The sequence below is a fragment of the Mercenaria mercenaria genome, chromosome 7 (assembly GCF_021730395.1).
Source record: "Mercenaria mercenaria strain notata chromosome 7, MADL_Memer_1, whole genome shotgun sequence".
In the NCBI taxonomy this organism is placed as follows: Eukaryota; Metazoa; Mollusca; class Bivalvia; order Venerida; family Veneridae; genus Mercenaria; species Mercenaria mercenaria.
This window is the reverse complement of record NC_069367.1, coordinates 25,817,120-25,889,208: the sequence shown is the minus strand read 5'-3', so window position 1 is coordinate 25,889,208 and position 72,089 is coordinate 25,817,120. Positions and strand designations below refer to the sequence as shown.

The 72,089-nt window shown below is 34.7% G+C and overlaps 4 protein-coding genes and 1 long non-coding RNA gene across 10 annotated transcripts in view; 1 reads left to right on the top strand and 4 right to left on the bottom strand.

The window, feature by feature from the left end:
* Window positions 1-21,490, bottom strand: part of LOC123555521 (baculoviral IAP repeat-containing protein 3-like) — a 29,045-nt gene extending 7,555 nt beyond the window's left edge. The window contains exons 1-3 of one of the 4 annotated variants that reach the window (XR_008371652.1): window positions 21,248-21,490; window positions 5,213-5,378; window positions 4,884-5,009 (exon numbers count right to left, since the gene is read on the bottom strand). Coding sequence is in view for 1 of the 4 variants with exons in the window: in XM_053547868.1 (XP_053403843.1) it covers window positions 4,567-5,009; window positions 5,213-5,378; window positions 21,248-21,445 (807 nt within the window). In the remaining 3 variants the exon portion in view is untranslated. Of the gene's footprint in view, window positions 1,251-3,229; window positions 5,010-5,212; window positions 5,379-21,247 lie in introns of those variants that run through there. The other 3 variants (XM_053547868.1, XM_053547867.1, XM_053547866.1) reach the window with 3 other exon arrangements.
* LOC123554337 (uncharacterized) lies at window positions 9,345-19,616 on the top strand. Its single transcript, XR_008371653.1, has 2 exons — window positions 9,345-9,645; window positions 19,315-19,616. It is a non-coding gene; the product is annotated as an uncharacterized LOC123554337 (long non-coding RNA).
* Window positions 21,491-32,599: 11,109 nt separating the features above from the next.
* Window positions 32,600-38,738, bottom strand: LOC123554585 (uncharacterized). Of its 2 annotated transcripts, none has more exons than XM_053547865.1 (5): window positions 38,691-38,738; window positions 37,523-38,099; window positions 36,961-36,997; window positions 35,420-35,527; window positions 32,600-35,132 (listed from the first exon to the last, which is right to left on the bottom strand). In XM_053547865.1, the coding sequence occupies exons 2-5, from the start codon at window positions 37,793-37,795 to the stop codon at window positions 34,729-34,731; spliced, it is 822 nt and encodes a 273-aa protein (XP_053403840.1). In that variant the 5' UTR covers window positions 37,796-38,099; window positions 38,691-38,738; the 3' UTR covers window positions 32,600-34,728. The 2 variants fall into 2 exon arrangements, with proteins under 2 accessions (XP_053403840.1, XP_053403839.1); XM_053547864.1 differs by lacking the exon at window positions 38,691-38,738 and adding an exon at window positions 38,562-38,675.
* Window positions 38,739-42,414: 3,676 nt separating this feature from the next.
* Window positions 42,415-44,913, bottom strand: LOC128558784 (uncharacterized). Its single transcript, XM_053548998.1, has 2 exons — window positions 44,529-44,913; window positions 42,415-43,983 (listed from the first exon to the last, which is right to left on the bottom strand). Exons 1-2 carry the CDS (start codon window positions 44,867-44,869, stop codon window positions 42,645-42,647), a joined length of 1,680 nt encoding a protein of 559 aa, XP_053404973.1. The 5' UTR covers window positions 44,870-44,913; the 3' UTR covers window positions 42,415-42,644.
* A 9,508-nt stretch (window positions 44,914-54,421) lies between these two features.
* LOC128558470 (UDP-glucuronic acid decarboxylase 1-like) lies at window positions 54,422-70,599 on the bottom strand. 2 transcript variants are annotated; one of them, XM_053547863.1, is made up of 12 exons: window positions 70,446-70,599; window positions 69,104-69,220; window positions 64,204-64,261; window positions 63,547-63,727; window positions 62,392-62,496; window positions 61,745-61,804; window positions 61,162-61,283; window positions 59,905-60,024; window positions 57,342-57,504; window positions 56,761-56,864; window positions 55,241-55,329; window positions 54,422-55,152 (listed from the first exon to the last, which is right to left on the bottom strand). In XM_053547863.1, the coding sequence occupies exons 1-11, from the start codon at window positions 70,526-70,528 to the stop codon at window positions 55,252-55,254; spliced, it is 1,191 nt and encodes a 396-aa protein (XP_053403838.1). In that variant the 5' UTR covers window positions 70,529-70,599; the 3' UTR covers window positions 54,422-55,152; window positions 55,241-55,251. The 2 variants fall into 2 exon arrangements, with proteins under 2 accessions (XP_053403838.1, XP_053403837.1); XM_053547862.1 differs by having other exon boundaries at window positions 54,422-55,329.
* Between the last annotated feature and the right edge of the window lie 1,490 nt (window positions 70,600-72,089).

Sequence of the window (72,089 nt, the reverse complement as noted above, 5' to 3'; positions counted from 1 at the left end):
CCTGAAGATACTCTAGCTCAGTGTTTTCCCTACCATTTACTATTTTCTAGAATTCAATCTGGTCCACTTCTGCCGGGCGGTCTAACTCTTGGTCAAGTTTCAAAAGGTATTGCTGAAAGTGATATTTGTGTATACGCCTAAATTCGTATTTTGTTGTTTTATACTGGAAGCAAATGGAACCGGACGAATTTCATGGTAATCAGTCAGCGCATCGTACCATTTTTTCTCAAGCATTGATGTATGCACATCATTAAGTTAACTGTTCCAGTAAAGTCCAGTAAGAAAAAATTTGAACTTTGACACGGGAAGGCATTTGGATGCATTCAAATACTGAACTAGTTATTTTATCATTTGCATTTTCCTTGCCACGATTTTCTAGGTCACAATGTTCTAGTGATGTTAATTCGCTGTCATCTCTTAAAATGTGTCTGTTTCGGTCCGTGTCATTATCAGTCGCCGGTTTCCAGTTTATCTTTGGGTCATTTAACACAAAATGTAAGCGTTCAGTGCTGTCGTAGTATGCTAGCGAGCGGAAAATACAATGATGCACGTATAAACGTATGGTTTGATACACACAGACAATTGTCATCAATAAATTTCATTGTATCATAGCTAGGTGTTTTTTCTTAACAAATTTTGTGCAGGTAAATCGTATACACTGAGTGCAGGGTGCGGTCACTAAAAGTGTGCAGGTATTAAATACCCGCACGCTAGTTACCGCACTGTTGGATAGGAAAGTATGCCAGCGTGTATGGGCGTGTCTCTAACAGCAGACAGCGAATGGTATTTTATTGATTTTCTGCGCTCGCATTGGTTTATTTTACCTGAGCTTTACACATTTGTAAAAGCAAGGATTTTAAGTACTCACTGAACTGCTGTATATAGCAATGTGGAACGCCTACTGAACTACCATATATGGATGGCTATGATACAAAACAGAAAGAACATTAAAACTCTCGGGTAAACGGTTTATACTCGGGGGCTACGCCCCCTCGTACAAATCGTTTATCCTCGAGTTTCAATGCTCTTTTTATTACCAATACATCAAGTAATCTAATGTTTCAGTTGGTAATCAAATATACAAAACATTGCGATAATGGCAAGAAATTGCCATTGGAAAATTATGTTTTTTGTTTGTTTTGTTTTGGGTTTTAACGCCGTTTTTCAACAGTATTTCAGTCATGTAACGGCGGGCAGTTACCCTAACCAGTATTCCTGAGTTCTGTACCAGTACAAACCTGTTCTCCGCAAGTAACTGCCAGCTTCCCCACAAGAATCAGAGGTGGAGGACGAATGATTGCAGACACAATGTCTTTTATCAAATCGTCACGGAGAACATACGCCCCGCCTGGGGATCGAACTCACGACCCCGCGATCCGTAGACAAACGCTCTCCCTACTGAGCGGGCTGTCGGCTTCTTTTATGATGAACATTATGAAGTGAATTCGTAGTTAGATGTTAATCAAAGACAAAAAAGTAATAAATGTTGTGAGGCCTTAAAACGAAATTGCTTTCCATTCATTTACATATATGTGAAGAAGAAATCATTATGTTTGTATAAAATGTTGTTGATATTTTCAATAGATTGTTGTTGTTGGATTTAACGTCGCACCGACACATGATAGGTCATATGGCGACTTTCCAGCTTTAATGGTGGAGGAAGACCCCAGGTGCCCCTCCGTGCATTATTTCATCACGAGCGGCCACATGGGTAGAACCACCGACCTTCCGTAAGCCAGCTGGATGGCTTCCTCACATGAAGAATTCAACGCCCCGAGTGAGGCTCGAACCCACATCGATGAGGGGCAAGTGATTTGAAGTCAGCGACCTTAACCACTCGGCCACGGAAGCCCCCATTTTCAATAGAGGGAGCATTTTTAATAAACAAACAGAATAAACAAACCTTTACAGCTTATATTGGGTGTTCGAAATTCATGGACAAAAGCTTCCAAGGCGACAGACAAGGAGATTTTTCAATAGAGTATGAGTATCTACGGCTCGCGGATCATTAGTTCGATCCCTTGGTGAGGCGTATGTTCTCCGTGACGATTTGATAAAAGACATTGTGTCTGAAAGCATTCGTCCTCCACCTCTGGTTCATGCGGGGAAGATGGCAGCTACTAGTGAAGAACAGGTCTCTTCTGGTGCAGAATCTAGGAACAGTGGTTAAGTTAACTGTCCGCCGCTACCTAACTGAAATACTGAACGAAAACGGCGTTAAATCGGAAACGAAAGACTCTTGCACTTTTGTCATCGCATCATCAAACAGAGAAGCGTTGCGACTATCTTAAAAAGTGTCAGTCAAAAGGTATACTCAGTCTAGTAAAACTAAACAATTTATATCATACACCAGACAGCGGTTCCGGTTTCTCCTATTCTTCCGCTTTTTATAAATTCTAGGATGCTATGTTTTGCAAATGAAGTATGCAGAATATTTTTTTTTCTAAATGATAGGATGTGTGAATTTTAGGGGATTAAATATTTATGCCCTCCGATTTTAAAAGGGACGCGTGTGGAGTACCTTCCCTCGCCCTCTCTCCTGAATCAATTAGTTCATATTGTGTTATATGTATCTATAACATTGTATGTCTGAGCATTTTTAGCTCCTCTGATTTTTAAAAGAAATATACGAAGTATTGTCGTCACTCGATCGTCGTCGTCAGTGTCGGCGTTGGTTAAAATTTTTCATTAGGTCTATATTTCTCAAATACTGTTAGAGTACAGCTTTGAAACTTTGCACACTTGTTTGTCATCATTAGGGAACTAGGCAGGCAAAAAACCATACCTCTGACGTGTATTTTGTCAGAATTATGACCATTTTTGTACTTCAAAATTCTGAACAATAAGTCTATTCTTACATGTTGTTCAGCACTTGCAGACGAGCGATGGCACCCATAGGCAGTGCTCTTGTTAAAGTTTGAATAGGGCGGAGTGGAGAGGAGTATAGGAATGGGAACACCAACAAGCTGTATTGAACAATTGTTATTTGTAGTCAAACTTTTAAAATGCTTGATAGGTATAACCTGATTTATGCGCCTTAGTCCTAGGGAATTTGCCTTCGGAAGGTTTTGGTTCTTCCGTTCACCGTTCTTGTTGGTAAGCCATTTGTAATTTTACAAAAATAACGAAAATTCGTTCTTATTAGGCTTTTCTGCTAGAAAATGATCAACAATAGTGATCCCGATAAAACTGTTGGTCAGAAAAATGAAGAAATCAATACAAATTTGAATTATTTTTTCATAGTTTTAATATCGTGTATAATATAATACAATGTATATATGTCGACAAAAGTTCATCAAACAATAGATTTATGTCTAATAGAACAGAAAGTAATGAAACAATGTTAAAAGTAATATTAATAAAAACATCTCTAAGAAAATCGTTTGGAAGTATAGAACGCAAAATAATAGCAGGCTCAGATTGATTGAATCTGTTCATTAAAACAGCCACAGACAATTTCAGTAATTGCTAAATGAGCTATGAATTAAAATAAAAATGTAAAATGCACAACAAACACATTTTTAAAGTCAATGGTACTTTTTAAAAATAAAATCTGCATTGACTGATGTTCTTTTATTTTCTCTTAAATAATATTGCAATTGATCTGTGGAAATTGCATTGATATTTTATGATAATATTTCGACAAAATTAAAATAAAATGTATTACTTTTTATTAATTACAGTTATGACAACACAAAAGTTATTTGTTTAAAAATGGCATTGTAACAGTTACTGTGAACGCATGTAAGTTTTCTCATTATATTTTGGCAACACAAAATGCAAGTTGTTGCCCTTAAATACACATTGTTATTAAGATTGCCTACGTTCTGGAAAAATTGAAATGAAATATTGTTATAAGTTTTCGATGAGACTTATTATACATAATAGTGAATTAATATTATTCCTAAGATTCGACAAAGTGTAACAAATCGTTTTATATGTACGGGTATTGAAACTTAGACACACTTAGACACACATTTAGTCTATAATCTCTTATGTTATACGTTAATCAGAATCATTTGCATTTTACAGACTCCGTAAAACGATATACTGCACGTTTATGCATATAATGCATATAATATTTAATGAGTGAAGTAACCGATATTGTAGTTAAATATTGTCAAAATTAAAATACATTATATCATGAGATTCTTGCACCGTAGTTTTCATTCAGCTTGTTCAAGAAAATAAGAAAAATACTGAAATTACACATATTTGATATTGTACAAAATATACATCTATTTGCACCAATTTCCACAATAATTAAAAATGTAGTAGATTTTATTTGCAAGTTATACGGGATAAATCTCACTTTCCGGACAATTTTGCTCTTAAACCATACTTGACTCGTTTTCATCGTTTAAGGTAATGAATAAGAAAACTGACCGAATACATTCTGTTTACAAAGAATGCATGTACATTCTCTCAACTTTTTTGGACCTTTTTAAAAGTTCTATTTTTGCGACTTTTCCCGCACTAGCTTCAACGCATTTCAGCTATTCCATGCCACCTTGATACGAAGCAAAACTACAAATCAGGATACATGAAAACATGGGGATGAAGTTTTCATATCAGATTAACCCCAAAGGAATTTTCTGCAGTATATCTTAGATAAGTTAAATTGCTAACCTTTACAGAAAGCTCATCACCTGCTTTGAGCTCTACAAGTGACGAAACATAGCTACTGTAGAAATTGAAATATCTGTTACTCGAAACCTTGTGTGGTTGTACATTTGAAACTAATTCCATTTCCTCTCCATCAAGGATATTGAATTTAAATATGCCATGCTGAATAGGCTTAGTAGTATCTTTCACATTAGGCATACCCGTTGATGGATTACATGACTCAAATAAATCGACATAAGAATAAATAAAATACATGCCATCTACAGGTACGACTAGACGACCATTTCTGTATCGAATGCCGTATCTTTCGAACCCGCTGGTGTCGTAAAGTTCTCTGCCATGACGCCATTCTCTTACAGGTGTCATCTCAATACCAATGTCATCTGTAAAGTAAACGACACAGTATTTTGTCTTACCTTTAACACGTATTAAATATACTCTCAGTTCAGTTAGTTCTAATCTTATGTTAATTTGTCATTATTTTTCTAATTTTATGTTAATATGTCATTCTTTTTGTTTCCAGCTGTAACTATTACAAGATTCAAATTACAAATGTATAATAATATGTGTGAAAAATGTGATATACTTTTCCTAATGGAAGGTTGATCTTTTCCAGTGAGTTTTGCTGCTGGTTTCATTTCCAAAAATGCTTTGTCGAAGGTACTCTTTAGGTGGTCAATGTTCTTGTCCATATATTCTTGTTGTCTTTTTACATCTTTTGTTTTGATTTCGTCATATTTCTTTGCAATCGTCTATAAAAGTTTCAAAATTATATAACACATGATTAATAAATACAAATAGTGTCATAAGTATTTGAAGCACTTTTTAAACGGAGTATAAAGTGTGCCGTAATTATCATATTTGTATTATATAATATGAAATAAGGCAGTGCCTCAATCGGGAATCGTTACATTCCATTAGTTTACCCAATACTATGCGTATGTATCAATTAAAGGGGAGATTTTGGAGTAAAAACAATAAAGTAAAATACTCATTCTACGAGGACTATGCTGAATTTCATATTAAACAAATGTCGAAACGGAACCCATTAACTTTAAATTAGGCGCATTCCACCTTAATCGCTAATTGTCATTTAACGGTTTTCTAACAAAACTGTTTCAGGAATTATACCAAATGTCGAAGTATTTTTTTCTAATTATCACAACTTTCTTCATACCGTATAGCGGGTTAATTCTGCGGGCAAAAAATCTGTGGTTTTGTCCTAAAATGGGCCTAGTTTATTTGTGCGTTTTTTTTTATTTCTGCGACCTTCGAGAAAAGCAGGAATTGACTTTTTGCGGTTTGCATAAACCGAAAGTAAATTCTGCCCATGGGAAATAGCTACTGCATTTACTACGTCATGATTAACTACTTAAAGGTACCAAATAAAGACAAATAAAAAAGCATAAATCTTTAAAAAAGACTCAACTTTTTAAAATATGCATCTAAACATTACGATAGCCGTTCAATATTCCCTTCGAGTCAAAACATGTTCAGAGAAACGAATGATGTTTTTTTTTTTGTATTTTCTTAGACTGACATGGGTGGTCATTTTGTCCTACTTTCGTGTTAATCGTTTTTCCGTAACCGATCGGAAATTCTTCGGGATCACGTGATTTTATAATTAATTCAAACGAATGTCCGTTTAAAGACGCGCCACAGAATAACTGTATATTTTGTCTATTTCCATGAAACTAGTTATACATGATTTGCATGAAAAATATGAGATATATTAGCTTTTAGTTTTAAATTGACAGTGACATATATTTGGCCAAGACAATGTGTTTAATGTATAAAAATTTATTGAATTAATGTAGCAATATGTACATAGTGTATGTAGGTAAATTTCAATTACATTTTGTTTCTAAAGTGTAAGATAGTTATTCATCTATATTCTTAAAACTTTTCTGAAAAGAGATTGAGAAAATCAGTTTGCAGATCAAGTTGTGAAAACACATTTATTCAGGAAGGGCCTAAATTGTCCACCCGAAAACTTGTAGTATAGCTGTATATAAGACCACGATAATCCGTAAATAGTACGGTGCCCCTAAAGTGACATGTTACGCACTTTTTTCCACTTACATGTAGGTAATGTGAGACTTTTTTATTTCGTTTAAACGAAATCATTTCGTTTAAACGAATTAGTTATCATTTCGTTTATATTTCATATACAACAGTAGCGTTGTATATATATCGGGGGAAACTTGGGCAAAAAACGCGTGAATTTCGTGTCAATTTACCATCTAACAATACAGGCTAACGCCGGAGTTAAATGACCTTGCAATATTGTCACCAATTATCAATGGGATAAAAAATAGGACTGACTTGGAAGTAAATTCAGTTCAAATATTAATATCGTAAAAATGACCCCAATTATGATATTGGATATCAGTAAAAGGGTTCACATGACTGAAAAACAAGACTGGAATAACTATACATATAAAATCAAATTGAAATAGAAAATGCTTTTGTAAAAAAGCGCATGTCTCCCCAAATGCAAAGTCATATAGGCAAGAAGTCAATAGGGGTCTGGAGCGAAAGTCAAAGAGACACTGATGGTTGGCTGCAATATGGATCATCTACTTGGCATGTCCAGTCATCCCGCTAAATTTCAACACTCTTGGCCTAGTGGTTCTCAAGTCACTGTTCAGGCTCCTGTGACCGTGACCTTTGATCAAATGACCTCAAAATAAATAGGGGTCATCTACTCTGCATGTCCAATCATCCTATCAAGTTTCAACATTGTAGGTCAAGTGGTTCTCAAGTTATTTCCAAAAAAATGATTTTACATGAACAGGTCACTGTGACCTTGACCTTTAATAGACTGACCCAAAATCAATAGAGGTCATCTACTCTGCATGTTCAATCATCCTATGAAGTTTCAACATTCTGGGTCAAGTGGTTCTCAAGTTATTGATCGGAAATGGTTTTCAATGTTCAGGCCCCTGTGACCTTGACCTTTAACGGAGTAACCCCAAAAACAATAGGGGTCATCTACTCTTCATGAACAATCATTCTATGAAGTTTCAACATTCTGGGTCAGGAGGTTCTCAAGTTATTGATTGGAAATGGTTTTCCATGTTCAGGTACCTGTGGCCTTGACCTTTAATAGAGTGACCCTAAAATCGTTAGGAATCATCTACTCTGCATGACCAATCATCCTATGAAGTTTCATCATTCTGGGTCAAGTGGTTCTCAAGTTACTGACCGGAAATGGTTTTCAATGTTGGGGCCCCTGTGACCTTGACCTTTCAAAGAGTGACCCCAAAATCGTTAGGGGTCATCTACTCTGCATGACTAATCATCCTATTAAGTTTCAACATTCTGGGTCAAGTGGTTCTCAAGTTACTGACCGGAAATGGTTTTCAATGTTCAGGCCCCTGTGACCTTGACCTTTGATGGAGTGACCCTAAATTCAAAAAGGATCATCTACTCTTTATGACCAATCATCCTATGAAGTTTCAACATTCTGGGTCAAGTGGTTCTCTAGTTATTGATTGGAAATGGTTTTCAATATTCAGGCCCCTGTGACCTTGACCTTTGACGGAGTGACCCCAATATCAATAGGGGTCATCTACTATTCATGACCAATCATCCTATGAAGTTTCAATATTCGGGGTCAAGTGGTTCTCTAGTTATTGATCGGAAATGGTTTCCAATGTTTAGGCCCCTGTGACCTTGACCTTTGACGGAGTGACCCCAAAATCAATAGGGGTCATCTACTCTTCATGATCAATCATCCTATCAAGTTTCAACATTCTGGGTCAAGTGGTTCTCTAGTTATTGATCGGAAATTGTTTTCAATGTTCATGCCCCGTGTGACCTTGACCTTTGACGGAGTGACCCCAAAATCAATAGGGGTCATCTACTCTTCAGACCAGTCATCCTATGAAGTTTCAACATTCTGGGTCAAGTGGTTCTCTAGTTATTGATCGGAAATGGTTTTCAATGTTCAGGCCCCTGTGACCTTGACCTTTGACAGAGTGACCCCAAAAACAATAGGGGTCGTCTATTCCAGCAGCTCTACAACCCTATGAAGTTTGAAGGTTCTAGATCAAATGGTTCTCCAGTTATTGCTCGGAAATGAAATGTGACGGACGGACGGACGGACGGAAGGACGGACGGACAGGGCAAAAACAATATGTCTCCTGGGGGAGACATAAGTACAAGAAACTCCACATCTGTAGTGTAGAACAAACTGGGTAAATACGTAATTTACACACAATTTACCTAACCAATGTTCATGGATTCTATCCAAGTACAAAACTCACATAAATCAGAAGACAATAATTTCAGACACAATGCTATCAAATTGTCAGGGAGCAACCGAACATACTTTTCATCCGAGGATTGAACAACCCCGTAATCCACAGACCTGCGCTCTCCTTGTTGACTTTTGAGCTAAGCAAGCGGACTTACGTTAAATATGTTACATCTTCACTAAATAAATATGTATACTGACCTTAGATTTTTAAAGTTTTCAACATTAAAACAAAACATTACTATACAGTATCCCGCTGTCAAAGCAGCAAGATATACTTTTTTCAATGTAATTATTAACAAGTTCCAGAACTGTGTATAGGTAGCACACTTAAAATAACTTGCTTGGGGTAATGTTTACTTATATTGTTAATTGATTTGTGATTGAATTGTATATTCTATAAAAATCTGAGTTTACAGTATATTCACAGAGGTGATATGATATCAGAATAGTAATAATTTATAAAAATAATATAACTAGGTTGTTTAAATGGAAATTTTAAATGGAATTTCAAAGTTGTAAACTGATTAAATATTTACATATATATACAGTATGAATATACGATTTTTTATGATTTTATATTTTTAGATGTCTTTTCAAATGTTTGCCATTCTGAAGTTTTTTTTTGACTGAGCAGTGTCAGACAGTCTTCGGATCCTAGAGAATCAGTTCCTCCAAATGAACAAATCACCACAGTCATAAAAATTATGGGCAGAGATATTTCATGGAAGAGAGATAACATGACAATACAGAAATAGGTACAGTATATAAAGTATAGGATGGCAACCATTTTCTATACACAACCTTTTCATAGTTCATAATGGGCTTCTTTTGTTATACCCTGCCGAAGGCGGAAGTATATAGTTTTGGCTTTGGCAGACCATCTTTTCAGCCGTCCTTCCATAGTCATTTCTCATAGTATAAAATGTGGTAGTACTGTTAACTGCTATAAAGAAGTATGTTCCTGCATGTTTCAGTTGCATTATTTGAGGAAGCCAAGATTTATAGCCCTTTGTACTGTATCTACAGGTATATATAGAACAGTCCATATTAAAGTTTAGGTCAATTTTACAACTAGGTCATCAGCTGTTAAGCACAAGGCCACTAACTCAAATCATATAAAAAAAACTTTATCCATGAACCATTGAAGATACCAAATTTTCTACATGAACAATATAAAACCTTGTCAGAAAGTTTGTCTTTAAAAAATCTAGAAAACGTTGGTTATCAATTGTTCAAGCAATAGAAAAATCTTGTATATAGGGTAGAGGACATTTACTTAGTCTGTAGATGAAATATAGCTATAAATGTTAGTCTTAATGGTCACTTAGTCAAGTCAAAGAAAAACCTTGTTAGCACTCCAAATACCATACCTGATCCATAGGAAACCTGGTCAGAATGTTTGCTTTTAATAAGAAATCAAGATTATTTTAGAAACTTGGCAATCCATAATAATAAAAAAATGCATCTCTGGATAAGATCGTAGGACAAACGTGTTTTCAATCCACTGGCCACATTTTCTGAGTGATCTACATGAAATTTTGTCAGAATGTTTTTCTTTATATGATGAAACTGGGGATCCTATAATTAGTTACAGGAACAGTTGTCTGATATACCTGAAATCTTGTTGGAATGTTGGTCAAAATGAATTAAATGGTAGTTGCAAAACTTTGTCACCTAGGCATAAAATCTAGGTCATTTGGTCAGATAATAGAAAATCTTTACCAATCACATTTTGGAATGAATTTTCATTAAACTTTTATTGTCCATCAAGTTTTTCACCAATTTACTTCATCTACACGACATGCAGAGCGCGCAACCCATGACCAAGGTCAAGGTCACACTTTGGAGCAAATAGCTTAAACTCATGTGCACCACATATCTAAACTGTAAGATTTTTAGCTCACCTTAGCACAAAGTGCTTAAGGTGAACTATAGTGATCTCCCTGTGTCATCGTCATTAACAATTTGCCTGTATACACTTTATTGGTTAAAGTTTCAATCACATCTTAATGAAACTTGGTCAGTCTGTTACCCTTAATAAAATCTCAGACAAGGTTGTTACTGGGTCATGTGGGCCAAAAATTAGGTCACACGGTCAATAGATAGTAAACCCTTGTTCTAACACTCAATGGAGCACATTTTGTACCAAACCTTTATGAAACTTTGGTCAGGGTGTTTGTCTCTATAAAATCTAGACAAGTTACCTGATTTCAAATACTAGGTCATTAGGACAAATCATACAAAAATCTTGTAAACACTCTAGAGGCCACATCCTGATTTTCTTAAACCTAAGAATATTTGATTTTGTCAAATCTAGACCAAGTCTCAAACTAGATTACAAAAGGTTTAAAAGTAGGACAGTAGCAGAAATCATAGAAAAACTTTGTTAACACTATAGGCAACATCTTCTGAATGAGACAAAGTGGCATGCGCAAAAACCTGGGCACTTAGCTGAAAGGTCAAAGTCACACTTAGAAGTCAACGGCCATAAGGGCTTTTTTCCCTGTCCAGTCGGTAACTCAAAAATCCTTTAAGGGTTTTTAATATTACTTGGCACAAATGTTTACCACCATAAGACGGAGTGTGCAAGAACCAGGTCCCTAGGTCAAAGGTCAAGGTCACATATAGAGGCCAATGGTCAGATACAAGAATGACTTTGTCTAGCGCATTTCTTTTTCATGCACGGAGGGATTTTAATGTAACTTAGCTCAATGTTCACCACTATGAGATGGATTGTCATGCGCAGGAACAAGGTCCCTAGGTCTAACATCAAGCTCACACTTGGAGGTCAGATGTCAAATTGAAGAATGTCCAGAGCATTTCTTCTTCATGCCTTGAGGGATTTTGATTAACTTAGCACAAATGTTCACCACCATGAGCACCCTTGTAAGCTCCCCTGAGCAATGCTAAGGTGAGTTATTGTGATCACTCAATGTCTGTCGTCTGTCAACATTGAGCTTGTGCTGTAGAGGCTGTATTTTTCAATTTAACTTCATGAAATTTTGTCAAACTGATTGCCTTGATAAAATCTAGGTCTTGTTTGAAAATGGGTCATCTGTGTCAAAAACTAGGTCACTAGGTCAAATCATAGAAAAACATTGAGTAATCAATAAGGACTGCATTTTACACCTGATCTTCATGAAATTTGCCAGAATTTTGTCTGGATGAAATCTAGGTCAGGTTCGAACTGGGTCATCTGGGGTCAAAAACTAGATCACCTGGTCAAATCAAAGAAAAACCTTGTGTATGCAGTAGGAGCTGCATTTTACAATAGATATTCATAAAATTTAGTCAGAATCTTTGCCTTGAAAAAAAATGAAGTCAAGTTCGAATATGGGTAATCTGGGGTCAAAAACTAGGTTGTTAGGTCAAATCAGAGAAAAACCTTGTGTATACAATAGTGGCTGCATTTTACATTGGATATTCATGAATTTTTTTTCCAGATTGTTTGTCTTTATAAAATAGATCTAGGTGGACTACAAATAGGGGTCATCTGGGGTCAAAAACTAGGTCACCCAAAAAAATCAAAGAAAAATATTGTGAATGCAATAGGGGCTACATTATTTAGGCAGTGTGTTGGTGAAATTTGATCAAAATGTTTGCTTTGATGAAATCTAGGTCAAGTTTAAATATGGGTCAAAATACTAGGTCAAATAAAAGAATAACCTTGTGTTTTCACTGGATCTTCAAGATATTTGATTAGAATGTTTGTTTTGATAAAATCTTGACAGAGTTCAAATAGGGGTGATCTGGGGTCAAGAACTAGGTCACCCAGTAAAATCAAAGAATTTTTTTAATTCAATAGGGGCTACATTTTAGGTAGGATGTTCATGAAATCTGACGAAAATGTTTGCTTTAATGAAATTTAGGTCAAGTTCAAATATGGGTCATGTTAGGTCAAAACCTAGGTCACCTGGTCAAATCAAAGAATAACCTTGTGTATGCAATAGGGGTTGCATCTTTCAGTGGATCTTCTTGAAATTTGATAAGAATGTTTGTCTTAAAAGCTAGGTAGAGATCAAGTATGGGTCATAAACAAGATCGTCTGGTCGAATCAAACAAATACCTTGCCTATGCAAAAGTGGTCGCAGTTTAAGTAAGATACTCATTAAATTGGATCAAACTGTTCTCAGGTGAGCGACCAAGGACCATTTGGTGTTCTTGTTTTTGTACCCCCCCCCCCCCAGAGTTACGGGACTTTGTTTTTTGTTACTCTACTATATACATAGACACAATGTTTTGCGCACCAACTCTCCTCATCCCCTTGACACAATTTAATGAAACTTCACACAAGTGATCAGTAACAACAGTAGTTGTGCATAGGGCATGTTAGGTTCTTTCAGAAAAAAAAATTGCAGAGTTACGGGACTTTGTTTTTTGTTGCTATACTTTATACATAGACACAATCTTGTGCGTACCATCTCTCCTCATCCCCTTGACACAATTTAATGAAACTTTACACAAGTGATCAGTAACAACTGTAGTTGTGCATGGGGCATGTTAGGTTCTTTCAGAAAATTTTTTTGCAGAGTTACGGGACTTTGTTTTTTGTTACTTTACTATATACATAGACACAATCTTGTGCACACCATCTCTCCTCATCCCCTTGACACAATTTAATGAAACTTCACACAAGTGATCAGTAACAACAGTAGTTCTGCATGGGGCATGTTAGGTTCTTTCAACTACAAAAATTGCAGAGTTATGGGACTTTGTTTCTTGTTAACATACTATGTACATACAGTCTGCATATGCAATCTTGTGCGTGCCTAATCTTCCGAACCCTTGTACACAGTTTAATGAAACTTCACACAAGTGATCAGTACTAACCCTAGTTGTGCATGGTGCATGTTACCTTCTTTTAGATAAATATTCTGCATACTTGTGGGACTTTGTTTTTGTAACTATACTGTATACATACAGTCTATATATTTACAGTCCACATAATCATGCAATCTTGTGTGGGTCAAATTGCAATGTACTGTGTCAGTGCATGCGGGGGTACATTCATCACCTTTAGTGATAGTAAGAGGTAGCTCTAGTTAGAATTACTGCCCTTTGTTATTGATATAAGTAGCTTATATATTGTAACCTTTTTATTACTGGCCTTAGGGAAAAGCTGAAACCACTTTTCTTTAAGTACAACTTGCATGTTGCATCCTATTTTTAGCTCACCTGAGCACAAAGTGCTCAAAGGTGAGCTTCTGTGATCGCCCTGTGTCCGTTGTTGTCAGTCCGTCCGTTGTCAACAATTTGACTGTTAACACTCTAGAGGTCACAATTTTGGCCCAATCTTAATGAAATTTGGTCAGAATGTTGCTCTCAATAAAATCTTGGACGAGTTCGATATTGGGTCATCTGGGATCAAAAACTAGGTCACCAGGTCAAATCATAGGAAAATCTTGTTAACACCCTAGAGGTCACACAATAAAATCTTAGACCAGTTCGATATTGGGTCATCTGGGGTCAAAAACTAGGTCACCAGGTCAAATCAAAGGAAAAGCTTGTTAACACTCTAGAGATCACAATTTTCGCCCAATCTTAATGAAACTTGGTCAGAATGTTACTCTCAATGAAATCTTGGACGAGTTTGATAATGGGTCATCTGGGGTCAAGAACTAGGTCACCAGGTCAGATCATAGGAAAATCTTGTTAACACTCTAGAGGTTACAATTTTGGCCCAATCGTAATGGAACTTGGTCAGAATATTACTCTCAATAAAATCTTGGGCGAATTTGATATTGGGTCATCTGGGATCAAAAACTAGGTCACCAGGTCAAATCAAAGGAAAAGCTTGTTAACACTCTAGCGGTCACAATTTAGGCCCAATCTTAATAAAACTTGTTCAGAATATTACTCTCAATGAAATCTTGGCCAAGTTCAATATTGGGTCATCTGGATCAAAAACTAGGTCACCTGGTCAAATCAAAGGAAAAGCATTTTAAAACTGTAGAGGCCACATTTATGACTGTATCTTATTGAGTTTTGGTCAGAATGTTAATCTTGATGGTCTCAAGGTCCAGGCTGAATCTGGGTCATGTAGGATCAAAAACTAGGTCACCAGGTCAAATCAAAGGAAAAGCTAGTTAACACTGTAGAGGCCACATTTATGACCATATCTTAATGAAACTTGGTCACAATGTTGATCTTGATGATCTATAGGTCAAGTTCAAATCTTGGTCAGGTGGGGTCAGAAACTAGGTTACAAGATCAAATCAAAGGAAAAGCTTGTTAACACTATAGAGGCCACATTTATGACTGTATCTTCATGAAACTTGGTCAGAATGTTAATTTTGATGATCTTTAGGTCAATAGGTCAGGTGAGCGATACAGGGCCTTCATGGCCCTCTTGTTTAGCTCACCAGAGCCAAAGGCTCAGGGTTAGCTATTCTGATCACTCACAGTCCGTTGTCCATAAACTTCTACTTTAACGACATCTCCTCATAAACCGCTAGGCCAATTTCATCAAAACTTCACAGGAATGTTCCTTGGGTGAAGCTCTACAAAAATTGTTCAAAGAATTGAATTCCATGCAGAACTCTGGTTGCCATGGCAACCCAAAGGAAAAAACTTTAAAAATCTTCTCAAAAACTAGAAGCCCAAGAGCTTAGATATTTGGTGTGAAGCATTGCCTAGTGGATCTCTACCAAGTTTGTTCAAATCATGACCCCGGGGTCAAAATTGACCCCGCCCCAGGGGTCACTTGATCTTACATAGGAAAATCTTAAAAAATCCTCTTCTCAAAAACCAGAAGCCCTAGAGCTTAGATATTTGACATGTAGCATTGCCTAGTGGACCTCTACTAAATTTGTTCAATCATGACCCCAGGGTCAAAATTGACCCCGCCCCAGGGGTCTCTTGATTTTACATAGATTTCTATAGGAAAATCTTCAAAAAAAAATTAAAAAATAAACCAGATCTAGAAGGCCTAAAGCTTAGATATTGACATGTAGCATTGCCTAGTGGACCTCTACAAAATTTGTTCAAATCATGACCCCCGGGGTCAAATTGACTCCGCCCCATAGGGTTACTTAATTGTACATAGAAAAATCTTCAAAATTTTCTAAAAATAAACCAGAAGGCCTAGAGCTTAGATATTTAACTTGTAGCATTGCCTAGTGGACCTCTACAAAATTTGACCCCGCCCCATAGGGTTACTTAATTGTACATAGAAAAATCTTCAAAATTTTCTAAAAATAAACCAGAAGACCTAGAGCTTAGATATTTGACATGTAGCATTGCCTAGTGGACCTCTACAAAATTTGTTCAAATTATGACCCCCCCGGGGTCAATTTTGACCCCGCCCAAGGGGTCACTTGATTTTACATAGGAAAATCTTCAAAAAATTTCTAAAAATAAACCAGAAGGCCTAGAGCTTAGATATTTCACTTGTGGCATTGCCTAGTAGACCTCTACAAAATTTGTTCAAATCATGACCCCCGGGGTTAAATTGACCCCCGCCCCATAGGGTTACTTGATTGTACATAGAAAAATCTTCAAAATTTTCTAAAAATAAACCAGAAGGCCTACAGCTTAGATTTTTGTCATGTAGCATTGCCTAGTGGACCTCTACAAAATTTGTTCAAATCATGACCCCAGGGGTCACTTGATTTTACATAGAAAAATCTTCAAAAAATTTCAAAAAATAAACCAGAAGGCCTAGATCCTAGATATTTGACATGTTGCATTGCCTAGTGGACCTCTACAAAATTTGTTCAAATTATGACCTCCGGGGCCCAGGCCTAAGGGTTACTTGATTGTACATGGGGAAAACTTCAAAATTTGCTAAAAATAAACCAGAATGCCTAGATCTTAGATATTTGATATGTTACGTTGCCTAGTAGACTTCTACAAACTTTGTTCAAATCATGACCCCTGGGGTAAAATTGGCCCGGCCCCAAGGGTTACTTGATTGTACATCGGAAAATCTTCCAAAAAATTTCTAAATCATCAGTTTGACATTTGAAACATGTTGCTCATATTACTCAGGTGAGCGATCTAGGGTCATCATGACCCTCTTGTAGGTGTATTTTGACCTATTTCTACTTGGTAAAGAGTTTAGTGTGGACTTATATTAGATATATATTTTTTCTTGTTTGTATATAGGATTAACTTCCCATTGTTGTTACTATAAATAACTTATAGGTTTTTAGCTCAATTGAGCACGAAGTGCTCGAGGTGAGCTTTTGTGATCGCCCAGTGTCTGTCATCGTCAACAATTTGACTGTTAACACTCTAGAGGTCACAATTTTGGCCAAATCTTAATGAAATTTAGTCAGAATGTTACCCTTAATAAAATATTGGATGAGTTTGATATTGGATCATCTTGGGTCAAAATCTAGGTCACCAGGTCAGATCTAAGGTAAAGCTTGTTAACAATCTCTAAGTCACATTTATGATAATATCTCTATGAAACTTGGTCAGAATGTTCATCTTGACGACGTTTAGGTCAAGTTAAAATCTAGGTCAAGTGAAAACAGAAACTAGGTCACCAGATCAAATCAAAGGAAAAGCCAGTTAACACTCTATAAGCCACATTTATGGCCTTATCTTAATGAAACTTGGTCAGAATGTTAATCTTGATGATCTTTAGGTCAAATTTAATTCTGTGCCAGGTGAGGTCAAAAACTAGGTCACTAGGTCAAGTCAAAGGAAAAGCTAGTTAACACTCGATAAGTCACATTTATGACCATATCTTAATGAAACTTGGTCAGAATGTTAATCTTGATGATCTTTAGTTCAAGTTTAAATCTGTGTCATATGAGGTAAAAAAAATAGGTCACCTGATCAAATCGAAGGTAAAGCTTGTTAACACTGTAGAAGCCACATTTATGACAATATCTTGATAACTTTATCAGTATGTTTATCTTGAAGATCTTTAGGTAAAGTTTCAATCTGGGTCAGGTAGGGTCAAAAACTAGGTCACCAGATCAAATCAAATGTAAAGATTGTTAACACTCGAGAGACCTGAATTTAAGTTTGAAACTCATGGATGTCTTGATGACCTCTAGGTCAGGTTCGAATCTGGGTCATGTGGGGTCAAAAACTAGATCAACAGGTCAAATCAAAGGTAAAGCTTGTCAACAATCTAGAGGTCAAATTTATGACTGTATCTTCATGAAACTTGGTCAGACTGTTAATCTTGATGATCTTTAGGCCAAGTTAGAATCTTGGTCATGTGGGGTCAAAAACTAGGTCACTAGGTCAAATTAAAGGAAAAACTAGTTAACACTCTAGAGGCCAGATTTATGACCATATCTTAATGAAACTTGGTCAGACTGTTAATCCTGATGATCTTTAGGTCAATAAATCAGGTGAGCTATACAGGACTTTCATGGCCCTCTTGTTTTATAATTGGCCAATAAAAATCAGTATGAAAATGCAGGTGCTAGTGTAAAGAAATTGCTATGACGGGAGTATGTAGTGACATTCTGACACTTTTGTTATATTTATGGATGTTACTTAACAATAAACATCTGTAGGTTTTTGTATATGCAAATTTTAATCCAAGCGTTTGATACAACATATTGTATATATATATACACAATATTGTTTATACATCACTGACAGATATCATATATATTCATAATGTTGCACTGCAGTAGAGAAAATTAGGTGCTTTCCAGGAGACTTTGTATTGCATGGTTGACTTCATTCACTGGTTATCTTCAGAACCATTTGGACTTGAGCCTTCATAGTTCATTACATGTTTAGTCTCCAAATAATTTCTGGGTCATGAGGTCAAAGGTCAATGTCAGTTAGGGTCAAATCCATTTTAAAGCAATATCTTAAAATCTGTTTGAACTACATACTTTAAATTTCATAGGTTGATTGGTCTCCTTTCGAAGATGACCTTTATGAATTTTGGGCCACTGGGTCAGGGTCAAAGATCAAGGTCACTTAGCATCGTATCCTTTATAGATCAATATCAGCAAATCTAATTTACCCAGTCTCTTTGAGAAAATGACCCTTAATGATTTCCGGGTCAAAGGTCAAGGTCACTTAGGGTGAAATCCATTTTAATTCAACACCCGAAGGTCTGTTTGACTTACATACTTTTTATAGGATGGTTAGTCTCCTTTAATAGAAGACACCTATTAAACTTGAACCTGGGTCAAAGTTCAAGGTCATTTAATATCTAAGGCTATCAGTGGGGATATGTGTTTTTCAAACAGCTCTTGTTGTATTTCAGTCTACTTTTCAGCTTGTCTTGCATACTTTTAATTAATATACCTATGCCCAACACACATTTATGAGGAGTATATTACAGTTCAATTAATACTGTGATTTGACACTAAGAGCTGATAACTGTATTTTTGCTTCAGTATCTAAATCTTTGCAAACAGATAACACCTTTTGTGAATGATTTTATATCATAAGATTTACTAATATTAATCATTACATTTTTCTTTTCATAAATACAGGTGTTGCAGTGGATTCGGAGGTGAAGTCATGAGGAGTTGTTGTGATGGCAGAAGAATGAGTGATCATTTAGCATTTTGCACAAGGGTGTACGAGTGGTCCAGTTAAACAAAGATTACAAACAATTAAAACTATAATTTGATATTACATCTACTTGTGATTGATGAAAGTAATTCAAAGTATCATTTGGACAGATCTGATGAGTTAACAAATATTTGAAAGTATACGAGGAACATTTTACACATCTTCAATATTAGTATGTTGTATAGTAAATATAATAAACAATTAAAGCTGAAAAACTGAACTGGTTTTCACTTGATATACAGAGGTAGATTAGCATGTTTAGATTTGCCACTGAACATGTGTTTCCATTTCATCAATACTTCCTGTGGTTAAAGTATTCTGATCAAATCTATTTATTTCCGGTTGAGCTAATGTTTCTGCAACTTCAAAAAAGAAGATTTGTTGTGTAACAATGAAATTAATGAGTAGATAACACTTTGAACGTTATGTTGCATGTTGTCTTAAGTAAAATCTAAGCTAAAGCGAAACATATAAGATACCCAAATAGCATCAACTATGATTATTTCTTGGACTTGCTTCCTGATCAACACCCCTTGTCTCCAAATTATAATAACACTTTGATACCAATTTGAATGATTTTCTTTAACTCATCGTAATCGAAGTAACAGATGATTTACAAATTCATATGAAACCTAGGGATCAGCCGACTGTGCTTTAATTGAGACATACATGTATGGCTCGACATATAAGACATCAGTTGATAACAGGCATTATTTGAGTCATTCAGTGATGTCACTCTTGAAAGTGAGTCATCCATGGATGGCTCGTTTACAGAAGTGAGTCATCCGTGGATGTCAACCTTGTTAGTGAGACATCCATGGATGGCTCGTTTACAGAAGTAAGTCGTCCATGGACGTCTCAGTATGACGGAAAGTGAGTCATGCATGCATGCCTCATCTCTGAAAGTGAGTCATACAGGCATGGCTCAACTCTGAAAGTGAGTCATGCAGGCATGGCTCATATATGAATTTATTTATGGTAAAAAGAAACAAATACAACGGTATGTATATTTTCCTTTGTTTGCCAAGCGTGGATAAAATATATACATGACGTAACAGAAAAAAAACATATTTGAAAACACCCGTTTTCTTATTTAAAAACCATATTCTGACTTCAGATAATTCCCTGTTTAAAGATCTTCCAGCTTACTTGGAAATTAAAAACAATCTCGTAATTTCTTATTCTCGGTGAGGACAGTCAGTGACAGGCAGTTCAGGTGGTTAGAGCACCATAGACATGGACATACAATGCCATGGGGAGTACTCAGGTTCGAATCTTGACCTTGCACTTGTCCCCTTATAACTACCAGTTTTGTAAATTAACACTTTGAACGTTATGTTGCATGTTGTCTTAAGTAAAATCTTTAGGGGTTTGAGGTTTTGTTTGTCAAAGGTCAACATCATACTTAATTGAAGACATACAGGTTGTGTTTGACTGATGATTACATAATCCCCAGTCAATTTATGTCTTTTTGACAAGTTTGAGACCTATAATTGTTTAGTCAGATTTCTTTTTTGTCAGTAAATGCCCAGTTGACAGATAAGCTGGAAGGCAATAGCAAGTTATATCTCGTCTACATGGAATAGTGTTATAGGAGTGGTTTTCGAATAAGATAAAGAAAAGGTAAATTGATGATCAAGTGTGCGTGTATTTAACAGGATATCAAACATTTTAAGTTACAACTGAATGTCATTTTGAAACGCTCGTTATTTCCTGTCTGGAGGAAATCCTGTAATATCAATAGTTAAGATAGATAATTAGTATTATTTTACTTGCTGGTAAACTGAATTTTCGTATCTTAAATGTGTGTGTTTTAAATGATTTCAAAATCATAAAGTCATATTATCTTACCCTCTCTAGATACTCATGTAAACGATCAGCCGTTGAACCACATTTTATAGAACCAAACTCACTCGGTAGACATATTTCATCATTTCGAACAGTTGTTGGCAAATCGGGCATAGTCAACATCAGACCTAAAACTATAGCCATACATAACACTTCACTGATAAATGCAGCAACAATAGCTAATTTTAGCTTAGTATCCATTATCCTAGTTTAACTTTTACACATCGCCCGACGCCAGAATAATGAGCGTTACCTCCTTACATTTACGATTTTGTATTAAAGGTTGTACTTTGCTATGTATGGTTGGTTTTAAATAAACTATCAACTACATGGGGGAATTTCATGACACGGCATTCGGACTGTTTGACTCTAGATTATTAATTTTATACAAGTAATTTTTTCGGGCTGCTAACAGTAGATAGAAATTTATATTTACTAGAACTAAAAGAACTGAAACAACACGAAACGCAGAATGACAACATGATTCTTGTAAATATCTATTTTAATAATAGTTTCGAGTGAAGGAATGCTCAAAATAGATTTATTTAATGACAATAAGATAAAATAATATAATAAAATGAATACCCCGGCCTGCATCGTTCACGAGTTGTCTTATTATCGATGATATACTGACAAATCAGAAGGTTAATATTGCTGCATATTTTATATCTTTAAACTTGTTATTTTATTATTTCTTTCAGATTCCATATTTGGAAGATATTGATATATTTATCCAGTTACAAAATTACAAAACTCCTACACAGTAAAACAATTTTATTTAAACGTGAAAGCTGCCATTCGATGCTTTTTTTACAAGGTACAAGATACATACAATTGTTTAAGTTCTTGTTACGATAAACCAGTTTTACAAAAACTTACGCAATACCAAATTATTCACCAGCACCATTATTTTAACCAAATGATAGTCGAATGTGTATTGAGGGATTTGTTATAGATTCTACCAAAATTGCTTCCGTTTATCAATCGTTAGGTTCCATTCGTATATAATTCGATTTGTTTTGTACATGTAATAGCTCATAAATTGATATTATTAGCAAACGAATTCAAGCGAAGAGCTTAATTGTAAATAATATGCTGATAATAACGACCTTATAGTTTAATAAGAGTATTCACTGGCATCCTCCATACTGGCCAAAATGTCAATTTATTTCTAATAGGTTAGACTCTAAAAAGATTTAAATAGTTATTCACTAAAATATACTGATCTTAAGTCGCACTTATTGCAAGAAATAGTTTTTTGTCTTTCAAATAATTGCCGTGATGTTATTTAAACCAATAATTTTTTTGAGACAAGGTGACATTTGTTCGTTAATAATATCTCTGCCGATAAAATATTAGATGTTTCTATTAATATCGTTATCTTAAAAACGCATACTACTTAAGATAAGGAAACGAATATATGATTGGCTGTGACTAATGTGAACAAGAATATTAAGTTTCCTAAATTGTAGACAACTAACTCGAAACTTGAACTTGGTTTCCCAATGTTCAACATGTCATGCAGCAAAGACGTGTCAGTTTTGTGTCAGTTACAAACTGACCAAATATGTAAGTGCATGCCCAGATAAAGATAGTCGCCCAGGCGGGTAAATGCAATTAAGTTATCCATGCCTACTTTTTTGTAAAATTATTTAACGAGTGACCCCAATTTCTATATATGAATCATTTTGTTTATCATATATGCAAGTGGTTTAAAGTCAAAGCTATAATTTGGGAAAAATTGCGTTTAATTTGATAATTTAATCACAAAAAGGTTGTCAAACTTATTTCATGCATTTGAGCAGACCAGGCAGTACAGAAAAAAATTGACCTGGTTTATTCTGATATATTTCCACTTGCTGCAAATTAATATAAGCTCAAACTCGGTATCTCGATTTCCAAGGGATCGAGCAGTTTTACATAAATATAACCAACATTCGACTTAAAAATAAATTTTGTGCACGTGTTTTTGTAAAGTGACTTCCAGGAATTGTGAGAAAAGCGAATTTGAGATATCGAATTTCAACTGTTTATAGTATAACATCTCTATATCTCTTTATTGTATGTACAAAAATAAATGATGACTTATAATACTGATAATAAGATATCAAAAGATAACTGAATTAGTTTTTAATTGCATTTAAAAATCACTGAAGTTCAAACAGATAAAGTAAAATCTATTCATGACATAGGATTATCATTTGTTACGTCAATATTTATATCATTTTAGGGATTCTGGTTCCTGGAGCTAGCAGAGACAATAGATATCTGTTGTAAGTCTAATGTGCGACTAACTAATTCCAACGTAACACTTACTAAATACTACGTACGACCCACTCCCTATTTTATAGGACTTAGTTACTCCAACGTAGGACATATTACTTGTACATTTGATGTAAACTGGACATAATAGATACATATGACTTACCAACTCTTATTTTCCCCTTTTAATCACCTACCTTCGGCTTACTCTTCCTACGCTGGACAAAGTAACTCCTACATGTATAGGACATGGGGCTACTATGTCATACAGATAAATGACTATGTCTTACGCAGGAATTACTAAGTCGTACATAATAGTTAGAAATCATACGTATGATTCATTATGTCCTACGTAGGAGTTACAAATTCATACGTAGAAGTATTCAATATTACGCAGGAATTACTATATCATACGTTGAATTATTGTTGTTATTATATCTTATGTTGGAGTTGCGATGTCACACATAGGAGTTATTACTAGTAATTCCTTAATAGTAGTTACTAATTCATAAGCTGTAGTACGTTGGTCATACGTGTGAGCTAGTAAGACCTACATAGGGGTTACTTAGCCCTAAGTAAAGATAGTCATAGGTAGGAGTTGCTAAGTCGCACGAAGGAATTACTACATGTTCTTCTTCTGGCACCAGTAAGAATATAACAAAAATGAAATTCTGTTGAAAAATATTAAACATTTGTTTTTTCTGTAATACATCATCCATTTAATTTTAGTTTTTTCTATTTATGGCTGTTTGCCACTGTCTCTTTAGTAAACAGTGTGCCCTGTTGTGATATATTAGTTAACATGTATGTCAATTAACAATTGTTACTAGTATGCTTAACGGCATGAAAAATTATGCCAGGGAAGCACCTTGTTTAATATAAATATTTTGTGGACTTTAGATTATGATACGCTGAAATCAAAATTACTCCTAAAGGTGAAACTTTACATGAAAGACATTTTCTTTTTACTCAATAAGAAAAATGACACACGCTATTTATTTATGATATTATATCAACTGCAATTATTGAAAATTGGGATCGCTCTATAAACCAGCCAGGTAGAACATGCCAAATTATGGCGAAGTATTAGTTGCAATGCCGTGGTTTTATTGTAACATATACATGACAATACTAGGTAATCAGTCAATATTTACCTCAAAGTGCGACAATTTGATACTGTTAAGGACAATGATAATATTCGTACAACGCAATAGCATAAATTGAATATCAATGTCTCCTTGAGCTTTTGACATGTTTGGAAAAGTACAAAGGTTTATAAATTATGTCGGTTATCTTGCAAATTTATATCTAAATAATATATGTTCGTTCTACTTTACGATGTGCTTAAATTATACTACATAGTGTATTGTAAATTACGAAAACTATATTAAGCTGGGGAAAGACCGAGAACAGCGAACATGTGATCAGAAAATACCTCGTGTTGTGTTGAATTCTTTTGTAAATGAAATATATTTCTGAGGGATATGCTAATTATTTTCATAGTATACGCGATAAATGTGAATCATTGTTTGGGATATTGTGCATACTCAACCTTGCTGATGTTTGCTAGACACGATTTTAAGTTGTGTTAAAAATATTGATTGTTTCATACAGAACGATAAGTATGTTTATGACGATCCTTTACTGCTAAAACCCTCTGTTACTTTTTAGAGTATACAGTAGCAATGCATGTTATCAAAGAACAATACGGTATGTTACTGATTATCTTAACTTCAGGCCAAATGTCAACAAATCTTTTTAGTAAAGGGTAATATTAAATAAAGATATTATGCATTGGAAAAGTACGAGTTAAAAATAAAAGAAAACGTTTAAACAGGGAGTAAGGTTGAAGAGATGCAAATGCTGGATATCCGCCTAGTGACGGCCAACTGTAAAAAATACTTAACTGAGGAGAAAACGTGTAGAAAAAGTTTTAATCATGTTTACAATAAAATACTGGGATACACATTCTGCAACGGAAGAAATAACCTTACTGTGTACAGGGCTTTCTTGATATTGGCCTGTTGTCTGTAGGTATAACGTAAGGATTTACAATGTAACAAAAGAACATCCAATGATGCATAAAACATTCTTTTTTTCACATTAGTTTATTAAAATGCTGATATCTGATATAAAATGCACGTTGTTGTATGAGTCATTATATTATTCGACAAAGATTAAAATAGAATAAAAAGCAGGTCAATACATTGGACTTTACCGACTTAAATATTTAACAGCGGTTTAAAAAGTATAATGTACTGACTAAAAGAGATGGGATTTCAAATAGTTATAAATATCAAGTCGTACAAACACGCGCGCGTTAATTGATTTTGTTTTCTAAAACAAATAACCAACAAGAACCGATACCAATTTACCTTGACATGAAGGACAAAACACTTATCGTATAATGTTATATGATCGGGTCACCAGTGCATTCACCGTTGCTATTACGCTGCACAATTATGTACTGTTTGTTCTTAGATAGTTACTATCAAGTAAAACATGACTTTGCAAACGAGTAAATTTTTAAAGGTATTCACTGATTCCATGCAAGCTAAAATAAAGTATCTTGTTGAAGTTGTATTTTCATTTTACAAGCATTGCATATTCTGCAGGTATATTCCACGGGCTTATGTGTACAAAAGTAAGGAAATGAATAAAATATGCAGACTATATTTTACTTTATCTTTAACTCAACTTGCCAAATGAAGTATTTCAACAAAAAATGAAACATAATTTTAATGAAAAAATATTGTAATTTGTTTAAATGTTAAAGTTTAAAGTCACGTATTCTCGTTATATTGTTTACAAATATTTCAAATGGAATTACAATGGGAAAATGATTTATACTTTTCATTTTTTAAGACGGATTGTTAGTGTTGCATAATATCTATTGTTTTTAAAATGCAATTAAAATAAAAATGATTTAATAGTATCATTAGTAATTACACTATTTCATTGTTATGTTCCATAAATAATGTGAAGTATTTAAGGGATAGCAAGTACATATTACTTGTAAAAAACGATATTGGTTTATGCGGCTTTAAAGGCTTACATTTTTATCATTCTTCAATCTGAATTAATACGCCGAATGACATTGCCTTTTTCAGTTAATCAGTGAACTATTTCTTTCGGCTTTTCAATTGCATTACCAAATTAATCATGGACAAAATATTCCAAAATCACTAACATAGAACTAAATAGTAAAAGCATTGAAAAATTTAATTCAATGTTTAAGAATGCAAACATTGGCTCTGATTTCGAAGGTCATAGCAGACAATGTTCAATACTTAAATATTGGAAATAACTTTTGGGGGTGAGCCAATTTAAATAAAACTGCACTTTGTAAACGTGATAGCACTTCATATCAATTTCAAGAAATTGTGTTTTTTTAAATTCTATAAAGATTTGAATGCTGTCTTAAACTCAGATAAACGTTCAATACTGCACTTGAACTTATACGTTTAGATCCTTAAAGGTAGCTGATAAAAATGGATTCAATTAATAATTGCAACTATGTCAATATTTGAAACTTTGACAAATGTTAGAGATATTAATAACAGAAAAAAAGATTTAGCTAGAAATAAATACATTTTACGTTTGCAACATAAGATGTGGCAGTCTCATTATAGGCAAAAGCATTGGGCAATTTCGTTTCACTCAACCCGGGAAATGCCGTCACATGAGCGACAAGAAAAAATTTTCGCCTGTGTAATAATAAACGATCGCTTCGGCGTACGCCGGCCAAACAATTTCTAGTAGTTGTTTTAATCTTTTATGGACTCATGAACAGATTGCTATTATTCTCCTTAGCTACTATCTGTGCTTCCCTAGGATCTTCTCACATGGATAGACAATGTGCCACATTGACTTACCATATTCTTCATCAGACTACGATAGTTTGTGTTATGTGCATAAAACCAAAGACAAAAGTGCAAATGGTTCAATTAAAATGTTTTAATCAATTCCAAATAATTATAGAAATAATACAAACTGAAAAAAGATAGCAAACAAATGATTAATTTTACTGTAAGTGACATGCAATTAATTCAAGAAACGAAGTATATACTTTCTGCAAAGAACAAAGCGGTAAATGAGTATCACTGTTCCCAAACCCAAACAAACATCTTAGTGTAGAAAAATAAATATTTGTTTCCTTGTTGCTTATGAATATAATAGAATTCGTGGTATATTAGTGCAGAGTAATTTACTTTTTGTCACCATATTCTTGTTACCCACATGTGTACAATTTGTTGTATTTATTGACTTGTCTATAGTTACGACAAAATAATGAACTATTGTATTGTATTGCTACCTCTTGACAAGTGCGTATAAATTACTGGGTTTGTTAGTGACCTTCCATGGAAGTATGTGGGTCAGTATAATAAAAGGGGGTTAGGCGTTAGCGCCAACGGGACCGTTTACATTTTATCAAATGAAAATGTTAGTTAATAATTGTGGGATGTAAAACAAATGGCAATAAAGTGTTTATCGTAATGGCAATATTCCAAATACATTTCCGGCAGAAGCGCGAATCAGTCTGCTTGCTTCAGACACCTTTACGTAAACTGCATCACCTTTTTCAACGAAAACATGACCTCCAACCGATAAGGATGAAATTGAACTAGTGGAATTAGGGCAATAAACTTTCGATTTATACAAAAGAGTGCGTTCATAACCACGACTATTAACACAAATCTGTAAAAGAAATCTGTACGTTTTCCCAAAATTAATTACGACGTTTGTCAGGTTTATTAATACGGAAGAATAAAGGAAATAGAATCGCCCCTCGGGTACTTTGATTTCGCCGTTGTGGTAAGAGAGATCTTCGGAAATGGTAGAAACCTGTGGATGTTTGTCCCAGTGCACTTTGATGTTTGATCCGTTTCCTTGAAAGGAAAACAAACAGATAATAAATCAAATTCAGATTAAGTAATGTTTATATTTTGCTTCATAATTTGAGATAACATACATTTTCCAGCTTAGCATAAGTATCTAAAGATTTTGTCATTTTGGGTTTTCGGTAGTACTGGTTCTTCCAAATAATGTCAAGGCTTTTGAAGTAATAAAACTTAAATATATTGGCCTGGTATAAAATAGATCTTCCCTATTCAGTTTCAAATAAGCTTTCAGCCAAGGATGAGAAAACAATCTCTTTGAACTTTTCATTTGGAACAATAGAAAAGTCAGTTTGGGAAGTTTCTTGATTGGCTACTTAAGGCCTATGTTTTTCTGAAATTATGAATTAGGTGGGTGGGGTACATGATATTATTTCTGAGAATTTTCGAAGTTATTGTAAAACAAATTTTATTCCAGTGTAACAATACATTAAAACCATGCAGTGCTGAACTCTTACTTTAATTAAAAGACTAAAGTGGGAAAAGTTATCAGTATGTTCGGGTCACAATTTTCGGGGTAAGTATTCTATATCATCAAGCATAAATGCGAAAAAGTATAACATACATAGTAAAGCTGAACTATCCGTGTAAATGAGCTGAGAGCTATTTTTCTATTTCCATTTATTACTTTTCTAAAAAACACATTAAAATTAACCAGGTGTGGGTAAAAATTGTCATTTTTGTGCACATGCCTTTACACATTAAAGAAGTCCCAACTATAAGTATGGTGTGCGAGAAGGGCCTGAGCGCTTGTACGTAGTGCGCATTTACAGGGAGTGTATTGCTCAAATTAATATATTAAATATATATTTGACTTTATCGTAAGTCCGAAAAGTGCACCAAAAATAGCAGTATTAATTTTGTAATAATATTATTTATTTACAAGCGTAGCCTATCTCTGACAAATGACATCGAGAATTCTAACTAGCCTTTTAGAAAGCTGCATTTTCAAGTACCTGATATTTTCCACTTTGGTTAAAAGCATTTTTTACAATACATTTTTGTAGATAGTGACTGGCTACAGAAGGAATATCACGGAAATAAAAATACGCTAGACCTACGGAATGCTACAACCTACTAAACTTCAAAGTTTAAATTTTTGCATTAATAAAAAGTGAAAAATAAACTAGAACTCTATGATAAAAATCAAATAGATCGTTTCGGAAGTGTTAGAGAGTGAGAAAGCAAACATATCCTACGTAGTATTTAGCATGGATGATTTTGCACTGGGGTCATGGGACTCGTCCCGAAAAGGCCGGTCCGTCAGCCGCGAGTTAGTTGAATGAATGGTTACAGACTTCTATCCGCATGGCGCCTGGCAAAGTGGTAGGAGTTGGGAGGTAGTTGGCTAGCACAATAAAGGTGTCTCATAAGCCAATTTGGCTGGCCCTTTCAATAAGGGTGACACTATAATAAAAAATAAAAAGAGACCTTTACCTTTATACAGTAGGGATCTGTTTGTTTTACATGTAACATCAAAGCATTAACCCCTCGTGAAAATATTATGCTTTCGGCGTTCACTGTATATGTATAATTATAATATTATACTTTGACGTTACACTGATACAAACAAATACCCTTTTGCATATTCATTTATATAAAAATAAAAACAAGCAAACAAACAAACAACTATGGGGAAAATGTTTATCTTTTTTATTTTGTTGGGTTTAGAGTAACATCAAAACGATACAATTAACTTTTTCCATTTTTTTTTTTGGTGGGGAAAACCTCCAGGTTCCCCTCCAAACATTTACAAGGATCGAATTTTTCATTCGTGTAACATTCTGATCCCGATTTGAAATTCGCACCCCTCCAATCGTCATTTCATACTTGGGGTATTTATAACCGGAACAATAATTTACGGAATTTAGGGATTGGCAGGTTGGGTGTTGATGACATGCTCCATCTCTGCGGTGAGTTATACTGATATTCAATCGTTTTAGCAACGTTCTTGTCATTGTATGAAAGAACCTTTTATAGAAAACTAATGTCCTTGACAGCATTAAATCAACATTAGAAGGAACTTTGATGTATAATGTAATAAAACAGGCCTGTTAAAACCCACCAAGTAGCTATTTCCAAACATTTACAATTACTGCATTTTTCTATGAGATAAACCAGAAGCTCCATCACGGAGAATATTATACATACACCTCCCAAAAAATAAGTCATATGTTGCATCCGAGACCTCCATCGCAAGACAGACACATTACAAACGTACCATAAATCGGTGTTTGTAGCCGGGATAGATCGCGGAGTGAAAGGGTGTTTCGTTTGTCATATTATATATCCTATTTTATGTTGGGGGAGTCCCACAAAAATCCGCCTGTGGAGGAGGGTGGGACACAACTTTCCAAACTAACCCATGTCGGGGCTTTGCCTGTACCATTCATTTACCTAACAACCATGAACAAACGGGTAAAACTTAGTCTCTCGCTACGGCCATGGTAATCATATTATGGTGCTGAAAAATCATGAAATATCACCTAATGTACTGTTGGAAACAGGTTTCAACTATGAATGGCCAAGCTGACAAAAGTATTTAGGGGGCCTGCATAAAGAAAAATGATTTGTCGCAATAAATAGTTGTAAATAAAAGAACTTGTTTTGCGTTCAATGTAAAATAAATATATAACCAGTGATATCTTTTTATTTTGTTTCAAAGAAAGATATTGGGTAAGTATAAGGTACTGCCTTGTCTTTGCGGAGACTGTATCCTACTTGTTGTAATAAGTGACTGCTAATTCTCAATCATATGTTTCATTATTGCTTCTTTTCATTGGAAGTGACATGTTTAATAACTCAAATGCACATATCTTTTGAATCGGAATAGTCTCACTCATTTTGTGTCTAAAGTAAACAGGATGAAAAAAAAAAAAGATAATAAAAAGGACAAAAATTCCAAAAGTTAACTATTTGCATAAAAAATTTGAACAAAAGTTTTAGGATTATAAACGGTATTAATACTGTTGAAACATATCTCATTTCTCTCGCCTGACCCAGGAAGTTGATTGTGCTCGTTTTATCTATCGTCGGATAATCCACGGGTGCCCCATTGCGCTATTGTACAATCACACGTAATTACATTGAGAGTAGCGAAATGAGGCACCCGTTGTTATCCGGCGCTGGTTTTATCAAGATTCGTACAATAATAAATTGTCATGTTCACTGTTTGTTTGTTTAGGGTTTAACGCCGTTTTTCAACAGTATTTCGGTCATGTAACGGCGGGCAGTTAATCTAACCAGTGTTCCTGGATTCTGTACCAGTACAAACCTGTTTTCCGCAAGTAAATGCCAACTTCCCCACATGAATCAGAGGTGGAGGACTAATGATTTCAGACACAATGTCGTTTATCAAATAGTCAAGGAGAACATACGACCCCACAATCCGTAGACCAACGCTCTTACCTACTGAGCTAAGCGGGCGGGTCGCCATGTTCACTGATAAACAATGACATCCAATGGCCGGTTTTTTCGCAAAAGAATGTAGTAACTTGTCTAAATTCTTCATACACTCAAAAAAGGACGAGTGTAAAGACACCAGCTGCAAGTTTTCTAGCGATAGTTTAAGCTGTAATTTAGCACATAATGCACATGTTTACAGCATACTTCCCTTTGTTTAGTCTAAAATATCTTGTTATCTTTTATCTGATCGTGTCAAACGCTTGCCATCTGTCAACGTCACATGTTTTCCCGCCACTATATTATCAGACAATATGATAAAACATCTGCCCACATTATCTTTTTACCAAAAATTGGCATAAACATACTTCATAGCTGGCCTTTAATGACATACTTACAAGGTCTGCAGCAAACACCAGGGCCCATTTTCGATGTATACCACTTCATGTTCTTAAAGAACAATGTCTATGCTAACTAAAGATCAAAAGTGGTTTAGCAAGCCATTACATTTCTCTATAGAGTAAATAAATGAACACAATTTGAATCCGTAAGTATCCTATCATTTGTTTTCGCGATTTTTTTTCAATTTACTGTCGTTAACAATTATATCTTTGTGTGGTACAAACCGAAAGGATATATCTGTCCGTGAGCGTATACCATTATGCACTTATTTCAAACCATTTGTCTAGCGATAAGGACTTTGCCTTGAAGTTGTTCTAAAATGCAGAAATGTAACAATGATACGTCATTTGCATGGCTGGTTTGAATTGTTTTCAGCGAAACAATAACGATATTAGTTGTCATAACGATCATATGGTGTATTGTGAATCAAAACTATCAAAGTACATATGATACAGAATAAACAATTATTAAGTCACATGGATCAAAATTCGGTGAAATCCAGTACGGCGCATCAAACAGCAAAATAATGTAAAAACCAGCATTTAAACAGTGCAACAACACAACAGATTGTATATGTAGAAACACAGTCTCGACAAAATATGCTAGTATACTATTAGAAATCAAATGAAGTGTTATTGATACTATCATAAAACGGAAAAGCATGGGATTTTTTTGTCAAAAACACCTAATCGGTTATTTGTTTGTTATTAGTGATGTTCTTTTTTTCTTTCAAATAATACGTACTCTCTCTCTCTCTCTCTCTCTCTCTCTCTCTCCCCCCCTCTCTCTCTCTCCCACTTGCATAACACATTTATAAAAATACTCCATGCAGAAAGATGAGGAATTTAATCGTAGTTAAACATTGTAACCCAGTAACCAATAGTCATACATTTATGAAAGCTACTCGCCCACAGGTTGGGTGCAAAAATTTTCAACAGGTTCATTTTCACCAGGTTTGGCATGGAATATATGACCTTGATAAAAATGAAGTGAAATAAAGTGGGTGAAAATAAAAGTTACATATTTAATTGGTAAAAATGCAATAACAATGTAAAGTATCTTCACTATTTCAAAAGCAACGGTTTACTAGCTTCTGTACGATAATTTTGGTCATTTATATGACTATCTTGCAAAAATCTTATGTCAATACGTTTGTACGACTAGTCATATTCAGAGTACTCATTTTTATGGATTTTTTTGGATAAATTATTTTTCGCCGAAAATGTGTGGCTTAGTCTCTCTAACAAAGCATTGAAAAATAATAATTTAATCCTCACACCGAAATTAGCATAACTAAATATTTAAATTTCGATGTGCTCCTTTGAATATGAGGAATACACCTTGAGTGTAATTTGCATACACGTGTACGACACCTGCATGACCGGCAAACAGTCATAATGCCAACCAAATGGGTTTCTTAAGAGACTTTACGTTAATTGGTCATTGCAAAACATATTCTAGGCAAACTAGAAGGTGGACAAGCTACTGACCACATAAGTACATTTAAAGATACATCGGTGCACTCTCTATAGGTAAAACCATATAGGTGGACATACATTATTTCAATGAACGTGAGAGCTAATTGTTACAACATGTAAGGGAATATGGCTGAACAGAAAAAAATAAAACCTTTATGAGACTATGTGTGCTAACAGATCTGCATTTACATATGCACTTATGATAAAAAATGTCGAGTACAAAGCTGTTCTGTGATTGCTGGTAACTATAAGCTTATATTCATCGTTTGTCTACGCACTGACCTTCGTTCTCTTTGAACTACACTTGTATAATTATGTAAGGAACGTACTTGTCATTAAAACATCCTACGTTTGTTTGTACTTTCTCTTTGAAACAAGGGTTGTTAAATATTTACACAATAGGTTTGAAAGACAGATGTTACATCGAGCTGTTCTAATCCATATGTTTTTTTTCTCTGGCGTTTTTCAACAGCTTGTAAAGGCAGATATTTTCGCAAAGGTTTAGTTTTCGCTACATTCACGAGACAATATATCTCGTGGAAATTATTCCTTGCGTTAATATTCACCATAAATATAATTCAAATTAAAATAGGAAACCATTTCTACAATTTCGCGAATATTAAACCCCGCGAAAATACTCAAAATTTCAAATTCGCGAAATTTGTCCCGGCGAAAATATGTGCTTTTACAGTATTCGGAACCTATCACGACAATGTGAAAAATGATTAATGTTTTAGAGAGAATAAAAAAAATAGTTAGATATTATTAGTGTCATAAAGGTAGGTACATTGGGAGTTGTCTTTATGTCCAGAATTCTCCAAAAATCCGATGCCTTTGTAGAGAAGTATATGTCTTACTAATTGAAAACACAACACCAGACTGGCATACATCTTCGGCAGTTCAAAGCATTCATGATAAATGCACAAGACCTAAGACATACATAGTCCGCTTCAACCACAAGCCTCTGAACAGTTTGCAGTTTTTCAATCACTTTTGTATCTTATTCTAGATCTAGTTAAGCTTCTCACTGAGGAGATGATATCTATGTGGGGAAAAGTCCAAAACTATTGCCCTTTGAGTAAGGTATTAGTCGTTTTGCATTCGATACTTTTATGTATATTTTGTCATCTCTCGACATTTTCAAATGACTTGCAATTCTTAAACTTGACAAAGTATTAGTGTTGCTGATGTTAAACATGTTCGTTCTTGCTAATAGCGTCTGCTCATACTCGTGTACTCTTCTGCAAATCCGTACCGAAAACCGTTGCAAATTTCGGAACTGTGTATTATTTTGTCGGCTGATGTTGAAATGTACTGATGCATATATAAAGTAAGTTCTGCCCTCTGGAATGGTAATCTCACTATTTTGATAAGAAACTGAAGGATCAATGTTGGAATTACTTGAATGTGAGTCCCAATGAAGGATAACGTCGTCTGAGTCTGAGTCTGTAAAAGAGTGAAATTAGTTAATAGTAATTCATAAAATTTACTGGATTTTTATTCATAACAGACATTTTAGCACATTAAATGTAATGCAGAAAAAGTCTGTAGAATTGATAAGAAAAAAGGGATCACCATCGTATAATTAATGTGCCAAACTTTGTTAGGTGAACACATCTACTTAACTTCCAGTTTTATTGGATGGATTTTTTTGTATAAATATGTTATTGACAACCTATTGGATTTTGCTATATGTCTATTAAAAATAGGTTCCTAAATGTTGCATTCATTACCTGAAAATCTTTGAGGCTGTGATATCCCCGAAAAAGCTGCTGTCAGGTGTCCAGATTTTGGAGCTAAGCTTTCATTGCCACATGACATATATGGATATGCGACTAACCCTAGTAAATATAAATATAATTGCCAAGTTAAATACGCAACTGCAATTTGACGATTTAACAAAAAATTGAATGAATATTTTGCATGTGCAAACATATTGTTTTTACAGAATCTTTGCAACCCTGAATAATTTCATAAGAATGAGTTATAAATCGCCATTCAGAAGTCTAAAATGTTGAGCACCAAAATCAGACTGGACAGGTTTCTGATGAAATAAATTGACAGTGTTGCCGATTTTATTGTAAATAATTATATGTTGTATGGTTTAGCCATCAGATAAATATGAGCTATTTTAGAGTCTTAAAATTTACTAATAAAAATATTGCAGTATCTATAAAGAATATAACTATGCAGTCAGAGAGCCAGGCTATGCCTTGAAAGCCTTGTATAAATGTGTGTTTCGTTTTTGAAGAGCGAAAATTTTACACGAGTCGCTTACATTATTTAGACGACGGTTATGTAATGTTTTATGTACATACAGTTATTATAATTTTCTGAACTAAGTTAATTTTTCTAACACCATTGAGTTTGATAGTATTTATGATTATTTTAAGGGTCGACCAATTTATATGACGGACCATTTACTTGCTTTGAAAATGGTACGGACCTATTAATGGACAGAATGTTTCGTTTACAAGCGAAGCAACCCGAGTCTTAAATTATTTAGAGCTTCTGTAAAAGTATACGAATAAAAGTATACATGTAGGCATATTTGAAACATTACGGTATTAAAATCACTTTGATAATGATCATGGTGAAACCCACTCGATTTAGGTCAAGTTGCATTGAAGCCTTTGTATATTAAAACGTATAAGAATAATTTATGCGAATGGACCTGTTATTTTCAGGAAATTAAAAAAAAACTTGAAAATGAAACTATAGTCCAAATTTTGCAAGCGATGGCAAATTCAATTATATTCAATTCTCAATTAAAACTACATTCATTCTGTTAGTATGTGTTTCTTACTTAAATTTTACGCAAATGTGATCCCAAATCTGACCTGTCTTCTATTAATACATTTTTTTTTAAACCTTTACACTTAACTGTAGAATACAAATATACATCTGAGCTTAAATCTCTCGTGTCTAAATACTTCATTTAAAAGGAATGTTATTTTCCCTTAAGCAGAATGATTAGCCTTTCTTTTTATTGACGGTTATGTTTGATTATGCGAAATACTACACATGTACTAGGTTACTTTTGGTTTCGGATATTTTTTAGATAAGAAGATTTATACTGCAGACGAGTTCTTGCTTTGTATGAAAATAGGATTATGCTACTCTTATCTGCAACTGCGGTACATTTAAATAGTGTGGATGTTTAGATTCTTCTGTGAAAACTTTTTAAAATAAGCTCTTTATCATTTCAGTAGATGTATATGTCACACTTACTTAAAACAAATATCAGCCGGGTAAATAAAACTCAAGTTTTTACCTTTTGCGAGTCGTAGTCTTGACTGTCTTTCGACAAACTGTGAAAGAAACACTGACAGATAGTTTATAACAGAAGTACATGTGAGCCGCGCCATTCGAAAACCAACATAGTGGCTTTGCGACCAGTATCCGCGCAGTCTGGTCAGGATCCATGCTGTTCGCTTTAAAAGCCTATAGCAATTAGAGAAACCGTTAAGCGAACAACGTGGATCCTGACCAGACTGCGCGGATGCGCAGGCTGGTCTGGATCCATGCTGGTCGCTTTACCACTATGTTGGTTTTCGAATGGCAAGGCTCATTTATTTGCTAATGTTTTCGGGTGTTCACTTTTTGAATTATTATTGAACCTACATCCTGAAACATCCTGATATGAGGGTATGTTAGTACGACCCTAGTGGGATTTAAACCTATTCCTTTGTTTATAGCAAAAATAGAAATACACCTTTGTCATTTACTTTCTTCTTAAAGGGTATCGGGTATCATGCGTATCTTTGGAAATATAAATTAATAAAACAATTAGTAAAATTTGATATAATATTGGTGGAACAAAAACAAAGATTTACCAAGCGAACCAGCTCTGTAACATTTCCATAGCTACACATGTATCTATCACCTCTCACAAACGTCTTCAATCCGTTTCTCTTGATATCAAATGTTTCAAAATCTTCATCAGGGCTAAGTGACAGATCGTCACACGGCACAGAAAATTCCACAAGTGTTTCAGAATAAACCGACATCATTTCTTCATACAAAATATATCCAATTAACGATATCAGACCGCTTAATAGAACGCCCGTGCTTACGAGAAAAATGATGAATAAAAATATTACATTCATTTTCAATTATTGTTTTAGAAAATGAGACACCCTTTTGATCGGGTTACAGCAAAAGTTCTAGAGAAGAAAGACTGCTTCTTGGCATTAATAGTGTACGATTGTTTCACGATTCTAAAATAATCACTCCTTTGACGTCCTTCTTATTTTTAGAAAACCCACAGTACTTTTTTTCTGCGGATTTCGTGGTATTTGTGGCGGTAGTGTAGTGCCGGGAGAGATTAAGCGTCTGAATAATTTTGCGCGCCTAATACCATTCAGACTGCGTCAGTTCAGTATAACACCGTCCTGTTATATACTTTTGATTCTGAAATGTGTATTTTATAAAACAGTAGATCGATGATGTCAAAGAATATGTGACGTAACGAAAATATTGCTCTTTTTAAGAAAATAAACACTTTTTTTTCAAATTAGAAAAACAATATAATACGAGAACTGCACTCGCTGCTAACAGTAAAGCCAGCATCATAATTGGAAAAACCCGCCCGCTTAGCTCAGTAGGTAGAGCGTCGGTCTACGGATCGCGGGGTCGCGAGTTCGATCCTCGGGCGGGGCGTGTGTTCTCCGTGACTATTTGATAAATGACATTGTGTCTGAAATCATTAGTCCTCCACCTCTGATTCATGTGGGGAAGTTGGCAGTTACTTGCGGAGAACAGGTTTGTACTGGTACAGAATCCAGGAACACTGGTTAGGTTAACTGCCCGCCGTTACATAACTGAAATACTGTTGAAAAACGGCGTTAAACCCAAAACAAACAAAAAACAAACATAATTGGAAAATCCAGCTTCGCCAATAATATATGTATAGTACGCCTAATATAACTCTACAGATAGAATTAAATTATTCCTTCTTCAATTCGCTAACACAAAGTTCACGCGAAAATAAATCTTATATACTTTTATATTTTCATTTTCGTTTTGGGCCTGAATTTCAGAAAATCTTTGTTTATTTTGTTTTCAATGCTAATTAAGAATTTGGGAAAACAACTAAAGTATTTTAGGATCAAAGGAAGCTATTAGACCAGCTCTCTACAGAAAATTGAGAATAACAAAATAGTTATCTTATAAAGCAACATAATTTTTATGTCATACTGGAGAACCTGGATTTACGGGATCATTTCAAATATTTAGAAAAGTGATAATAAAAACTAATGAAATTTATTGAGCAACTTTCAGTATAATTTTCGAAAAACACAGGTAAAGTTGTTTCCATAAATAGAACTAAAATGTGGGTTACCAGTAAAAGATCTCAATAAAAGATGATCACAAGCAGAGTAACACAATACATTTTTGTATTTCAGTGGCACTGTGATCGCGTCTTATACGCCCGTTTTCAAAATTATGCGTCCGTCTGTCCGTCCGTCCCTCATATTACGTGTCAGGGGCGTAATTTAAAAATTATTAAAACTATTCAAGTAAATCAAAGGGTCTAATATGTCGTCCATAGAAAAAAACTTTGAACTTGAAATATAGGTAGGTGGCGATGAGGCAATGTACAGAGCATGAAAACCGTGTAGGTCAAAGGGTTGGTCACATTTGAGTAAAGGCTAACTTAAAACCATTTAATTAAGGTATTAACTGGAACATGGAATATTTATAGGATGTAATGAGACGATGTGAAATGTGTAACAACACACATCACTTGCCCTCCCACCCGAAACTCCTATCCTCCATTTTTGCACTTTTAGTTTCTCGTGCAACTGACCATAAGATGTGCTGGATTGTCTGATAATTGGGTACAGTAAAATTCAATATGAATACTTATTTAATGAATAATGTTATTTCCCATTATGTGTTCAATTGACGGGATTAATTATTCTAAGCTCGTGACTTAGCCTGCACATACGGCTGAGTCTTTGTAGTTGTGTTTTCTTTGATCTTAAACTTTGGACGTGAATTGTCCCGCTCCAGTTTAAAATATGTTCACAAAGACATTGGTTTAATTTTTCTGTGGTCTGTGACGGTTGATTTTTGCTTAAATTTCGTGTTATCGCTTGGCGGTGTCGCGGGGTAAAAAGACGAAATGGCACAAATCAGCCACCATATCTTTCGGTTTTCAAGTGGAAATAAAGGGTGTAAGTAAACTTCGTTCCAGATGGAAAAGTAGTTGAGCATATCAAAAACATGGAATGTAAGACGCATATAGTTTTCAGTCATGTTAAATGCTGATATGTTGATGTAATGCTGCTATAGAACTTTGGTTAATTTCAGATTTTCTTAGTGGAGAAAAAAAACATTTTGTTCTGTGTACTAAGTTCAGAAATTTTCAACTTCAGAAGATAACCAAGCATTTCTGTTTTCATTGAATCCAAACAAAAACCTTTTATGTAAGTTCTGAATTATTATTTGTACAACACAAATTCAACTTCTACAATGTAAAACAAAACAAATAACTTCTAAATACAATGTATGTTGCAACGTATGTGTACGAAGTGGCCTACCCTCTTGAATTGTAATGAAAAAATGCCATTTTCTACATAACAAATTATAAGTAAAGGAATATTTTCTCCGAATGTCATATATTCATCTCAATATATACAAGTGTAAAAACCCAAAACATGGTCATTGGTAGTCTTTCAGTAAATGGTATGAACCTTTCCTATTTTTACATTTCAGTAAGATAATATCGCTATTTGCTATTTGCTTCACCGGAACGAACTTTCTTTACACCATTTACATGCCAAATGTAAACATTAAACAGATCATTTACTTTCGCTATCGATATATAATTGTGGTTATCATGAAACCAGCGAAATATGTTAATGCCTTTAAATGTTCTTTATAGTCTCTAATAAATATTTATTGGAGTAAAATCGTTAAATGACTTCAGTAAGGCTTTTTTTTACTCAAGGGAAACAACCTGTTTTGTAAGGCGCCGCAGAGAAAGGGGAAATTGTCCCCCTTTTTAAAGGGTTTGCATTGTTACGTTACGTTAAAGCGGAGAAGTAATATTATGTCTACTGCGAATATTAGAAAAGTAGATGTTTCAAGGTGTAAGTACTAGTATGTCTACCTCAGTATTTTACCATCTCTCTAAATAACCGTAAGGATTTCAGAATTCCTAACAATTTCCAACGGAATTACAAATTTATAAAGTATCGTTAAACTCTACTTCACAACTGCGCAAATTTACGGTCTGTCAGTCATTTTAAGCTGAAAAATACTGTTTGGCTTTGGTACACCTTATCAATGGAATGAACGAGTTTTGTCAAATATTTAAAGGGTCTGGTTCTGAAAATCCCAACTAAATCCTTAAATTCCAAAATTTCCTTCAGTGCAATGCAATACTTTCTCACCAAGTAACTAACCATACTGCCATGATAACATGTATGGGTTACTTCATGGACAATCAAAATCACTCTACTGTCGCTATATGTAATATTAATCATTGGGTTTGTTAGTGACACTCCATGGACATATGTAGGGCCAGTACGATAAATTGGGTGGCGAGGCGTTAGCCGAGTCCAAATATTTCTGTGGAGGGTAACTAACAAACCCTATAATATATTATGATTTATCGATCTTTTATTTCAGCCTCAGCATTCTATGAAAATGTGATGGGTATTCATAGTCAAAATTGTTCTAAATCTAAACATCCAAGTTTATACTTACTTTATACAACTTCTATATCACGTTCTTTAACTTTTTTAGACATGGGGCTACCTCGGTGAACATGAAAATGACTTAAAAGATCTTCTCTGCGAAATAGACCATGGCGGCTCTGTTATGGCAAGATAGTGTTTTCAAACATAGATACCCTGTAGGAAGATTCGGTATAATTATCACGAAGCAAACCACCGTAAAAAAATTCCAAAATAAAATTCGCCTAAGGGATATATCGCGTACTTGAACTGGATCTAGTTGTAGTTATATTTTCTGGTCCTTTGGGAAGGGAACGTGGCGGATACTGCATACTAGTATTTCATTACTTCTCATGAATAGCTTCAGATTTGCAGCTTTTATTTTGATTGGTTGCGTTTTATTATTTTGTTGACTTTTTTGTAAATATTGAAGTACATGTATAAAACCAATCAGAAATAAGTTTTTTATTTAATAAATCGATATATGAGCCGCGCCATGAGAAAACCAACATAGTGGGTTTGCGACCAGCATGGATCCAGACCAGCCTGCGCATCCGCGCAGTCTGGTCAGGATCCATGTCGTTCGCTAACAGTCTCTTCAATTCCAATAGACTTTGAAAGCGAACAGCATGGATCCTGACCAGACTGCGCGGATGCGCAGGCTGGTCTGGATCCATGCTGGTCGCAAACCCACTATGTTGGTTTTCTCATGGCGCGGCTCATATTTGTTTGCTTTATGTATCATTAGAATAAAGCTACATATATCTCCAAGTGAATGAAATCCCGACATTATCAGTTAATAGCTTAAATTAATGCAGCTTCCAGACTACTGTCATAAGAGGAGAAAAACCTATGTCGGATATATTGCCAAAAACATCAAGAAAGAGTGTTTTGCTACAGACAAAGAAAGCCAGAAAAACAATAGACCAATAAATGATAAAAAAAATAAAGTTTTCATGTATGCGGTTAGTTGCATTGATTTCTTAATTGACTGGAACACTCTTTATCATTCCTACCTGACCAGAATTTAATGTGTTTTTTTTTCTGAGATTAATCATGATTATTAAACATTGTCATATTTTATGAATGTTATTCGGTTTGAAAAATAATTTATAACACCAAACCTTCCTTGTCAACATGTGTTTATTTTCTTTTTATTATAAATGTGTTAAGCCTATACACATGTAGAAAAAAGCGAAAACAAGGACAGGCAGTACATGCGACGGATAGAAAGTCTAGGCAACTAGTCTAAGGAAAGGCCAATGTAAGACTATGTCAAATTGAAGACTTTGATTGTATTTGATTTTTCGCAAGTAACAATAAGCCGTCTTGAATCAGTAATAAACGTAACCGATACAGGATCAGATAGCCCGTCTGATTGTGTGAGTATTTCTTTGACAAGAGTGCCATTTCTGTCTGTCTGGGAAACGTTATGCGAGTGACGACCACACATGAAAAGCTCTCCGCAATCCCCCGTACTCACACCAAATACCTCCACTAACTTTTCTTCAGACACCGTAGACAGTTTGTTTCCTTCTTCGTTCAGAGTGATCATTCCCAAGCCAGTGTCAGCTATATATATGCGAGAGAGATCTAAACTAAATGCTAGATGAAATATACAATCAAATAGGTCATTGCCTTGGCTGTCGATCTTGAATGTTTTTAGCGGACCTCCTGACAGCGTATAGGTTCTGAGTTCGTTTGATTCAGGCCCGTCACCAGTAATGAAGAGTGTGTCGTTAGTATATCTGATACCACGGCAATATTGATCTAAGGTAAAAGATCTTGTGCACATGAGGTTATCGATTCTGCAAAATTGTACTTTCTGTATTTCGCACAAAGTGACCACCAACTCATTAGAACCCGTTTGACAGAGTCCCCAAGCTCCAGACATTTTACACCACTTCGTTACAACAAATTTCTTGTCGAGTTTTTTTACTTTATCATTATCGTGATCACTGATAATAAACTCATTATCTACTCTACAAATATCATAAACAGTACATGGATTTTTGTCATCTTTAACACTAACGTCATACTCGTCTTCCAGGTTAGCAGAGTAAGGACGGAAGCCGTTCGTCGCTATCTCACCAAATGACTTCATTTCATCCAAAAGTGCATCAATTTGATCATTAGGTTGATATGAAATATGATCAACAGGATCAAATTTTGTCTTGTCTAGCATGGTTTTACAATCAGATTCCAACATCTGACTTTGTTTCATGAAAACGAAAACCTGAGCTTCGTTGCCATAAGGACAATGTTCAAAATGCTTTGTTCGTTTTTCTATCCTTTTCAATAACTCATTTAAAGAATCAATATCATTGTTGATTTTGTCGGACATGTCTTTAGTCTTTGAACATATATCTTCTTTTCCCTTTTCATGTATTGTATGTATTTTAGCAATTAATCGCGTTTCCATTTCAACCATAGTGTCTAGAATAGACTCTTTCTTCTTCTCAAGCTGGTATAGTTCATTTAATTTCTTCGACTTGTACTGCAAAAGCTCCCTCCGTGTTTCTCCTAGTGATGCTTCAGTGGTATGTCCCCTTACACTTTCCAAGATTTCTTTCGCCAACTTCGGGACGAAATTCACGCCCTTGCAGATCCTATTTCATAGACATATTAAGTTATTATGACATTGTGCAAGTTCAAGTACATCAACGTAATTATTATTGTTTACAAACAATACATGTATTTAGCTATATAAGAAATTATTTGATTATACTGGACTTTTTTACATGTAAATATTCACTGACCAGCTTAATTTTGAAATACATATAATGTTGATCAATAAAAGTAGAAGTTGCTATTTCAGCTGTGTACGTGTATGCGTGTCTGTTGATATTGTCCGCTAAATTAAACCTAAGTCAATTGTGTAACCCGTTTTCGCCCGGTACACCGATTTCACCCGATTTGTACTCGTTTCAATAGGGCTAGTTTCGCGCGTCTCGGTTTGGTACACTTGATAGTTCGATCGTAACATCACGGTGCATTTCGGTATAACGATCACGTTATCGGGATAGACCCGTGTTGTATGAATTGAGCTCATCTAATAAGTTCTAAAAGACTGTCAGACACGTGCACACCAAAAGCCAATACCCTAACAGTTCTTCATTTGAAATAATGTAACTAATTGATACGATTTGTATACCTGTGATCTACGGCGACACAAACTGTGCAGCAGACGACATCATGGCTCCCACAATACATTTGAATGACATTTCCCGGATGTTCACTACAGTCCCTAGCCTCCGCTTCCGATTGTTTTGATTCATGTTTAATCGATTTCATAGCATTCCGATCCAAAACGTTATGTGTTTTAAGTACTTTATTGTGATATCCGACACAAGTCTGGCAGAAATAAGTCTCACAGTTAACACAATAATTAACGGCCTCCGTGTTTCGAGCATCCTCCGAACAAGGGGTACAAGAAATGTCATGAATTACATCCGAAGATCCTGCAACAGATCTTGATAAACCTCCCTCTGCCATGTTTCAACAGCTTTTGATCAGTGTATAATATTGGAAATCGAACAAGAATTAAATACATGTACACTAATTTTCGTATCGATTTATACATTTACGGGCTTGGTACATGGATTATATTACGTATACGCGGAAAGTAGATATTGTTCTAAAACATTCATCAGTTCTGTTGAGAAAAGGTATGACGGATGGGGGTCTTGAGTATTGGTTATCAACACCTGGCACTTTCAAGAACCAACGAAGCTTCTTCAGTAGGAACATCTTCTGTAACATACACTATCCTCTATCGTTCTTCCCAAAGGGTCGTTACCTTATTGGTAACGGGATACGTCACGATTATAAATAAATTTAGGTTCCCGCATAGCTTAGACTATCTTAGATTACAAGAGTATTTCTTTTCTCTTTTCGCGACTTCAGAACATACCATGCCAGAAAGTGTGGACTGAGAAGTCACAGTATAAAAACAGCAGTCCGAGTGAAGATCTCAAAAGAAAGGTAACAAGTACTAAAACTGAAACTGGGTACCAGTCTCAGAAGGTAACCTTACCACTGGCTAATTTCAAATTTATGCTCTGAAATAACCAATCAGATATTGGAGATTTGAGACTGGTCTTCAAACGCTGTTTTTAAACATTAAGGCAAAATTTCCAGTATTGTATATTACTAAACTACTTACACTGAACGAGAATCGACGAGCTAGTGGTAAAATGTTGCTTCCTAAATTACAACATATAAATGATACATCAGATTGTGTTGCCTCACAAGTCCATATTTTACCGTGGGATTTCTTTTTTATTATTTTTTATTGCGCGTGTTTGATTTATAATAGCTCTTATTTTTTATAAGAATGAATATCATTAAAATTTTGCATTTTCCTCTATTTTCAGGTAAAATATCCAGATCCTGAGACTGTGTTTGAGAGAAAGATAGATTGAAGAACGCCTGTGTGACGGAATCCAATATGTCATTTGTCCAGAAGCTTGTCTTGCCTTATCACTTGATTCCAGATGTGACGTAGATAGGATTGATCTCTGTATTGCCTTTTTTAGCATAAATTATGGGTTTTATGGTTGACTCATTTCTCTTTCAGAAATGGTCCTTTAAATTTGAGTTATGGCCCTTTGATTTCGCTACATACAATATATTGAGGTTATAACACACTAAATAGTTGTTGTTCTTTATTCTATATAAAATTGACCTATTTCCAATGACCGCAGCACACATCAGGACCCATTTTAAATTTCTGTAACTTACATTTTCTTGAAGAATATTGTCAGTGCTAACTAAAAATCAAGAGAAAAGTGGGGGTCATATTTGATGCAAGAAAAATAATTTCAGTCAAACACACAAACTGCAAAATCAGCTAAAAAATGAGACCCCAAATTATACTGGTGGTGTATGATCTTAAGTTTCCATGAAAATTTTTGTCATGTTGTTATTTCATTATGAAAATGCTACCTTCATGTCAAGCATAGATCTGTCATGTGATTTTAGCAAAAAAAAATTGCAAAGAAAATAAGGAAAATAGCTCTACAGAGCAAAAAAACTGAGGACTATTTGTATCCGCCATTTAGTGTCTGTATGCCTTTGTTTTTCAGCGTCTGAAGCATAAGAGGAGTTAAAAATGTTATGAAACTTAAGATTATTGACAGACATCAATAAGAAGAAGTGCAAGGCAGAAGAACCACAACTGTGTGTTTAACTTTTTTTGCATCATCTCCCTTTGGTATAATTAATTTTTCAAACTTTTGCAATATTTTTACAGCTATTGAAAGGCATTTAAAAAAAAGTGTACATCATGAATGATGATAACCTTGGGAGACATGCAGAGAGTACAGAAACCATAATTCTTCTTTAACTTAATGCAGAATTATTTTCTCTGTTAGTTTGTCAAGGGTTCTGAGGAGATTTCATTAAAACTTGCAGTATAAACCTCAGTTAAATCAGTTGACGTATAGAGCACAAGAACTATAATCTCTGACATGAACTGCAGAAATATTTCAAATGTCAAGCTACATATCATCACTTGACAAAGCACAATCGGGGTCGGAATGGAGGTGGGGGTAGGGCGGGGTGGTGTGTGTGGGGATCGGGAGCATCCATTGTTTCTGTAAGTTATGTAAACTGAATTATGAATAGATTGCAACAACACATAAAATGCTTTTTTTAAATCTCTTTTTTAATTAATAAAATCCCAAAATACTAGAGCATACATGCAAATATCACAAAATTAAAAGTGTTGGCATAAACAAAATGCTATGGCAAAAGTAAAATGGTGTGGTTCAGGTGACATGTCCGAAAATATGATTGGCATTTCATTTTTATTTCATATGCAATAATATGTAATTTGTGTGGTTCCATGTCAGTAACTTTTATAGTATCTCCTACTTGTTTGCACTTTTCCAGCACATATATACTAAAAAAATCAACGTATCTTCTCTTTTTTTGAGAAAAAACAAACAAACAAAAAACATAAAACAAGAGGACCATGATGGTCCTGAATCGCTCACCTATTCCCACATGACCAAGTTTTGAGTAGGACGTCGTTTTTTCTATTATTTGACATAATGACCTAGTTTTTGAGCTCATGTGACCCAGTTTTGAATCTGACCTAGATATTATCAAGATAAAAATTCTGACCAATTTTCATAAAGATCCATTGAAAAATATGGTCTCTAGAGAGGTCACAAGGTTTTTCTATTATTTGACCTATTGACCTAGTTTTCGAAGGTACGTGACCCTGTTTTGAACTTTATCTAGATATCATCAAGGTGAAAATTCAGATCAATTTTTATGAAGATCCATTGAAAAATATGGCCTCTAGAGAGGTCAAAAGATTTTAATAATTTTAGACCTACTGACCTAGTTTTTGACAGCAGTTGACCCAGTTTCAAATTTGACCTAGATATCATCAAGATGAACATTCAGACCAACTTTCATACAGATCCCATGAAAAGTATGACCTCTAGAGAGGTCACAAGGTTTTTTTATTATTTGACCTACTGACCTAGTTTTGTAAGGCACGTGACCCAGTTTCAAACTTGACCTAGATATCATCAAGGTGAACATTCTGACCAATTTTTATGGAGATCCATTCACAAGTATGGCCTCTAGAGAGGTCACAAGGTTTTTCTATTTTTAGACCTACTGACCTAGTTTTTGACCGCACATGACCCTGTTTCGAAACTGACCTAGACATCATCAAGATAAACACTCAGACCAATTTTCATACAGATCCCATGAAAAATATGGCTTTAGAGAGGTCACAAGGTTTTTCTATTATTTGACCTACTGACCTAGTTTTTGGTGGCACATGACCCACTTTCGAACTTGACCTAGAGATAATCAAGATGAACATTCAGACCAACTTTCATACAGATCCCATGAAAATTATGGCCTCTAGAGAGGTCACAAGGTTTTTCTATTATTTGACCTACTGACCTAGTTTTTGAAGGCATGTGACCCACTTTCGAACTTGACCTAGATATCATCAAGTTGAACATTCTGACCAATTTTCATGAAGATCTCATGAAATATATGGCCTCTAGAGAGGTCACAAGGTTTTTCTATTTTTAGAACTACTGACCTAGTTTTTGACCGCATGTGACCCAGTTTCGAACTTGACCTAGATATCATCAAGATGAACATTCAGACCAACTTTCATACAGATCCCATGAAAAATATGGCCTTTAGAGAGGTCACAAGGTTTTTTTTATTATTTGACCTACTGACCTAGTTTTTTAAGGCACGTGACCCAGTTTCGAACTTGACCTAGATATCATCAAGGTGAACATTCTGACCAATTTTCATGAAGATCCATTCACAAGTATGGCCTCTAGAGAGGTCACAAGGTTTTTCTATTTTTAGACCTACTGACCTAGTTTTTGACCGCAGTTGACCCAGTTTCGAACGTGACCTAGATATCATCAAGATGAACATTTAGACCAATTTTCATGAAGATCTTGTGAAATATATGGCCTCTAGAGAGGTCACAAGGTTTTTCTATTATTTGACCTACTGACCTAGTTTTTGAAGGCACGTGACCCAGTTTCGAACTTGACCTAGATATCATCAAGATGAACATTCTGACCAACTTTCATAAAGATCCCATGAAAAATGTGACCTCTAGAGTGGTCACAAGCAAAAGTTTACGGATGGACGGACGCACGCAAGCACTACGGGCGACGGACACCGCGCGATCACAAAAGCTCACCTTGTCACTTTGTGACAGGTGAGCTAAAAACTGGGCTGGCAAGGCAAAAAAATAGGTTTGATAAGATTACCGGAACCACATCGTTATTTTTGGCCCGAAACACAAAAAGTTTCACTGAGCAGTCTACATCATATATTGATATTGAGACCTTACACCCAAAAAATGTGTTATTTTTTAGAGAAATAAGATGTTTGCGTATAAATTATAGTAAACAAAAAATATGTACAACAAAAGTATGTAGATCTATACACAATATAGATCTAATATGACAATGTAAATAAACCTGGCTTTTCATAATAACCCTGTAACAGACTCAAGGTTTTTCATATTAGTACAAAGCAACACACCAAGGTCTTACATGACAGAGTCCATTACAGGGCTGTTTTAAAAACATGTTTTAACCAAACACTCTATTACATGATCACTATAAAATGCTTCAAATTTAATCTTTGTCCATAAACAATTTCAGCTTTTCCAGAAAAGTATCCTCAGCAATTGCATTCTTACAGACATCTGTGGTGTCACCATAAAAATTGCGGTATATGGTGGACAGACGTCATGGGAAATAGAAGACTGTATAAGTCCAGGTAATAACCAGGTCAAATGAGTAACATTCAAGTGATTTTTTGAAATGCCCGGATATAACAAACTTGTCAAATAATGTGCATGCTGAGTTATTTTGGGGGTCATTCATAATATAAAAAGATCTATAAAAAAATTCTTGCAATGCTATTGATAAAAATCATTTCTTGTATTGTTGCTACATATTTAATCTTTACAACAGTAAAAGACTAAAACAAGAGTCCTTGTATCTTTTTTTCCTGATGTTGTTAAATATCTCTACTAGTTGTCTAGAATTTTGACCCTAAAAATGGCGGCCAGTATTTTCAAGGGAAATAAATATTGCAAAATTGGGAACAAAAGTGTGGAATGACTGTAATAGATTCTATTTATTGTGATCATGTAACAATAATTTAAGATATGGAAAGATGCATGTGAAATAAAAACGATGAAACTTCCACAGCGGCATACAAATGAAGGATTTCTTATATTTTATAGATGCAATTCATCTATGATAAAATTATCAATGGTAAATATTATGGCAAACAAAGTGTATGTGGCATTGGAATTTTTTACTTTATGCTTTATGTAACCTCTGACATTCTCTGTTGGAAAATGATCAATTTTTTGTTTTTTAATTAAGCTAAAAAATATAATTAACAGAAGCACTTGAATAAGCAATACACACAAGTTTCAACTGCCCAATGAGTTATCACATCCAGGATTCTTGAATTTTGCAATGAGGACAATTAATCTAACTTCAATTAATTACTGGCATGGCTACTATTAACAAACAGTTTCCTACACTGTTAAATCATAAATATTCATGGGGTTCAAATTTCCATGGGTTTTGGGGTTGAGCACATCCAAAAAATTAAGACCCAATGAACATAAATCAATACCAATCCTTTTACATTGAGTATCTTTTAGAGTTGAAGATGAAGATAATTGAATTTTAATAAGTTTATTTGGATTTAGTTTTTTTGACAGATGCAACCACAAAATTGAAGAAAATTAGTTCCCCATTGAATATCAATGACTGTGACTAATTCACAACTAACATCTGTTTATTGTAATTTAAAACATGTAATAACATCAATAAATGTGCTAAAGTTTTTTTTCTTTAAATTAAGAAAATCATAAAATATTTACAACATCACAAGTACATGTTCAAGCAATCACACAACTATGAACCTATCTCAAACTTACACCATACACAAAAAAGTGTAACAATAATTTCAAATTTGAACAAGCACACATGATCAAGCACACACGTGATCAAACACATATGATCAAAAACAAGTGGTAAAACACAAATATGATCAAACACAAATGTGATCTAACACACATGTGATCAAACACACATGATCAAACACAAATGTGATCAAAAACACACATGATCAAACACATGTGTGATCATGATCAACCACAAATATGAACAAACATAAATGTGATCAAACGTAACAACACTACAGAACACTTAAATATTATAATGGCACGATAATGTAATACGCCCTTTTAAAATAATGCTTGTTTATCCTTTGAATGAACAATAAAATAAATATTCGGTTATCTAACTAAACAACACCATCCTACAGTCAGATCCACCTAATCTGTAATGAGATATTTGGGAAATTACGAATTTATTTTGCGGGGACAAGATATAAACTACCGGTATGTATCATTCTTAAGAAGCCAGTACTAATTCTTCCTAGGAAAGACGGCTCTGCATGTATCATATCATAGCTACACACCGGGCATGTTAAAGAACCAGACTGTCTATTTAGAAATAGCTAGGCTAAGTTAGCCGGACAAGCCTGTATCTAAAAGAGATTTCTCTATCTGTTCTGGGGGCTTTGTCTCACTCTGCCCCTCTGGTCAGATCTCTCTGTGTCTGTACAAGTAGAGGATTAATTTGTCGCCCTGAGTGGCTGTCTTTGCGCTATGTAAAGCACATTTGAACATGTTTATCATGAAAAGGGCGCTATAAAAATATGGTATAATAATAATAACAATAATAAAGATATCTGAGTGTGGCAGATGGATCTTACTGAATTTTCAAATAACTCTAATAATGTCAATTCTATTGCCAAAAATTCCCCATGTAGATATCGCACAAATTCACAACTATGAAAACATCTGTTTTAAAGATATTTTTCATCTTTTTATTTATGGAAATATTTCTTTTACACTAACTTAGATAGATCCTCACATAAAGCTATATAAAAATCCATCAACAAATAACGCCAAATGTTCAATATTTTCATTTTTTTCTCTTTTTTTAGTGTTCAAAATAGCCAAAATATCTCAACAATCAATATAAATTAAAAAATTTTGAAATTTAAAAATTTCTTATTACCATCCTCAAAGTTCTTTCAAATGATTATAATATCAGTTTGGGAAAATTTTGTTACGGACAAGTTGGATCTAGCAGTAAGAGGTACAGAAAGACCCAACTAAATACAAAATGAGAAAATTTCAAAGAGTTTCCAATCTTTATGGGCCAAATCGCAGTTGTATAGTATCCTTTTCCCAAATTTTAAAGCTAAAATCGACAAAATTCATAAGATCTAGCTGTAACATGGGGGAAAAAACAATTATACAATTGGGATTTGGGCATAAAGGTTGAACCTGAAACTCTTCAAACTTTAAACTTTAAAACTGGAGAAAAAAAACAACATTATAACTATTTACTACTGGAACTGATATCAAAACAAATAGTAACAAGTAAAATACATTATACAATATAATTTCCAATTTAGATAATTATGTTGTTACAAATTTTCCTAGTAATAACACCCCCACCCACCCAGTTCTCAAATGTGTGGAGGAGAAAAAAAACACATGTTGTTTTTTAATGATACAAAATATTACCACACATAACAGTGGTTGCTGCATTTACACTGCATAATTTAGCATGTTAAAACTGAACTATATTCCATGACAGGCACTTGCCTAAGCATTGTAAGGGACGTAACATAAAAAATATTGTATCAAAAGAGGCGCTGTCTGCAGCAAAACTTAAAATTTTCAAAGACCCTCGGACACAAAACTTAAATAAAATAACATAAAAGCAATAAATTAATGCTCAAATATACAAAGGAAATATGCATATATTTTATCACATATAATTTTAAAGGTCTATATGGCCTGTTCCAAACATCTCAATTTTGTAAACATATTCATGACCTTCAAAACTCACAGAATGAAAACTATGCATAAAATACAGACTGATATCATAATTTTCACAAATTTATCATTTTCTGTTTCAAAATTCCAGTCATTTATCTCTGTGCATATACCAGTATTCTGCATTTGATTTTCCTGCAAACATCTGCACATAAAAAAACAACAACATGGCATCAATATTCTAGCTGCAACTACTTATTAATAAATATATGAGCCGTGCCATGAGAAAACCAACATAGTGGCTTTGCGACCAGCATGGATCCAGACCAGCCTGCGCATCCACGCAGTCTGGTCAGGATCCATGCTGTTCGCTAACAGTTTCTCTAATCCCAATAGGCTTTGAAAGCGAACAGCATGGATCCTGACCAGACTGTGCGGATGCACAGGCTGGTCTTGATCCATGCTGGTCGCACACCCACTATGTTGGTTTTCTCATGGCACGGCTCATATCAGTTATAAATACTACATCTGATGTTTTACTGCAGGTATGGTAATATGGAGAACTATCAGGTTCAACTCTGTCAAAGGGAGAACACTCTTTCAAAATCAATTTCTGTCTTGCCCAAAATACAGCAGCAAGATGGTAAATCTGGATAATTTGGATCAAATATATGAATTTTTTAAACTGCTTTATTGCTTTCAGTACAGATGAAAAGAATTAACTAAAAAGTTAAAATATATAATCAAGCATTTCTAAAATTATAAACAAATATCCTTTTCATTCCACAAACATGACATAACACAAGGAAATGTTAGTTTACTTTTTGAAACACAATGACTATCTGAGCAAAATGAGAATATTTTTCCCTTACAAGTCTGAAATACTTGTGCTTAAATTTCGTTTTCAATATAATTTCCCACTGCTGGTAATTTAGTATATGTGATTTATTTACTTGATATATTGTAGGTCTTCTAACCAAAATATATAAAAGGTCCTATAACACTAAATACATGAAAGATCTTGTAACACCAAACGTATCATAGGGCCTTACAACACAAAATGATGTTGTAGGTCTTATAACACTAAATGCGTCATAAATGTCTTACAACACTAAATGTATCACAGGTCTTATGACACTAAATGTATCATAAGCCTTCAACCATAAATGTATCATAATATTATGTAGTTTTGACATTTAATGTATCATAGGTCTAACAGTCATAATACCAGGTCCGAATTTCCCCCCTATTTTTCTAAATTGAAAAACAATACAGATTTAGTACAGAGATATACATCACTTGGTAACAAAAACACACAAAAAAATAGTTTTGAGAAAACCACACACTTAACATTGATGTAAGTCTGCAGAAAGTAAAAGTGGGACAATATGTTTCTTGGTTTGTTTGATTGTCTGAATTGTTAAATGAAGTATTTCTGTTACATACTGGCTGTCATTTAACCAAACATTGCTTCTGGAATGTGTATCAGTACATAACTGTTTTCCACAACTAACAGTCAAATTCTCCGCATGACTCACAGGTGGAGAACAAATGACTCAAAACACCCATTTTTGTCAAGTTGTCTCAGTGTATTTCATACAGTGGGACACAAATCATGCCTTCTCAGTTCAACCACAGTATTGTGTGTGTTTGTGTGTGGGTGGGGAGGGGGGGGGGGCAGGGGAGTGGGGACTGTGGCGGAAATGGACTTTGTAGCATTTGTCACAAAAATGAGGATTGTGGTAAATCTAGGAGGTAAAAAAGACCTCCATTTTTACCTCTTACAAAAATCATTAAAATCTAGCTGTAACAAGCTACTGCTGGTAAAATGATTGCCAGTGCAAAACAAACATACATTTTTAAATTTTCAAATTAACAATTTCAAAACCAGACCATACCTAGTTACCTGAAAAATAATCTTAAAAGTGTGTTATTCAAATATTCATCTATTTAAAGTAAGTGAAGTCAAAATGATGTGACTACTACCAATTTAAGATAAATTCTACCATATATTTCCATAAAAGGAATGTCTGTTTCTTTAAAAAAAATGGTCTTATTACCTGACCTGTTTATAAACTTAATTCCAGCAAAGTCACAATTGTACACATTAACTAGCCACACTTGAAAGAATCAAAAGTGGTTTTTTGCAGATGATCTCCATTTACAGATTACAATACACTGCAAATGATGAAACTTGTGGACTTAAGAGCTGTTTGGTCTTTGGTTAAATATGGTCTGTTGTTTTAGTTGTCTGTTAAGCCTTACTGGCACAAAGAAGGTCATATGAAGACATATCAGCTTTTAATAGTGGAGAGAGAGACCCCAGTCTCCTCAACTGGATTTTGCACTGAATTGACTATTAGCCCAAGAGTTATAGGCTTTGTATCTGAAAAAATAAAACCCACGTTCTATGTGTCCTTCAAAATGGACACATCATCATAGTACAGTTTTACTTTCAAAGTCACAAAGATTACTTGAGATGTTTCTATGGAATCATGTTGGAAAGCCGAAGCTCCTGTCGGAAATATTCTATTGTCTTGTTGACTCCATCCATGACCTTCACCTGTAAAACAGTATTAGAGGAAATTTTTTCACTTTTTACAAAGTACTGTAAAAGCAAAAATTTTCACGAAGGTTTAATTTTCGCTATATCTGGGAGGCCATACAACTTGCGAAAATTAATCCTCACATAAATATTTACCATTAGTATAAGTCATATTCAAGTATGACACCAATTACCATTAGTACAAGTCATATTCAAGTATGACACCATTTACCATTAGTATAAGTCATATTAAAGTATGACACCATTTACCATTAGTATAAGTCATATTCAAGTATGACACCATTTACCATTAGTATAAGTCATATTCAAGTATGACACCATTTTTACAATTTCGCAATTATTAAACCTCACGAACATAACTCAATATTCAAAATTTACGAAATTTTGACCCTGCGAAAATTTGTGCTTTTACTGTAAGTTCAGGCATTTGAGATACACTTAAGCTCTAGGTTTCCAGTTGAAATAGTTAGGATGGCCAGCTGAAATACAATTTAGCTCTAACAATTACTTATCTTTGCCAGCTGAGGTACTGTTAAACTCAAAGAATGACCTACTTCAGGTTGCCAGTTGAAATACTATTCAGCTCAGAGAATGACCTACCTTAGATTGCCAGTTGAGATACTGTTAAGCACAAGGAATGATTTACCTCAAGTTGCCAGTTTAGATGCTGTTTATCTCAATAAATGACCTACCTTAGGTTGCCAGTTTAGATGCTGTTTAGCTCAGGGAATGACCTACCTTAGGTTCACAGTTTAGATGCTGTTTAGCTCAAGGAATGTCCTACCTTAGGGTCCCAGTTTAGATACTGTTTAGCTCAAGGAATGACCTACCTGAGGTTCCCAGTTTAGATGCTGTTTAGCTCAAGGAATGACCTACCTGAGGGTCCCAGTTTAGATACTGTTTAGCTCAAGGAATGACCTACCTTAGGGTCCCAGTTTAGATACTGTTTAGCTCAAGGAATGACCTACCTTAGGTTCCCAGTTTAGATGCTGTTTAGCTCAAGGAATGTCCTACCTTAGGGTCCCAGTTTAGATGCTGTTTAGCTCAAGGAATGTCCTACCTTAGGGTCTCAGTTTAGATACTGTTTAGCTCAAGGAATGTCCTACCTTAGGGTCCCAGTTTAGATACTGTTTAGCTCAAGGAATGACCTACCTTAGGTTCCCAGTTTAGATACTGTTTAGCTCAAGGAATGACCTACCTTAGGTTCACAGTTTAGATGCTCTTTAGCTAAAGGAATGTCCTACCTTAGGGTCCCAGTTTAGATACGGTTTAGCTCAAGGAATGACCTACCTTAGGTTCCCAGTTTAGATGCTGTTTAGCTCAAGGAATGTCCTACCTTAGGGTCCCAGTTTTGATGCTGTTTAGCTCAAGGAATGTCCTACCTTAGGGTCCCAGTTTAGATGCTGTTTAGCTCAAGGAATGACCTACCTTAGGTTCCCAGTTTAGATACTGTTTAGCTCTGGAAATGTCTGGTTTACGTCTACTTGGATCGTCTGTCACAGACTGTTTATGGATTATCTTGCTTTTGCCACCTTTAAAGTAACCAAGTTGAATATACTGTTAGACTATTAAAGTTACCAACAATAAAAGTAACCCTTTCACTGATAATGAGAATTTTATTTTCTAAACATTTCTATCACTGTATAAAAATATCTCTGAATGCTATAATTAGATTACAACAAAAAGCATATTCTGCTTAATTCTATATTTTTTTTTGGAAAGAAATGATTGAGCAAAAGAAAGGATGGAACACAGGAAAAGAAGGACAAAGCAAAAGAAAGAAAGGATGGAACACATGGAAGAAATGATGGAACAAAAGAAAGCAAAGATGAAATAAAAGAAAAGATGGAACAAAGGAAAGAAAGGATGGAATGAAAGATAGGACAGAGCAAAGGAAAGGATGAAACATAGGACTAAGGAAAGACAGGATAGAGCAAAAGAAAGGATGGAAAAAAACAACAAAGACAGGATGGAGCAAAATGAATGCGAAAGAAGGAAGCTGCACCTACCAACTCTTTGTTTTATAGCTGTAGCAAATTCATTTATCGTGTACTCATCAGGATTTCCAATATTAACTGGCTGATCATAGTCACTATTCATCAGTGCCTCAAGACCATCAACCAGATCACTTACATACTGGAATGATCTCGTCTGCTCTCCCTTCCCATATATCTGTGAAAGAAGAAATGTCTACTGATCCATTGCTAAATGATTTACTAGTGATTCAATGGACATTATATTTCATGCAATCTGACTAAAGTACATCTCCAATTACGCTACAGTTAGGATCTGAACAAGAGCTATTGACAGCCTTGTTCTGATGACCCTGCCGCTGGCCAATCAGAAGCTAACTTACAACATTCTGCAAGCTTAAAAAAAGCCTTGGTTTTTGATATCTACAATTTTTATGTCGTAAGATGTCAGATAGCCGGTTAGCTCAGTCGGTAGGTCACTTTCTCTGTAAGCGAGGGGTCCCAGGTTCGAGCCCTGTATTAACTGCAAAATTTTCTTACTCTTTGACATTCAAACAAATCGTCTGATTGGTTCAAATAACAAGAGCTGTCCGTAAGACAGCCAAGCTCGACTATTCGAAATATTGTCACAGAAGCAGATTATTATCACCCAAAATTTTAAATATCGAAAGAGTTTTAAGTTCGAAAGGGGACATAATTTGACCAAAATACATATCAGAGTTATGGGACTTGATGCTATCAACTAGTTTTATAACCCCGAAGAAACATGTTAGGTTTCAATTCAATATCTGCATTAGTTTTGGAGATAGTAACTTGCATGTAAACTTTAACCAGAATTTTCTAAGTCCAAAAGGGGGCATAATTTGTTCAAAATACATGTTAAGAGTTATGGAACTTGACCGAGTGAGGCTGGTAATTGACCTAGAAAAGGAATAAGTAAGATTCAAAGCTATATGCCTTTTGGTAATAGCTGTATGTACTTGCACGCAAAACTTTAACCAGAATTTTCTTAGTCCAAAAGGGGGCATAATTTGCCCAAAATACATGTCAGAGTTATGGGACTTGATTCTATCAACTAGTTTTATAACCCCGAAGACACACGTGAAGTTTCAATTTAATATCTGTATTAGTTTTGGAGATAGTAACTTGCATGTAAAACTTTAACCAGGATTTTCTAAGTCCAAAAGTGGGCATAATTTGCCCAAAATACATGTCAGAGTTATGGGACTTGACCCAGTGAGGTAGGTAATTGATCTAGAAAAAGAAAAAATAAGTTTCAAATCTATATGCCTTTTAGTAATAGCTGTATGTACTTGCACGCAAAACTTAACCAGAATTTTCTAAGTCCAAAAGGGGGCATAATTTGGCCAAAATGAAGGTCAGAGTTATGGGACTTGGTGCTATCAACTAGTTTTATAACCCCGAAAACACATGTAAAGTTTCAATTCAATATCTGCATTAGTTTTGGAGATAGTAACTTGCATGTAAAACTTTAACCAGGATTTTCTAAGTCCAAAAGGGAGCATAATTTGCCCAAAATACATGTCAGAGTTATGGGACTTGACCCAGTGAGGTAGGTAATTGATCTAGAAAAAGAAAAAATAAGTTTCAAATCTATATGCCTTTTAGTAATAGCTGTATGTACTTGCACGCAAAACTTAACCAGAATTTTCTAAGTCCAAAAGGGGGCATAATTTGGCCAAAATGAAGGTCAGAGTTATGGGACTTGGTGCTATCAACTAGTTTTATAACCCCGAAGATACATGTGAAGTTTCAATTCAATATCTGCATTAGTTTTGGAGATAGTAACTTGCATGTAAAACTTTAACCAAAATTTTCTAAGTCCAAAAGGGGGCATAATATGCTCAAAATACATGTTGAGTAATGGAACTTGACCAAGTGAGGTTAGTAATTGACCTAGAAAAAGAATAAATAAGTTTCAAAGCTATATGCCTTTAAATGATAGCTGTATGTACTTGCATGCAAAAACTTAACCAAGGTGTGACGCCGACACCGACTCCAGGGTGAGTAGAATAGCTAGACTATTCTTCGAATAGTTGAGCTAAAAATCGATTTGCGAAAATAAAAATAGCAATATTGGAAATCCAAAATATACAGAAGACGAATGTGAATGGGTCATTCTCAGATCTTTGTTTAGAAGATCAAGTACTTTAGTCAGATTGTATTTCATGGTTCTGGCAGACACAACTACGCTACCATGAAATTCACGAAAATTCGTCAGCCACAAATATGAATGATCTCACTGTTTTTACCAAGCATTTGTTGAAAGGCCGTTATTTAGTTGTTCAGCAATTTGCTTTATAGCTGCAAAGTTATGTAACTGAGATTGGAAACCATTCTCTGAATGAAGCCTCGCCATTTGTCAACTTCAAAGTTGGCATATTTAATGGTAATGGAAGATCCTAGGTGATCCCCCAACCATTACTACAAACTGAACAGCCACATGGGTAGAACCACCAGCTTTCAAGCAGGATTCACGCCCACAGTGGTGAGTGGTAAGTAACTTGAAGTAAATGACCCTTAACACTTATCAAAAAAAGCGCCACGTAAAACGAATATTACTGAATAGCTGACATACTGTGATATGCTGATCTTGCAATGACTGCAGAATGAAGTTTGAGACAACACGTCCATCATTCATGTGCATACGTGGACCAAAAGTGTTAAAAATCCTTGCCACTCGAATTTCAACTTGCTCCTGAAAAGTTAATAAAATAATAAAAACTTGTAGTTGTATTTGTAGTAAAGTAACGAAAGTTCTGCTCTCTGTCAATGCAAATGCTATCACAGATACAGCAATGCTCACAATAAAGTTACAAAGGTTTTCTTTCGGCAACACACTTGAGTCTAAATAGTGATGAAACGGCCCTTCAAAGGTAGGTTACATTATGCACGTTTTTACAGCTGCCATAATCTATGAAGCAGGTTTTATTCTCAGTTTTTTTTGAAATTTTATACACTTGATTTCTACACTCTAAAAATTTGCAGAACCAACAAATATTAACACTGCTAAATCAAGCCATAATGAAGTTTCTGTTCTATAAAGTACAGTGCAAACCTCTACAGAGTGAACTGCGGTGCAAAAACAGATTGTGAAACAGAGGTTAGTGCTTTATAAAGAGGTCAAGGTACTAAAAAGTCATATCTACCATATTTACCCATTTACAAGATGATTCTTCTTTAAGACTGGTTCCTAAGTCAATGACATAGACTCACTTGTAAGATATGGTGACACATTAGATCTGATTTTTGGCGTAGAACAGGAGCTGTCACTTATGGTGAAAATGCCCCTGCAGCACCTAGACCTTTGACCTGGTGACCTTGACCTTTGACCCCAAAGTCAGTAGGGGTCATGTAATCTTTAAGTACTATCAGCATGTGAAGTTTGAAGATCCTGGGTGCAGTGGTTCGCGAGTAAAGTGCCTTCATGCAAAAAGTTAACGTTGTGACGTACGAACGAACGAACGAACAGATGGACAGTTGAAAACTAATATGCCTCCCTTTGGGGGCATAAAAACCTAGTCTTATAGGTGAGTAAATACAGTAAAGAGAAATAAAATATCTGCTTCTGTAGAGAAGTGTTTGTTCTACGGAGGTGTTTTAACCCTAACGCTGCTAAATTTCTAAGATGGACTGGTCCATCATTCAATTTGGGCAGCATCACTTATTATTCAAAGGGGTGTTTGCTGAAAATTTACTGACTGAATAGCGAACAGTGCAGACCATGATCAGCCAGCACGGACATGCAGCCTGATCTTGGGTCTGCACTGGTCTCAAAGGCAAAATCGCTTGCTGCCAGCAGGCTAAGCATCAACAGTGATTATATGGTACTCACCTGTTTCTTGTAAGCATACATGAGGCTTTCAGCTGCTCTTTTGCCTTCGTCATAACAGGATCTGGGCCCTATAGGGTTCACATGACCCCAATAATCTTCACTCTGGGGATGTACTTCAGGGTCTGAAAAATACAATCAAGGAAATTGGTATTTCTAGAAGAAAAAATTCTGAAACACATATCAAAGAAAACTTAAAGCTGAAATTTCGTAACAGTTGTTCAAGATATGAATTTGCAAAATTACAACATTAAAATATGAAAGTGGACTGCAATAAATTAGTTGCATACATCAAAGCTGGGATGTGTTTGATTCTTTTTGACCTACAAAAAATGCACTGTAACAGTTATAGTATACAATTTAATTGGCATAAAATTTTGTAGCTTCAGCCGAAACTGCTCTTTGGTAAATTAATTCGTGGATTTCAAATTTCTTTGTTTAAAGGAAGTGAACTACCATATGTTAAAAAAAAACTCCGAAAATTTGCACCGCCACACCTCCCAACTCAATCCCCACAAAAAATAATTATTTCACATGATACTGTTTGAATAACAAAAGTTAAAAGACAAAAAGGTTAAGTGATTACCTCCATACACCTCAGATGTCGAAGATAACAACATCCTTGCTCTACATCTTTTGGCTAAACCTAAATCAGCAAAGTTTAAACTCAGATTAACGATAAAACTGTGTCTTACTGTCATGAAACTAATTTTGTACAATACAACTTGAAATTTAAGCATGAAATGGCATTAAGGAAAGCCAATAATCATGTTTTTCATATTGTGGAATATTAAAAAAAGAAAGAATCTATCGTAAATCGGGAAACAATAATAACTAAACCTTTAAAAGTGATTTTTAAAAAATTTGTCATAAATTGAATTTCAAAATATCTTGTTAACTACCTTTAAAATAAATAAATATAAATTACGAAGTTTTACCATGGTTAGCAAATATTTAATAAGTAAAATCAATGAAGCAGGTAGTAAGTACAAGAATTAAACATCAAGGCGGTGGACCCATAATGGTAATCCAACACTTTTTTGCAATTTTCATCTACTTGTTTCCTACTCCCCCATTCTTTTCTAGTTAAAATGGCTCATACAAGAACATGGCTTTCAATACCAACCGGGGAATAAGAAGTTTACGGAAAATATGAAATGGAATGGAAATTTTCGATTTTCATTAAGGGCTTATTACCTTAATACCTTTTAGTTCCTGAATGAAATATCTTACCAAGCATGTTGATGGTCCCTATGGTATTGGTTTTCAGTGTCTTCACTGGGTTGTACATGTAGTTTGGAGGGGAAGCAGGGGATGCCAGATGGTATATCTGATCCACTAAAATAACAAATCATTGTGATTTAATAGTAATACGGTATAATACAGTTATCATAACTTACAGTAGTTTGAACTTGAATATTGTATTTGGCACATGTAGATTTTGCCAGACTTCAATTGAGACATGAAAGTGAGAAGAGTGTTCCAGCCTGAGAAAGTGCTATTTCAAGGGACTAGAGCTAGAAGGTCTTTATTACAAATAAATGGAGACGTATTACAAATAAATAAAGACAGCACTTACAACCTTCTGTTACTAACCACTCCAGTTTTGTGTTAATTTTAGCCAAATATGGCCATAAACTCCTCTGAAACAAAGGCCCATTTATTTACTGTGTCGAACATGTATTCCAGACACAGGTTAAATATGGAATTGAATTTCCATTTACTGCAATACTGATTTTCAATTCAGCCACTTTGCATTAATTTGTGAAACACATGCTGTATAAGAAATATATCAGTTATCATTTAATTTGATAGAAAAAATCTTTTCCACTACAATACTGAACAGATGTCTCAAGTAATTAAAAATATCACAAAGCTTTCCAAAAACAGATCAAAATCAAATCCTCTAAAGAAATAGTTTAAACCTAAAAAATTACACTGCTAAATTTCTACAATGAACTTGTCTGTCCTTCAATTTGGACAGTATCATTAACTGTTAAAAGGGGTATGTAACAAAAAGATACCAACTGAATGGCAAACAGTGCAGATCATGACCAGACTGCATGGATGTGCAGGCTGATCATGATCTACACTGGTAGCAAAGACAGAATCAATCGTGTCCAGCATGTTAAGGGTTAAAATCTTAATAAAAGATCAAACTTAAAATGCTAAATTATCAATCCACTATATTTTAGGCAAAAATCACTGAATCTACTTTATCATACTTTGCAATCTTGACTTCAAATTAACATTTCTTAGACATAATTCATGGTTATCACTGTACACTAACAGTAGGTGACTGTTTAGCAGAAATTATACTGGCGCAAAATCTCTAAAGCCAATCAAATTTCACAATTTAGACCTGATCAAAATCGACTGAAGGCTCACCTTCAATAAAGAGCGGGTTTACTATATCTGCATGTATCAGCTCAAAGTTTTCATGTCCGATCCAGTGTTCTACATTTTTCTTACGCCCAGTGAAGAAGTTGTCCACAACATAGACTTCGTGGCCCTGCATCATCAACTTATCCACAAGGTGTGAACCAACAAATCCTGCACCACCAGTAATCTGAATAACAAACAAAATATAGTTTTGTTATTGTTTTTCTTTAAATTAACATTGCACAGATATAATTAATTTTAGGTCATACAACAACATTCCAGCTTTTAGATGTCAAAAAAGACTCCATGTATCCTTAACAGCAGTATTTCTTGCACTTAAATTGGAACTTGGGTAGAATCACCAACCTTCTTCAAGCAAGCTTTATCTCACATGAAACACTTCTACACCCCCAAGTGAGGAGCAAGATTAGTGAATGTTCAAAAACTAGTTCATTTAAAATTAATTCAATTGCTGTGACAGATCTGAACAAATTTGATAGAGGCCCTACCAACAACATCCCTACATGAACCAGAAATGATGGGCAAACTACCTGATACATTTTTATTTCTGTCAAAATGCAACATACAACTCCCAATTTCTAGATTTGTGCACTTGCATATTTTGCACACTCATAATGATTTCAGCTCAAAACTGGTACTTACCAGAATCCTTTTCCTGTCCTTGTAATTCAGCATCGGCACCTTCGGATACTCCTTGTGCCTGTAATAGAAATTATACATCAATTCATGAATGATATGACTGTTGCCTTGAAATTAAAGTCTCCTACCAAAAGCGGCATTTGTCCTTTGATGCCACAGGTACCATTTTTTATCCCCCGCCAAAGAAATCGGAAGGAGAGTATTGAAATGGCGTTGTCCGTCTGTCACGTCCGTGCGTGCATCCACCCGCAGCCATATCTCAGTAACTAGCTGGTAGAATTTCATGAAACTTGAAATAAACATGAACCAACATACTGCGATGATGCCTGCCAAGTTTTTTTTTTGATTGGTCAATTTTCCTTAGAGTTACTGCCCTTGATTTAATGAAAAATGCCCAAAAATGTCTGTCCGCAGCCATTTCTCAGTAACTATCAGGTAGAATTTCATAAAACTTGAAATAAACATGCATCAATATACTGCGATGATGCCCATCAAGTTTTTTTTTTGATTGGTCAATTTCCCTTAGAGTTATTGCCCTTGATTTAATGAAAAATCCACGTCTGCAGCAATTTCTCAGTAACAAGCTGGTAGAATTTCATGAAACTTGAAATAAATATGAACCAACATATTCTGATGATGCCTGTCATTTTTTTTTATTGGTCAATTTTCCTTAGAGTTATTGCCCTTTAATTGTTTAAAAATCTACAGATTTGTACAAAACAAACCAACCAATTGGTAAAATTTCATTAAACGTCTTTCATTTTTTTTACATGAACATTTATTATAAACATGTGAAGTTGTGTACCCACACCTGGTCACCACCTTGCCTTGGTTGCAACTCCTCCCCATCCCCCCCCCCCCCCCCCAAAAAAAGATCATTTTTCATTCCTTTATATTTTTTTTTCAAACCTTCCATGAATATTTATCAACATGCAAAGTTGTACCATTCCCCCTCCTCACTCCTTCACCCAGTCATGCCCACCACCTAAAGCATGCATCACCCCACCCCCTTTCCCCCCTCCCCCCCACCCCTATTTTTTTTTCATTTTCCTTCAATATTTATAATCAACATATGATGTTTTTTACCCTCACCCAGTCACCCTTGCTGCCCCCCCCCCCACACCGCACCACCAAAAAATAGCATTCGTTTTCTGTTAAATTGATTCTGACTAATGAAATTATTTGCCTCTTATTAACATCCTTAACTTTTTGCTGGCTATACTGTTTTGCCGTTCCTCACCACAAACCATTTCGGCAGGGGATACCAATTCATCGAATTTGCTTGTTTTTATTGAAATGAAATTCAAGAACATGGCATTGCATATTTTGCAAAAAAAAATCAATCATATTTTACTCAGTTTCTTCAAGAATTATTTTTTTAAGTTAATTATCACAGAATCTATTTTAATTCTTATATTTTTCGACTATCAGTATTTGTTGCCACAGTAACCACACTTGTTGTCACAGCAACAAATTAAAACGTTGTGTAAATTCCTTAATTTAAAAATAAAATTCACTGACTGAACAGCAAACGGAGCAGACTAAGATCAGCGGGCTGGTCACAAAAGCAGAATCATTTGCTGTCAGCAGGCTAAAGAGTAAACTAAAATCAAAACACATGGCATTATACAAGCACTTTAAGTTTAAGGACTGGTAAAATTTGTTCATCAAAAGTTGAATTTATCAGGCATCTTCCTTACAAAATGTAAATAAAAATATTTATTTGGGGGTTTACGGTATGACAAAATTCGGTGTTGCAAAAAATAAATTATCCAATCTATTTCTCATTTAAATATTAGTATCATAAAATTTCATATACGCCTTAAATTGTGTAATATAAAATCTAACTTATTTGCTGAAACCATAAATATTGCTAACTTCAAGGTTTTGTGACAAACATTATCACAATTTTGTACTCAATTAATTCCTACAATTCACTGGGTATGACAAACAACGTTGAAAATTTCTATATTTGTAATAACCTTGCCTTACTTAAATGCTCTACACGTTTTTGCCAATATTTATTTAACCTGTTCAAGTAACACAGACATACCGGTAATAACTTAATAACTTAATCACAAATATTAACCTTTACAACTTCCTTTACAACTTTTAATAATGTATAGAAAAACTGTGTTTTAAAACATTTAGTACACAAAAAAAAAGTTATACGTCCTTGGAATAATTTCTTGAGGGCACAGCCAGAATAAATTTTTCCTTTCCTGCGTTTCGGAGTTACAGTTTATTGAACCGCACTGGTCAAGAATGTATGAATATTGTCCAATGGGAATTTGTTTATTCCCAAACTGACCAATTAAAAATTACCATAAGCTAAAAGTATAATGTGTTGTAGATATTCGTCAGTTCTAGCGTGCACTTATTAAGCACTGTATGAATTTCAAGTTTCTTAATATAAAAAGAAAGTATATAATTTTTTTTATAGGATTTGAATAATTTTGTTTTTACATCTGAAACTTTGGTACATATTTGAATTTTGAAAAAAAGCACAAGTTATTATTAATAAGTAGATCCAATAGATATACTTTGAACATTTAACACATAAATGAGTCAATTCTTCTTGATAGTAAGAAAGAAAGTTTTTCTTAACAAAATATTTTTTATGTACATAAAGAAATTGTGTGTCGCAATTAAATTAACGTTTTTTAATGTGTGAAGTCAACACACACCATTGAGGAAAGTACTGAATTGTTTTTTGGACACAGGTTTTCAGAGTCACATTCTCTGTTTTTTCCTGGACGTCGTGTTTTTCAATGATATGGAGAATTCTGATACGAATTTTTAATAAAACATTGTAAGACAAAAAGTTTTGATTATACAAGAATGGCATAGGTAATGAAAGATAGGAGTTTGTAAGAATGGATTTACACAGTAACAATGTTTATATTATACATCAGTATCATATTTATATGATACAATAAGAGATTTACATATTATTTGTTGATAGCATTTGTTATGCAGTATGTCATTCATATTGCATCGGAATAAATGGTCCCGTAGCCATAGTGCACAGCTACAAGGGCGAAACAGAGTTTGTGTTAAGTTTTATTTATAAGTAAAGAGAAGACTTATTCTGCAGATGTATAACCAATTTCGAGTGTACTGATTTAAGTAATATACATTTTTTCTATCATTATTTCAATTCTAATATGCCTTTGATCTAAATCTTTGACCTCGAGTTGTGACCTTGACCTTGAGCCGACATGGCTGACTCATGAGTTCTGCACATCGTCTTGATGAGGTGATCATTTGACCCAAATTTCATGAAAATCCTTCAAGGGGTTTAGGAGATACAGAGTGGACACAAAATGTTACTGACAGACAAAAGGACGGACAGCCAGAGACCATTCCTCTAACCCACCCACCACTCGTGAAGGGGTACAGAGTAATACCAGAGCAACCTTCAATAAGTCTTAGGAGGCATTTATTAAAATAAAAACTGGTTTAAAATACAAACTTCAGGTATTATTAAACACTCAATTTCAAATTCTGTTAAGTAACAATTTGGAACCTAAAATGTCACATCTTTTCCATTACAACTGACGTTCAATTTTTGTATCAGGTGCAGCAATGATGTCATTTGTAAAATTGCATGCGTGTTGTTGCTTGAAATTAAAGATCAGATTTATAGAAATTATAATATAATAGTTATATCTGTAGACGTGCACATAATAAAAAGACTATTGACTTTGCATAAAAATATCATTTTCCTTTGCAGAATAATACAAGCTCCCTATATTTAGTCAAGCAATATTTCCACTACAATAGTTGTGCATTATAACTTCTCAATCAAGTCTAAAAACCTATAAATGCTATCCTTTACATTATGAACACAGTATAAATTTGATGTTAAAAAGAATGAATTTGGCTGTATTTGCATCAAAAGTATTTATGTATAATTTTTGATATTTTAATGATGTTGTAATCCGATTAAAAATGACGAAAATAAAACCTGCACCAAAGGGAACACCCCCTTTCAGATAATTATTTCGTTCATGTTGCAGATCTATGCTGATAACATTTACAGTATTTTCCAGCTTTTGTATTCATCCACGATCTGTAAACTATTTTTGAAGTCATTAAACCCTACAAGGGTGAACTTAACTAGCAAAGGCTGTTCTCATATCCTACTATATTACCTACTTTATACAGGTAAAATCAGTTAAAATGAGTGTATTTTTGTTGTTTTTGTTGGGTTTAGTATCACGCAGGCTCAATTTGAGTCGTATGGCAAAATCTATAATAGCTTCTGATATTGGAGGAAGACCCCAAATGATTCTCAAGAAATTATTGCAGGCACCAGTAGGCACCTTGAGCTCCAACCCTTCCAAGACCAGCGAGATCAAGAAAACTTCTACACCTTAAGCAAGATTCCAAACCCATATCAGTGACCTTTAACACTCCATCATGGAAGCTACTTTAAAGTGAGTGTATCTCACATGATGTGTGGCCCATCCTCCCTCCCAGTTACATTTGATAATTTGGTCAATTTGTTTAAGGTTTTCAATAAGATGGAACCCCAAGTGAGGCTCATACCCACATCTGTGAGGGGCAAGTAATTCAAAGTCAGCAACCTTAACCCCTCGGCTACGGATGCCCCCTTGCTGCAATTTAAGTTTAACTTACACAATTACTACCAGGTCATATTTCATCTTTCCAGCTTGATATGGTGGAGGACTGCCCATAAGTGCCCTAACAGGCAATATTTCACTCATGGGCAGGCAGTAGAACCATTGACTTATGGCAAACCAGATGAACAGCTCCCTCACATGACAACCTCAAACCCTCAGATGTGAAGGGCAAGTGATAAGAAGTCAGCAAGACCTTAAACCTGTTTTGACCTTTTGACCTTGACCTTTGACTGAACTAAAGCATAACAACATACCCTTTTTCAAGCTGTTTCACTTTCATCTTAAGGTTCTCTATTTCATGGTACAGATCTGCCGTGTTTTGAAGCTTTCCAGCCTGAGCCTGTTCATAAAACTGAACCTGTCTTCTGTGCCTGAAATACAATTAATTTTCAAATATAATTTTGAACTTGGTTTAAGTTTTTGAAATTTTCCTTTATGCGCTTATCTCCACTGCACTGAATTATTTGAAAAAGAATGATTCTTATTTGCATGATGACTTCTGCCCTGCTACTTACATGTATTGTTTTATTAAATAATAATATATATTTTCTTTCTTTGTAGGGGAGGGCCCATCACTAATGTTGTAAGAACTTGAACCCAACCATTTTGCTTTTCAATGTGTTGTAAATGTTTTGTTTCTGTATAATTATACATGTATATATAGGCAATAAAATATGATTAAACTAAACTTATTGTTTATGCATAAAATTTGTAAAATAGTGCTCAAAGAAAGTAACAGATTTTTTACAATTTCTTCTTGTATTTGTAGAATACAGTACACAAGGAAAATAGTCAAAGTCTAATATTACCCAACTTATTAAAAAGTTATTTTTGAACCAGGTAGTCCATCTGTACCTGCACCTCAACTCTGTACCTGCACTTACTTATATCCTTATCAATTCTGTACCTGCACTTACTTATATCCTTAACAATTCTGTACCTGCACTTACTTACATCCTTAAAAATTCCGTACCTGCACTTACTTATATCCTTAACAATTCCGTACCTGCACTTACTTATATCCTTATCAAATCTGTACCTGCCCTTACTTATATCCTTAACAATTCCGTACCTGCACTTACTTACATCCTTAACAATTCCGTACCTGCACTTACTTACATCCTTATCAATTCCGTACCTTCACTTACTTACATCCTTAACAATTCCGTACCTGCACTTACTTACATCCTTATCAATTCCGTACCTGCACTTACTTATATCCTTATCAATTCCGTACCAGCACTTACTTATATCCTTAACAATTCCGTACCAGCACTTACTTACATCCTTATCAATTCCGTACCTGCACTTACTTACATCCTTATCAATTCCGTACCTGCACTTACTTATATCCTTATCAATTCTGTACCTGCACTTACTTATATCCTTAACAATTCTGCACCTGCACTTACTTATATCCTTAACAATTCCGTACCTGCACTTACTTATATTCTTAACAATTCCGTACCTGCACTTACTTATATCCTTATCAATTTCGTACCTGCACTTACTTATATCCTTATCAATTCCGTACCTGCTCTTACAATCCACCTCAGTTCCTTTGTGTTTTAAGTAAAGTTATATTAAGATACTCACATGTCTGTTTCATCTGTCAAAGACATCTTGGCATACCCAACTGAAAAAGTATATATACTCTTCGTTAGGACAATTTTGGGCATGTAGATGGTGAGTAAATCTCTAAATTACTATAATAATTGTTGTTATCATTTAAAAAACATAACTTATGCTAGTCTTTTCTAAGCTATTCCATGCTAAAATTTCTTATTTCAAAAATGTACACTCACGAGTCGACGATATTCTATCATAATATTCTTTTGTGTCTGTCTTTAAAGTGTAGAATCCTATAAGAATTTGCATATAAAAAATAGACCAACAAAATATAATATAAGACACAATTATGTAACTTATGATAGATCGTGAGAGTTTCATCCAGAAAATGTTGAATTGCTTAAAAAATTGCTGAGTCATTACCTATCAGTTACCTTAAAATGTTGTACTTACAACCACTACCTTAAAATGTTGTGATTTCATTTGATGACAATGACTTTTTGTGTTACATTATTTCCAGCAAAGTACACCTAACAGTATGAGAAATGCTTCGAAAAAACTAAAGCATAAGTAACAGTTCCAAAATGATCAATTGAAATGATGAATATAACCAGTCTGGCTACGTTGTTACACAAACGTGATACCAATTTAACTTTTTTTTTTTTAATTTTTCATTGTTGGATATATACATTTTATAATTTGATATATAAATTTTATGTAAGTCAATGTATCATCATTGAGAACAATAAGTAACTTTGGCTAAAAGATCAAAACTTAATAACGTTTCTTAATGTCATAAAATTTCTTTAATGGAATTTATGCATTATTTTACTTTATTTTCATGCACTACTAAACTTTCTATGAGGGCCTTACTATAACTTATAAAATAACTGTCATTGTAAGCCATGAGAAAAGTGTGCATGTTGTATATTGAATACAATAAGACTTAAACAAATGTAGGTCATATTTTGTCTGCCTGATCAGTTGTTGCTAAAAGGAACTATTGGATTTTTCTTTCACTTTTGACCAATGTATTATGTTGGCTTCAGTTTATTGGTCAATTCAGAGTTGTTCCCCTTAAATTTTCTTGGGTAGGTACCATCTCTAATATGATATTTTAAACACCTCTGCTGTCATGGTTAATTTAAACGTAAGGACGAATACGGTACAATGTAAAATGTTGAGTATTCTGTTAATAATATTGCCCCCAATATTCAGTGTTGGTTAACAACAGAATGGCACTGAAACCGCCGAAAAACCTGTTATAATACATAATTGTTTAAGAATGAGAGAAATGCGTTACCACGGAAACACGAGCCCTGTGACATATACATTTTAAACTTATTTTAGGTAGCTAGCACGCATATTAATAAACTTAATTAAACTACACGGACTTATACGGACAATAGTGAACCGAAATAAACTGAAAAGTGTTAAATATCCATATTTTACTTCTTCTTTCAATATCAAATACTTCTCGAGGGACATGTACTTCAAACCCGGAGAAAATTTGTACTCAAAGGGACAGAGATTAACGAACTTGAGATTGCAGCAGCTAAAACATTAACTTAAAACAAGGTATATTACCTCCTTAAGCGACGAAGATGGATAAAATATCACTATAACTATGATTTAAAGAGAAGAGTACTATTTTTTCACTGAAATGAAGGA

Excerpts from the sequence above, each read along its gene's own strand:
- LOC123554585 (XM_053547865.1), bottom strand. The coding sequence starts at position 37,795 with ATGAATGTAATATTTTTATTCATCATTTTTCTCGTAAGCACGGGCGTT. Across the intron at positions 36,998-37,522 it reads TTACAGAGCTGGTTCGCTTG|TTTGTCGAAAGACAGTCAAG; the intron begins GTAAATCTTTGT and ends TTTCTTTCACAG. Across the intron at positions 35,133-35,419 it reads ACAGCCTCAAAGATTTTCAG|ACTCAGACTCAGACGACGTT; the intron begins GTAATGAATGCA and ends ACTCTTTTACAG.
- LOC128558784 (XM_053548998.1), bottom strand. The coding sequence starts at position 44,869 with ATGGCAGAGGGAGGTTTATCAAGATCTGTTGCAGGATCTTCGGATGTA. Across the intron at positions 43,984-44,528 it reads TGTGTCGCCGTAGATCACAG|GATCTGCAAGGGCGTGAATT; the intron begins GTATACAAATCG and ends TCTATGAAATAG.
- LOC128558470 (XM_053547862.1), bottom strand. The coding sequence starts at position 70,528 with ATGCCCAAAATTGTCCTAACGAAGAGTATATATACTTTTTCAGTTGGG. Across the intron at positions 61,284-61,744 it reads GACATCTGAGGTGTATGGAG|ACCCTGAAGTACATCCCCAG; the intron begins GTAATCACTTAA and ends TGTATTTTTCAG. Across the intron at positions 60,025-61,161 it reads TGTATGCTTACAAGAAACAG|GAGCAAGTTGAAATTCGAGT; the intron begins GTGAGTACCATA and ends TTAACTTTTCAG.